We start from the raw sequence: 72,089 nt of genomic DNA on the forward strand, positions 1-72,089 counted from the left end.
ATTTTTTCGTGTGTCTGTTAGCCATCTCTATGTCTTCTTTGGAGAAGTTTCTATGCATGTCTCTTGCCCATTTCTTCACTGGACTATTTGTTTTTTTGTGTGTTTGAGTTTGATAAGTTCCTCATAGATTTTGGATACTAACCCTTTATCTGATATGTCATTTGCAAACATCTTCTCCCATTCTGTTGGATGCCTTTTAGTTTTGCTGATTGTTTCCTTCACTGTGCAAAATATTTTAATCTTGATTATGTCCCAATAGTTCATTTTTGCTTTTGTTTCCCTTGTCTCCAGAGATGTGTTGGGTAAGAAGTTGCTGCGGCCAAGGTTAAAGAGGTTTTTGCCTGCTTTCTCCTCCAGGATTTTGATGGCTTCCTGTCTTACATTGAGGTCTTTCATCCATTTTGAGTTTATTTTTGTGTATGGTGTAAGAAAGTGGTCCAGGTTCATTCTTCTGCATGTCGCTGTCCAGTTTTCCCAGCACCACTTGCTGAAGAGACTGTCTTTATTCCATTGGATATTCTTTCCTACTTTGTCAAAGAATAGTTGGCCATACGTTTGTGGGTCCATTTCTGGGTTCTCTATTCTGTTCCATTGATCTGAATGTCTGTTTTTGTGCCAGAACGATACTGTCTTGATGATTACAGCTTTGTAATAAGTCTCGAAGTTGGGGACTGTGATGCTTATGGCTTTGGTTTTCTTTTTCAGGATTGCTTTGGCTATCTTGCATCTTTTTTTGCTTCCACACAAATTTTAGGATTGTTTGTTCTAGCTCTGTGAAGAATGCTGGTTTTATTTTTATAAGGATTGCATTGAATATGTAGACTGCTTTGGGTAGCATTGACATTTTAACAATATTTGTTCTTCCATTCCATGAGCATGAAATGTTTTCCCTTTTAACCGTGTGTGTCTTCTTTAGTTTCTTTCATAAGCTTTCTATAGTTTTCAGTGAATAGGTTTTTCACCTCTTTGGTTAAGTTTATTCCTAGGTATTTAATGGTTTTTGGTGTAATTGTAAATGGGATCAATTCCTCGATTTCTCTTTCTGTTGCTTTATTATTGGTGTATAAGAATGCAACCAATTCCTGTGCATTGACTTCACACCCTGCAACTTTGCTGAATTCATGGTTCAGTTCTAGCAAGTTTTTGATTAATTTTTTGGGATTTCCATGTAGATTATCATGTCATCTGCAAAGAGTGAAAGTTTGACTTCCTCCTTGGCAATTTGGATGCCTTTTGTTCCTTTGTGTTGTCTGATTACTGAGGCTAGGTCTCCCAATACCGTGTTGAATAACAGTGGCGAGAGTGGACATCCCTGTCGTGTTCCTGACCTTAGGGGGAAATCTCTCAGATTTTCCCCATCGAGAATGATATTAATGGTGGTTCTGTCATATATAGCTTTTATGCTCTTGAGGTATGATCCTTCTATACCTACTTTCTTGAGTGTTTTGATCCAGAAAAGATGCTGTATTTTGTCAAATGCTTTCTCTGCACCTATTGATAAGATCATGTGGGTCTTGTCCTTTCTTTTATTGATGTGATGTATCACATTGATTGTTTTGTGGATATTGAACAGGTTTGCATCCCTGGTACGAATCTCACTTGGTCTTGGTGAATAATTCTTTTAATGTATTATTGGGTCCAGTTGGCTAATATCTTGTTGAGGATTTTTGCATCCATGTTCATCAGGAAAATTGGTCGATAGTTCTCCTTTTTACTGGGGTCTTTGTCTGGTTTTGGAATGAAGGTAATGCTGGCCTCATAGAATGACTTCGGGAGTTTTCCATTTTTATTTTTTGGAACAGCTTCAAAATAATCGGTGTTAACTCTTCTTGAAAGCTTTGGCAAAATTCCCCTGGGAAGCCATCCAGCCCTGGACTCTTGTTTTGGGGAGATTTATTTTTATTATTAATTCGATTTCTTTACCCCTTATGGGTCTTCTCAAATTTTCTTTTTGTTCTTGTTTCAGTTTTGGCAGCCTATATGTTTCTAGAAATTTGTCCATTTCTTCCAGATTGTCCAATTTATTGGGGGTATAATTGCTCCTAATATTCTCTTATTGTTGTTTGTATTTCTGCAGTGTTGGTTGTGATCTCTCCTCTTTCATTCTGTGTTTTATTCATTTGGGTCCTTTCCTTTTTCTTTTTGATCAAACTTGCTAGGAGTTTATCAATTTTGTTAATTCTTTCAAGAGACAGCTCCTGGTTTCATTGATCTGTTCTATTATTTTGTTTAGTTTTTTCATTTCGATGGCATTGATTTTCTGTTCTAATCTTTATTATTTCCCGTTTTCTGCTAGTTTTGGGGTTTTATTTGCTGTTCTTTTTCCAGTTCTCTCAGGTTTATGGTTAGATTGAGCATCTGAGACCTTTCTTATTTCTTTAAGAATGTCTGGATTGCTATATACTTCCTTCTTATTACTGTCTTTTCTGCATCCCAGAATTTTTGGGCTGTGGTATTATCATTTTCATTGGCTTCCATGCACTTTTCAATTTCCTCTTTAACTTCTTGGTTAGCCCATTGATTCTTTAGTAGGCTGTTCTTTAGTCTCCAAGTATTTGCTGTCTTTCCAATTTTTTTCTTGTGGTTGATTTCGAGTTTTATAGCATTGTGGTCTGAAAATATGCAAGGTATGATCTCGATCTTTTTGTACTTGCTGAGGGCTGATTTGTGATCCAGTATGTGATCTATTCTGAAGAATGTTCCATGTGCACTGGAGAAGAATAAGTAGTCTGCTGCTTTAGGATGAAATGTTCTGAATTTATCTCCTTAGTCCACCCAATCCAGTATGTCATTCAAAGCCATTGTTTCCTTGTTGGTTTTCTGTTTAGATGATCTGCCCATTACTGTAAGTGGGGTGTTGAAGACCCCTACTATGATGGTATAATTATCAATGAGTTTCTGTATGTTTGTGATTAATCTATTTATATATTTGTGTACTCACACGTTTGGAGAATATATATTTACAATTCTTAGATCTTCTTGGTGGATAGACCCTTTAATTATGATATAATGCCCTTCTTCATCTCCTGTTACAGTCTTTATTTTAAAGTCTAGATTGTCTGATATAAGTATGGCTACTCTGGCTTTCTTTTGTTGACCATTAGCATGATAGATGGTTCTCCATCCCCTTACTTGCAATCTGAAGGTGTCTTTAGGTCTAAAGTATGTCTCTTGTAAACAGAATATAGATGGATCTTGTTTTCTTATCCATTCTGCTACCATAGATATCTTTTGATTGGAGCATTTAGGCCATTGACATTTAGAGTGAGTACTGAAAGATATGAATTTATTGCTATTATGTTGCCTGTAGAGTTGGAGTTTCTGGTGGTGTTCTCGGTTCATCTCTAGTCTTTGTTGTCTTTGCTCTCTTTGCTTTTGTTTCATCTTTTCTCCACTCAGAAAGTCCCCCTTAAAATTTCTTGCAGGGCTGGTTTAGTGGTCACGAACTCCTTTATTTTTTGTTTCTCTGGGAAATTTTTATCTCGTCTTCTGTTTTGAATGACAGCCTTTCTGGGTAAAGAATTCTTCGTCACATATTTTTCCAATTCAGCACATTGAATATATCCTGCCACTCCTTTCTGGCCTGCCAAGTTTCTGTGGATAGGTCTGCTGCAAACCTGACCTGTCTTCCTTTGTGTATTAAGGACTTTTTGTCCCTTTCTGCTTTCATGATTCTTTCCTTCCCTGAGTATTTTGTGAATTTTACTATGATATGCCTTTTTGATGGTTGGTTTTTGTTGAATCTAATGGGAGTTCTCTGTGCATCCTGGATTTTGCTGTCTGTGTCTTTCCCCAGGTTAGGAAAGTTTTCCACTATATTTACTCACATAAACCTTCTACCCTATTTTACCTCTCTTCACCTTCTGGGACCCTTACTATTTGGATGTTATTCCTTTTTAATGAGTCACTGAGTTCTCTGATTCTTATTGTCATGCTCTTTTGCCTTCGTTTCCCTCTTTTCTTCTGCTTCATTATTCTGCATAAGTTTGTCCTCTATATCGCTGATTTGCTGCCCTGCTTCATTCACTCTTGTCACCGTAGCATCCATTAGAGATTGCATGTCTAAAAAGAAAAAAAAAGGGGGGGGGGGAGGAAAACCTGTGAAAGTTTAAAAAAATGAATACAATAAAATAAAATGATGAAAGTAAAATGGAATTTTTAAAATTTACAAAAAGTAAATAGTATAGGAGAAAAATGAAAGAATTTTTTTTTTATAAAAACAGAAACTAAAAATATTTTTTCTCCTTCTGTAATTAAGAATAAGAAAAGAAAAATAAAAAAAAAATGACTGCATGGACCAGCAAACGGAATGAAATAAAATTTTGATTACATCCAGTTCCCCCTAGAAGTTAAACTATGAAGCACTTCACAGTCTGTAAACTAAGCAGGTGGATAGACTTGTGGCCTTCCTCTAGAGCTTGGTTGTCCCAGCTGGATGGAGCTTGGTTTAGCAGCTCTGTTCTCTACTGGATTGTGCTTCTTAGTTTACTGGGGTGGATCTTTGTGGCGTGTGTGTGTGTATATGCATGTGTGGGAGGGGTGAAACTGGTGTCTCCCAGCTATCCAGTCTCTAGCATCAGAACTCTGTGCTCTCTCTGACCAGCAATCAAGCACCCCTCCTTTGTCTCCAGCTTCTGTCCACTCCCCACTTCTACACTGTCCATAACCAAGCCTTCAGCCTGCCAGGCGGTACCTCCTTCCCAAGTTTTATCTCAGATGGGGCTGTGTTTCCAAACCCTTCACTTTAAATTAAAAAAATAATAATAATAATTTTTTTTAAATTTCATTTTGAGACAGAGAGAGACAGAGCATGAGCACAGGATGGGCAGAGAGAGAGGGAGACACAGAATCTGAAGCAGGCTCCAGGCTCTGAGCTGTCAGCAAAGAGCCTGACGCGGGGCTTAAACTCACAGACTGTGAGATCATGACCTGAGCTGAAGTCCGATGCCCAACCGACTGAGGCATCCAGGCACCCCTCAAGCCCTTCACTTTTGAGGGCCCTGTGGCTTTGACTCGCTCAGATCCTCTGGGAGAGGGTCTCACCAGGCAGTGGCCGAGTACCAGCCTGCCCCCAGGAATGTTCGCATGACCACAATGCTGCAGATGCCCGAAGACTATGACTGGGTGCAAGCCCACCCCAGAAAAATTTCCTGTGATCGTATAGCAGCAGCATTTCAGGGATTATGGTAAATCACAACACACACCTGGTGCCAGGCTTCACCCTTAGAGTCCTTATTCCAACACCAATAAACGTGGCTGTTCTCTGGGATCCACTGGGACCTTTGCCTGTGGGGAGGCCACACAGCCTCTACCAAATCTCCTCCCAGCAGTGGAACCCCCTCTCCCCTTGTGGCCTGAGGACCTCTCTGACCTTGGTGTCTGCTCCTGGTGATTCACCCCTCTCACCAGAGCTCTACCCAGTATGGAGCTGCTGAGTTTCAGACTCTGCCCTCCACTGTTTATAGCTTCTTAAAGGTATTTAAACCCCTCTCCTTTCTCCATTCTCCTTTCTTCTTTCTCCCTTTCTTGTTCAGTCCCTTATGGGTGTTTCCACTCTTTCTCTTTCTCTCCAGCTGCTTTCGGAGGAAGTGCTTTTCCTGTACTCTCCCCTGTCTCCATCCTCTCTCGGCAATTAAAAACAGCTCCCTACCTTCCTCGGCTTCTATCTCCCCCAGTTCACCTCTCCGTGCCATGTACCTGCCATGTTCTGTGGTTCAAGTGGTGCAGATTGTATTGTTAATCCTTAAATCAGTTTTCTAGGTGTGCAGGTGTGCAAAATGGTTCGGTGCTGCACTAGCTGCATTTCAGAGATGAGAGATGTAAAAAACTTCCATGCTGTTCTGCCATCTTGGCCCCTCCCTCTCATTATAGTTTTGATTTGCATTTTCCTGGTGATAAGTCATGATAAGCAACTTTCCATTGATGTGTTTGCCATCTATCTTCTTTGGTGAAATGTCTGTTTATGTCTTCTGCCCATTTTTTTTTAATTGAATTATTTGGTTTTTTGGGTGTTGGCTTTCATAAGTTCTTTATATATTTTGGATATTAACCTTTTATTAGATATGTCACTTGCAAACACCTTCTCCCATTCCATAGGTTGCCTTCAGTTTTGTTCATTGTTTCCTTCTCTATACAGGAGCTTTATATTTTGATGAAGTCAAAATAGTTTACTTTTGCATTCGTTTCCCTTACCTCACGAGATATATCTAGGAAGAAGTTGCCTGGGCCAATGTCAAAGATGTTTCTGCCTGTGTTCTCTATGATTTTTGTGGTTTCTGGTCTCACGTTTAGGTCATTGCTATTTTTTGAATTTGTCCTTGTATGGTGTAAGAAAGTGGTCCGGTTTCTTTCTTTGGCATGTTAACATCCAGTTTTGCCACCACAATTTAATGAAGACACTGTCTTTTATCCATTGGATATTTTTTTTCCTATTTTGTTGAATATCAATTGACCATATAGCTGTGGGGTCATTTCTGGCTTTTCAATTCTGTTCCATTTTCTATGTGTCTATTTCAGTGCCAGTACCATACTGCCTTGATCACTACAGCTTTGCCATATAGCTTGATTTCTGGAATTGTGATGCTTTTCTTTTTCAAGGTTGCTTTGGCTTTTCAGGATCTTTTGTGCTTTCATCCAAATTTTAGGATTGTTTTTTCTACCTCTGTGAAAAATGCTCCTGATGTTAAGATAAGGATTGCATTAAATTGGTCATGTTGTAGACACTAATTCTAAAGTTCTTTCTTGTATATCAAGAAATCAGGATGCAGGAATAAAAGCGAGAGATGGCTAATGTCCAGGGAAAGACAAGAGTCCTAAATAAGGATCCTTTCCACATTTTTATTAGGATCAGAAGGCTTACAAACATGGTGATGGATGTGCACAAAGAGACAATGGTTCTGTGTACATTAACGCATGGACGTGAGGGAAAGGGGGTCTTGAAGACATTCGGGGTTAAGGGTTTGGGTTAATACAAAACAAAATCCTGGTGCTGGGCAGCTGGGCAGAAGATTGTTTACAGTGGACATGAGGCACTGCCTCTGCTTATCTTAGGTAGCCTAGGGGTTGAGACAGGACACGTGACCTCAGGGTTAACAAGGCACCTTTCTTTTGTTAATCATCTCTGCTCTGGACAGCTTCACCCATAGCACAGAGCAGTGGTCCATAGCCCAATTTACCCATTTACTTAACTTGGTCCGTCCTTCCTGTGAAAGCAGTTTTCTGCTACGGTACTAAATTGGGGGCAATTTTGCCCTGAACTCCTGGGGGGGGGGAGAAAGAGAGAGAGAGAGAGCCCCCTCCTCTCGCTCTTCCCCCCACCCCGCTCCTAATCTTGTTTATTTCATATACCTATGTTCTATATTGGGGCCTTTGCCCTGCCCTCTCTATACTGGGGCTTCTGCCCCGCCTTCTCTATACTTATTTACCTAATCTTGTTTACCCAAACTTGGGTGTGAGCATCCTATGGCTTTGTAATTCTTTATGCCTTGTTAACCCATTGGTATAAACCCAGGGAATTTCTAAGCTTATTCCCCACAGTTTCACCTTTTTTGTTTCTTTGGTTCTTCTAGTTTTGTGTTTGAGGGCCGTCATGATAAGCGCCTGGTCCTTGTTTTGCTTTTGGATGGCTTGAAGAGTGGTTCTGCAAAGACACAAAAAGAGGCATAGTGAAAGCATTCCACTTCCCCAAGTTACCCAGAATTTGAGATGGGTGCTAGCCGCAAGTGAGAAAGGATTTACATCACGCCACATTCCCAAGGAATCAGCCCATTTATTTTTAAGCCTATCCTCTGCATATTGTAGCTGTTGGCGCAAAGTCATATCTAAATCTTCTATATTGTCAGAGGGGTGGGAAGAAAAGACACGGCGGAGGTGTGTCTGGACAGGACAGCTTCCCAAGCCAGGGGATGACTATAAGGAATGCCAGTCATGCAGATATGCTGGTAGTTAGGGTCACAGGGCAGCTTAGAGTGAAGTAACAAGGCCTCTTGTTGTTGCAGGGAGTATGGCCAGAGTCGCAAAAAATGAGTCTGCAAACAAAGTGCAGTTAAGTGAAGATCCTCATACTCCAGTCTGAATGAGGTCCCGACTCCAGAATGAAGCTTCTTTTTATTAGGATAATTGCTAAAGACTACGTGCATAAAGTCAGCTAAGCAAGTGTGTTAATCAATCTAATGGTTTAGCTTTTCAAGGTTGAATTTCAAGTTACTTGGTTTCTATAACGCTAGGAAGGGTCAGGTGTCAAGGAGGATCCAGCCCTGGACAATGTTAATGGCTCTAGGCGTTCCTTACTAGCAGCAGCCACCTTCAGCTGTGTAAACATGTCCTAAGGCCTTGCACCTTCTCCAGCCCTTCCCTTTTGAAGTCTTTTCCTTTGATGCTTCTCTCCTGCATCTCCCACATCTTGTCTCTTTCCAGTAAATTCCATTGCAGTCTCAAGAGCTTCGAGGGGGGCCAAAAGTTGTTTATCAATGGAAGTCTGGCTTACAGACTCTTTGGTAGTATTTATCATAAACTTATTAAGCACATGGGCTGTCTGGATAGTATGATGCAGGCTGACTCCAGCTACAGAGGCAGAGGCAATAATGCCTACTGCTGTGAAGATGCCCGTGATTAACAGGCCAACAAATCTTTTCTGCCATGCAGCAGAGTGCCAGTGTCAAATAAGCTTGACATGCACACCTAGTCCTGATGGATGCATATAGGGCTCAGACCTATTTAACAGGAACCCAGGCTGAGACATGGTGTCTAAGTACTAACTAGGAGGATATATTTAATTGGGTGATGATATTATTACTTATGCAGGACATAAACCAGCCCTGAGAAGTAGAGATATTATAATTAGTTTCCAGTTGTTGGACCTGTAAGGTGGAGGTAGCAAAGAGAACGTAGGGAGAAGGGACACAATTAGTAGTCCATGCAAGTTGGACATTGTGCAGGGAGGCCCAAGTTAAGTTAACATGTCATTTTACATAAATTTCACCGTGGCTAATTGTAGTGTGAAGAAGAAGGGAAGACCTAGCTTCCAAAGACTAACAAGCCAAGGTCCTTTTAATTTCCCTTTATATGCAGAAATTATAGGGCCAGACAAGCCTCCATCTTTCCAAAAAAATATCCTCCTTACTAGACTGGCCAAAGGATATGGTCTTATTAGAATATTTTGTTTCAAGATGTCCTCTAGGACCCCTGTCAATAATAGTCCAATTACCCCAGTGAAGATTATGCTCAGTCTCTCCATAACAGGTTGCCCAAGGAATGTTGTTCCAGGGGTGGTCTGAATATTTGAGACTGGAGCAAGCTATAACATTAGGAGTGTGAGATATGCTTGTTTTTTTTTTTTTTTTTTTTTTTTTTTTTTTTTTTTTTTGCGGTATATCAAAGCTTGTGGCTGAGAAAAAGGTAAAATTGGCCTGGTAGAAGTTTTGGGCTGTACATGTAAAAACCAGTTGATTTTTAGTTTAAGGCAGGCAGATAAATTGCTAAGTTTAGTAACACACATACTGAAGTAAGCCACCATTCAGGTCTCGGCATATAAACCCAATGTTCTTGTTTAGTTTGGAAGGGAGGGTTAAGGTTGGCTCCTCCCATGAACTCAGTGTCAGTATTGCTAATAGGCATATCCTGGCCTAGGAGGGCTAGGCTATTGAATATAGGTGGGTTAAGGGGATGAGCCAAATATGAATATTGACCTTGGCCTAGGCAAATGAGGGCAAGGAGTAGAATCAGTGTTGCTCGTATTGAATTTCTGTCAATGATGGAGATCATGGCCATCAGGTGCGAGTCAGGAGTGTATGTAATACCATTGTGTTGTAAGAGGATGCCGGCCTGGTTAGACAGGCATTTAAGGCTTCCTCATGTTATATCAGGGGCAAAGACTTGCGTTTCTGGAGTGGCTTCAGCATGAGCAGTCCATAAAGAGGCTTCATCCATCTTGAAAAAGGGGGCTGGTGACCGCTCACTCAGAGTCATTCTCTGGAATTTTTGGTTCACTGGAAGATATCCTGGGGGTCTCCACCACGCCATGGTACAGCTTCACCAACTGAGAGGGGTTCCACAGAAGTCCAGAATCTGAAAGAACACAAGCATTATCCTCTACCCCAGGTGAGAAGTTTAGTGGGCCCAGACCATGTGGGTCCCCCTTTGGGGGTTTTGTACGGCACCATAGGGTGAAAGGGCTTCTCTTCGTTTTGAAAAGTGCCATTCGGTTAGTAGTCAGTCCCTGAGGGTCAAGATTTAAAAAATTAAGAGTAATCATAGCATGGTCAAGGAGAAGTTGAGGTTGTAATGTAGACCGCCATGGGTATGTTCCCTTTTTCTGTTTTTGTTTTTGTTGTTGTTATTTTTTAACATGGTTTTTAGAGCACTATATGCTCGTTCTATAATAGCTTGGCCTTGTGGGTTTTAAGCAATACCTGTAATATGTCAGATATTCCATAAGGCACAGAAGTCACGAAATGAAGAGGAGACATAGTCTGGGCCATTATCTGTCTTAATTGTGTGGGGGAAGCCCCAGGCTGCAATAGCATGCAGAAGATGCTGAATGATCACTTTGGTGTTTTCTTTTGTATGAGCTGAGGCAAAAATAACACCTGAATAAGTATCTATAGATGCACGGATATACTTATGTTTACCAAATGCAGGGTAAACGTTAACATCAGTCTGCCAAATCTCACTAGGCTTGAGGCCCCGGGGTTTTGTTCCTGCTGGGAAGGAATTCAAGGGATAGTAATTAACAGTCTGAGCAGAAGTAAATGATTTGTTTGGCCTCATTCACAATAAGGGTAAATTGTTTTCTTAGAGCTTGCCAGTTTTGATGGTAAAGATTATGGGAGGCTCTGGCTTCAAAAAGAGGATAACATTCTTGAGAAACTGTTGGGAAAATGAATAAAGTTTTACACCATAAGATGGCCGACGGGACTAAAACAAGCTCTGGTCTCTAGCTTGGAGACCCCTCTTCCGGGTTCTTCTTGCCCTGTTTGTGGAGCGGGCGCGCGCGTGCCAAAACCCTATGGAAGCTGACAACTATAAATTACCCTTCCCACTTGCATTCAGCGCTCAGATCTTTGGAGAAACGGTCTCCTCTGAGCCCACCAGTGTTAAATAAACCTCTGATCCACCGAGATCTCCACCTCCGAGTGCCGCTTGGTTTTTCCGCCAGCGTTCCATCCTGGTTCCCTAACATATTTGGTTCCCTGATTGGGAAACCCAACTGCGCTGGCCCATTGTTGCCACTGGTTTAGGAGAATGACGAGGTGGTGATGGAATGAGGATTCGCAAGGGAGAAGGCGCACCCTGCCTGAATTTCAGCAGTCTCCCACTTGGTCGCCCCGGGCCAACCCTGCTCCGCCATTCCTGCCGGACTGGAGGAGACTTGGCAGGTGAGGACCTGGACCCGACGTCGGAACCGGTAAGGCTGGGGCCCAATCTAGCCAGGCCCACTCACAAGAGTGGAAGGGGGGCCTGATCACCCCCCAGAGACCTCAGAAGTCTCACAGGTAGGAATTCTGTGAGAGGGAATGTAATAACCTCTGGTGTGTATGTGAGTGTGAATGTGTGACTCGGTCTAGCTTGCTTGCCGACTTTGCTTCTGTGCCTCCACGGGCAGGCATCCTTAAGGTCCCCAGAAGCCCATGGAGTCTGAGTGGGCTCGTCTGCGATTCCGTGGTGAATGGCACACACTCTGTGGTGGCATCGGAATAGTTTCTGATCGTAAGTCACAAAGCTGAGACCGCTATGGCTAAACGTCCCCTAAGTTCCTTCAGGACACGGACAGATGGGCATCTGACCGGTCTCCTCATTAGAGGGGACACCCCTATCCCTCTGTCTGTCTTTGTGACTCCACCTCATGGGAACATGGGGTCGGGACAGAGCAAAGAAGGGGTTTTTGGGAGACTATGGAATTAAGATAAATGCTGGCATGTTAAGGACCCTATGTGAGTTAGAATGGCCCACTTTTGCTGTAGTAGGGTCCTCTGAGGGAACCTTGGATGTCCCAATGGTCCGCTGCATCTGGCATGTTGTCTCCAGAGACCCAGGTCACCCTGATCAACTTCCATACATCAACTACTGGCTTGAAATTGCCTGAAATCCTCCGCTGTGGGTGCAATTCATCCATAGCAAGCAGAACCAGGCAAAGGTTTTAGTTGCTTTATCCAGAGACTCACCCAGGGAGCCAAAGAAGCAACCCACCACTTCCCTAGTGTGTGCAGGAGACCCGGAGGAAGATCCTGTCTTTCTGCCACCTTATGACTCACCGGGCTCCCTCCCCCCACCGGTACGAAGAGGCTCTCCTCTGGGGGATCAGAGCAGGGGCTGAGAAACCCATGAATATGACCAGCAGCAAGGGGATTCCCCCGGGGATTATCATGAGAGGCGATGCGAGGCTTACACCCTCTTTGCTCCAGAGGCACAAGAGAGTCGTGACAAAAGGATGGGGAAAGTCTAGCCGCCAAAAGGGGGGAGGCCCAGAACTTCCTTAGCAAGGGGTCAGTGGGCCTACTGCAAGGAGAAAGGACATTGAAAGAATAAATGTCTCAACCAAGGAAAGTCCCAGAAACCCAGCCGATATCAGGAGGAATCTCAAGAAGGGAACCGTATTGGTCTGGCCGAGATAGAATCATACTGAAGGGGACCCTGGCTCTCTCCCCCTGTTCCTCTGCCTAATAGATGTGAGGGATTCTCCCTCATTTCCCAGGTTAACAGTTATAATTGGAGCCAACTGTGGTTAGTCTACCTCGGGATGGGGACTTTAAAGAATGTTCCCAAGCAGTTGCTGAAACTCCATTCATTTCGGGGAAATTCCCAGTCTTCTCTGGACTGATGTGGACTCCATATTTCCACTTTGGTGGAACAATCAAAACATGGCGTCTGCTCCTCTGAGTTAAGGTTTTGAATTAGGTTTTCCTTCTCTGCCTTCTACTGGCACCTTGCCTCTTCTGCCTTCCCCCTACCCCTGCTGTTTCTGCACCAGCTTGGGTGTGGTCTACGTAACTGGTTCCTATACCCTCCTCAGTACCTCATCACCATTGGCTCCTCCTCCCATCCTCAAGGTCAAGGAGTAAAGTGCACCCCCTTGGAGATCTAGGTATTTTCCAAATAGAATAAGTTGCTAAAGCTTTGACTACTGACACGGGTTTGTGTTTCTAACTTCTTATTGCAGAGAAATTAAGGCTATTTGGACCTATTGGAAAACATGCTTTGTACTTAATTGGTTCATGAATTTACCATGTAAAAAAATTCTGGTGTAAACACCTCTCAGTTGGTTACTAAGTCCTCAATTGGAGACTAAGGTTTCCTAAGAGTTAAAATTCTGCTAAGTGTACTTGAGACTGATGGAAATAAGGAAAGCAACCCTGTATGTAGGCAAGTAGGAGGTATGTAAGAAAGATATAAGGAATGGAAATACATTTTTGTTGAGGGTAGATGAAAGTAATTTTGTCCTAAATGAGACTGGCTATTTGGAGAGAAATGGCTTTGGGACGAAGTCTGAAGGCAAAGGAAAGTTGTAGAAAGTTCATGAAGGGAAATCTTCGGAAAGGAATTTTATGTGTGCTCAGGATGGACTAAGGTTGAGATGAATGGAATTTAAGGTTGAAATTCTGCTTTTCTCTCTGCTCAAATAAAAAAGTTTTCTTGGACTGTTGATCTGCTCTTGATAAGAATGCAAACAAAGCCTTGTCTTCTGGGCAAACCAAAGTTTTAGGTTTAATCTTTATCAGGTCTTTGATTACTTAGTTAAAACTTCTCAATGTTAAAGGAACTAGGTTTTGGTAACAACTATATAATGCTATACATTCACCTTTAGGTTCTTTTATTGCCACCTTGGTTGAATAAATAAAGTTTTAAGATTTGTAATGATCTGTAATCCTATTTACGATGTACTTATAACTTCCTAAGGTTTTAGCAAACTTCCCAGGATTTAAATGATAAATGAAAGTCTTTTTTGACCAATTAGGCCCTTTTATTTGGGATGCTAAGTTACTTGGAAAGGCACTGTCGTGCAATGGTAACCCTTAGGTTGTATTGCACAGATAAATGTTGTAACTGCCCAAATATATATGCAATTCCAAAAGTTTTAATGTTTTGGTATAAGGTCATCACTTATATTCTGATTATGTGTCACAGTGTTATGTGTCACAGAAATAACCAGATTTCTTTGTCAATTGCATCATAATGAACTCTCATCAGATCTTTAACGATGCCTGTTTCTGAGATTTTTGTTATTCTCTCACAAAACGTGTTTCTTCTTCAAGGAGATTTATAAAAAAGAACCTTGGGGACAAATACAGGTATTCGACATCTTTAAGATTAATACTAAAATGGGTAAGAATTTCCAGAACTAAAAAGCTGCATTCAAATTGAGCAAGAATTAGGAACATGGGATTAAATGAACTGAGGAAGATTACAGTTTTGTGATTCTTGTTGAAAATATGGCTGGTTCTCTAATGTTTGCTCTTCCAGATTAAGGAAAATTTCTCTTAAGATATCTATGATATACAGAAATGTCATAAAGTATTCATTTATACCCTGAAGCATTTATCTTTTCTCTCTGCATAACTCCCCTGAAATTCAAAACCTCTCAGTGAGTATTCTTTCCCTGATGGCAATTACAATTGTTTGCATAAGTTCAATAAGAATCTGTTCATCTTGTAACAGGTCACCATCGGAAATACTGGTTATTTTACCAAGGCTTTGACTGGAATGTCATATTTGAGAGTGACATTCATAGACTCAGATGTGACCAGACAGCTTTGAGGAACGAAGGTTGGCTTTATGAAACACGGAGCCATAAAGCCCCTTGGAAATGTTGGCCTGATACCTTGCTTACAGAGTTCCCAGCAGCCTCACCAGGTGAGTAAATAAGGGCACTTCCTGGCGGGCGCAGGAACCTCAGGATATCTTGGGGACCTCATGAAGAGGAGTTCGCCCCATTCTACAGGTATTGCAGGTCTATCTGATGGCAAGTATTTGTCTTGACTTCTGGCCTGGAGAGGCTACTAAAAGTTCAACCCAGAGATTTCTTATAAAATGTTCCAGCAAAGCAAACTTTAAAAGATCCTCATGATCAATCGCTATTCTTGCTGAGCTTATATGAATAGTTAGGCCAGGTTTGTTAAGACTGGACTTGTTCTACAAATGCATTGGTCTCAATTTGGCTATCTCTGGAAACGGGGGTTTTTAGGGAGAAAAACTATGTTTCAACAATGCACCATTATGGATGTTAAATTCTAGTTATGATTGTCTTTAAATGTTTGTTGTTTGCCTAAACTAGACAACTTGAGGTAAACTTCAGAAAAATTGTCACAGTATTTCATGTATAGACAATCTTCTGTGCTTGTTATTCTGTGGGGATAATAATAAGACCCCATGGGCATATGATTATTTCAACAACTGGAAAACAGGATGGATCTCTATATATGCAAACCATATCTTCCCCAAACCTGATCTGACAGTTACCAGAAAACCGCCCCTTTTGAACACTTGGAGGTGGACTTTACAGATATACAACCAACTAGAGGATTCAGTTTCAGGTATCACCCCATGGGTCCATCACTCCAGAGTTAAGAAGGCCAAGTCAGAGGAACCCTCAATGTGGCGAAGTGATCCAGATCAAGTCAACCCGCTTAAAGTGACCCTCAAAAAGACACTGGCCCCTGAGCTCTCTAGCCCTGCTCCAGCCACACCCCAGAAGCTGGCTGGCCTGTGCATGACAAAAGCTTGAGGAATCAACGTGTGGGCCAAGCCCAGGGGTTCGGATGCAACTCTGCCAGCCCTTCCCCCTTACTGGTGTCAGAGCTCTGATCTTGCTTCTTGCTGTTGGGCTAATAGAGACTGCACCAACAAACTGGACATGGAACGGATGGCAGACTCCCTGGTAACCTTACAAAGCCAAATAAACTCCCTGGAAGCAGTGTCCCTGCAAAATAGGTGAGCCCTCGACCTCCTCACTTCAGAAAAAGGAGGGACTTGTATCTTTCTGGGGGGAGGAATGTTGCTATTTTGTAAACCAATCAGGAATAGTCAGGACTAAGGTTGAGGAACTCAAGGAAAGAATTCAACATAGACAACAAGAAAATATCAGTCAGTGGAGAGGATGGGATCTCACAGACTGGGCATCCTGGCTCCCTGCCCTGGCAGGGCCCTGCCTTTCCATAATTTTACTTGTGACCATCGGCCCCTGTATGCTAAATACCCTGGTACGTTTTATTGAAAACACTGTTGCTTGCCAAACTGCAGCACGTATCTTAGCCCTCCGAGGGTACCAACCCCTAGAGCTAAAAAGTGGTGCCTAATAAAAGATTTTTTAAAAGGCATCAAAAGGGGGAATGTTGGGAAAATGAATAAAGTTTTACACAGTAAGATGGCCGACGGGACTAACACAAGCTCTGGTCTCTAGCTTGGAGACCCCTCTTCCGGGTTCTTCTTGCCCTGTCAAAGAAGGATGGCCTTGTCAAAGAAAGTACTGCGAGTTGGCAAGTGGATGTTTACAGGGTCCTGACCTAACAACACCCAGCATCTCCAACATCCCTTTTGGATTAATTGTGCTATGTTGAATATGAGTGCGGTGAGAGTACTTTTAAGACTTATGGGGGTAAAACCAAGGAGGAAGATGGTGGCGTAGGAGGACGCTGGGCTCACCTCGTCCGGCTGATCACTTAGATTCCGCCCACATCTGCCTAAATAACCCAGAAAACTGCCAGAGGATTAGCAGAACAGAGTCTCCGGAGCCAAGCGTAGAAGAGAGGCCCACGGAAGAGGGTAGGAAGGGCGGAGAGGTGGTGTGCCCTACACCCAGTGGCAGCAGGGAGCTGGGGCGGTGGAGCAGCAGCCCACCAGGCCAGGCCAAACCCCTGAGTCTGGCTTGCAAAAGGCAGAGGGGCCGGACTCCGTGAGTTCTGACAGCCAGTGGGACTTAACATCTGGAATGTTTTAAGTCAACAGCTCTGCTCAGAGAGTGGAAGGGCTAGAGGACAATGGGAGGGAGAATTGTTGAGCCCTGGAAGACAGAGTTCAGCTCGGTGGGGGACAAAGGCACTGGTCAGTGCCATCTCCCTCACCCATCCCCCAGCCAAAATCCCAAAGGGAACCAGTTCCTGTCACGGAACTTGCTTGCACCGTGCAAACACCCAACGCTGTGCTTCTGTGGATCCATCCCTCTGACGGGTCTGCCTGCCCCCTCCCAGTGTTGTAAGGCCCCTCCCGCAGGGGACCACTGACGGCAAAACGAGCTAAGCTTGCCCCTCCCGCCCCTGTGCACCTTGCGGATCCACCCCGGCTAATACGCCAGATCCCATAGAAGCAGCACCAAAAGGCTGGCAGTGTGCAAGTAGCCCAGACAGGGGCCACACCACTCCATGGTGAGTCCCGCTCCTGGGAGAGGGGAAGATAAGGTACACACCAGTCTGACTGTGGCCCCAGCGGTGGGCTGGGGGCAGACATCAGGTCTGACTGCAGCCCCGCCCACCAACACAAGTTAGTCCAGACAGCACAGGGGAAGTGCTCTGCAGTTCCACGCCACCCCAGGGACTACCCAAAATGTCAAAACGGAAGAATTCAGCTCAAAAGAAACTCCAGCAAGTAGCGACAGCTAACGAATTGATCAAAAATGATTTAAGCAAAATAACGGAACATGAATTTAATATAATAGTCATAAAATTAATCGCTGGGCTTGAAAAAAGTATAGAGGACAGCACAGAATCTATTGCTACAGAGATCAAGGGACTAAGAAACAGTCAGGAGGAGCTAAAAAATGCTATAAATGAGCCGCAAAATAAAATGGAGGTGACCACAGCTCAGATTGAAGAGGCAGAGGAGAGAATAGGTGTATTAGAAGATAAAATTATTAAAAAGAGGAAGCGGAGAAAAAGAGAGATAAAAAAATCCAGGAGTATGAGGGGACAATTAGAGTACTAAGTGATGCAATCAAACGTAACAATATCTGTATAATGGGGATTCCAGAAGAGGAAGAGAGAAAGGGGCTGAAGGTGTACTTGAACAAATCACAGCTGAGAACTTCCCTGATCTGGGGAAGGGAAAAGGCTTTGAAATCCAAGAGGCACAGAGAACTCCCTTCAGACATAACTTGAATCGATCTTCTGCGTGACATATCATAGTGAAACTGGCAAAATAGAAGGATAAAGAGAAAATTCTGAAAGCAGCTAGGGATAAACAGGCTCTAACTTACAAAGGGAGACCCAAAAGAGTAGTGGCAGACCTATCTACTGAAACTTGGCAGGCCAGAAAGGAATGGCAGGAAATCTTCAATGTGATAAACAGAAAAAAATATGCAGCCGAGAATCCTTTATGCAGCAAATCTGTCATTCAGAATAGAAGGAGAGATAAAGGTCTTCCCAAACAAACAAAAACTGAAGGAATACATCACCACTAAACCAGCCCTACAAGAGATTCGAAGGGGGATTCTGTGAGTGAAATGTTGCAAGGACCCCAAAGTACCAGAGACATCACGACAAGCATGAAACCTACAGACATCACAATGACTCTAAACCTGTATCTTTCTGTAATAACACTGAATGTAAATGGACTAAATGCACCAACCAAAAGACATAGGGTATCAGAATGGATAAAAAAAAACAAAACAAAACAAAACAAAAAAAAAAAAAACAAGACCCATCTATTGGCTGTCTACAAGAGACTCATTTTAGACCTGAGGCCACCTTCAGATTGAAAGTGAGGGGATGGGAAAACTATCTATCATGCTACTGGAAGTCACAAGAAAGCTGCAGTAGTCATACTTATATCAGACAAACCAGACTTTAAATTAAAGGCTCTAACAAGAGATGAAGAGGGCATTATATAATAATTATAGGGTCTATCCCTCAGGAAGAGCTAACAATTATAAATGTCTATGTGCCGAATATGGGAGCCCTCAAATATATAAAACAATTAATCACAAACGTAAGTAACCTTATTGATAAGAATGGGGTAATTGCAGGGGACTTTAATACTCCACTTACAATAATGGATAGATCATCTAGACACAGGATCAATAAAAACACAAAGGCCCTGAATGATACATTGGATCAGATGGACTTGACAGGTCTATTTAGAACTCTGCATCCCAAAGCAACAGAATATACTTTCTTCTCGGATGCACATGGAACATTCTCCAAGATAGATCACACACTGGATCACAAAACAGCCCTTCATAAGTATACAAGAATTGAGATCATACCATGCATACTTTCAGACCACAGGAAATCAACCACAGGAAAAAGTCTGGAAAACCTCCAAAAGCATGGAGGTTAAAGAACACCCTCCTAAAGAATGAATGGGTCATCCAAGCAAGTAGAGAAGAAGTTAAGAATTATATGGAAACAAATGAAAATGAAAAGGCAACAATCCAAACGCTTTGGGATGCAGCGAAGGCAGTCCTGAGAGGAAAATGCATTGCAATCCAGGCCTATCTCCAGAAACGAGAAAAATTCCAAATACAAAATCTAACAGCACACCTAAAGGAAATACAAGCAGAACTGCAAAGACACCCCAAACCCGGCAGAAGAAGAGAAATAATAAAGATCAGAGCAGAAATAAACAATAAACAACATAGAAACCCTCAAAACAAAACAGAACAAAACAAAAACTGTAGAGCAGATCAACGAAACCAAGAGTTGGTTTTTTGAATAAATAAACAAAATTGATAAACCGCTAGCCAGGCTTCTCAAAAAGAAAAGTGAGATGACCCAAATAGATAAAATCCTTAATGAAAATGCAATTATTACAACCAATCCGTCAGAAATACAAGCCATTATCAGGGAATATTATGAAAACTTATATGCCAACAAACTGGACAACCTGGCAGAAATGGACAAATTTCTAAGCACCCACACACTTCCAGAACTCAAACAGGAAGAAATAAAAAGCTTGAACAGGCCCATAAGCAGCAAAGAAATTGAATCATTTATCAAAAATCTCCCAACAAATAAGAATCCAGGACCAGATGGCTTCCCAGGGGAATTCTACCAGACATTTAAAGCAGAGATAATACCTATCCTTCTCAAGCTATTCCAAAAAAATATAAAGGGAAGGAAAACTTCCAGACTCATTCTATGAAGCCAGCATTACTTTGATTCTGAAACCAGACAGAGACACCGCAAAAATAAGAGGACTACAGGCCAATATCTCTGATGAATATGAATTCAAAAATTCTCAATAAGGTACTAGCAAATCAAATAAAACAGCATATGAAAAGAATTATTCACCATGATCAAGTGGGACTCAAGGCTGGTTCAATATTGGCAAATCAATCAATGTGATATATCACACTAATAAAAGAAAATAAAAGAACCATATGATCCTGTCAATCGATGCAGAAAAAGCATTTGACAAAATTCAGTATGCTTTCTGAATAAAAACCCTCGAGAAAGTCAGGATAGAAGGAATATTCTTAAACATCATAAAAGCCATGTATGAAAATCCCACAGCTAATATCATCCTCAGTGTGGAAAAACTGAGAGCTTTCCCCATGAGATCAGGAACACGGCAGGGATGTCCACTCTCACCGCTGCTGTTTACCATAGTGTTGGAAGTTCTAGCATCAGCAATCAGGCAACAAAAGGAAATCAAAGGCATCAAACTTGGCAAAGATGAAGTCAAGCTTTCACCTTTTGTAGATGGCATGATATTCTACATGGAAAACCCGATAGACTCCACCAAAAGTCTACTAGAACTGATACATGAATTCAGCAAAGTCGCAAGATACAAAATCAATGTACAGAATCCAGTTGCATTCTTATACACTAATAAAGAAGCAACAGAAGGACAAAAAGAGAAACTGATCCCATTTACAACTGCACCAAGGATCATAAAATACCTAGGAATAAACCTAACCAAAGATGTAAAAGATCTGTATGCTGAAAACTATAGAAAGCTTATGAAGGAAATTGAAGAAGATATAATGAAATGGAAAAACATTCCATGCTCATGGATTGGAAGAATAAATATTGTTAAAATGTCAATACTACCCAAAGCTATCTACAAATTCAATGCATTCCCAATCAAAATTGCACCAGCATTCTTCTCCAAGCTACAACAAGCAATCCTAAAATTTGTATGGAACCACAAAAGACCCCGAATAGCCAAAGTAATATTGAAGATGAAGACCAAAGCGGGAGGCATCACAATCCCAGACTTTAGCTTCTACTCCAAAGCTATAATCATCAAGACAGCATGGTATAGGCACAAAAACCAACACATAGACCAATGGAATAGAATAGAGACTCCAGAATTGGACCCACAAAAGTATGGCCAACTAATCTTTGACAAAGGAGGAAAGAATATCCAATGGAAAAAAGGCAGTCTCTTTAACAAATGGTGCTGGGAGAACTGGACAGCAACATGCAGAAGGATGAAACTAGACCACTTTCTTACACCACTCACAAAAATAAACTAAAAATGGATAAAGGGCCTGAATGTGAGACAGGAAACCATCAAAACCCTAGAGGAGAAAGCAGGAAAAAACCTCTCTGTCCTCAGCCGCAGCAATTTCTTACTTGACACATCCCTAAAGGCAAGGGAATTAAAAGCAAAAATGAACTATTGGGACCTCATGAAGGTAAAAAGCTTCTGCACAGCCAAGGAAACAATCAACAAAACTAAACGGCAAACAATGGAATGGGAAAAGATATATGCAAATGACATATCGGACAAAGGACTAGTATCCAAAAATCTATAAAGAAATCACCAAAGTCCACACCTGAAAAAACAAATAATCCAGTGAAGAAATGGGCAAAAGACATGAATAGACACTTCTCTAAAGAAGACATCCAGATGGCCAACAGGCACATGAAAAGATGATCAACATCGCTCCTCATCAGGGAAATACAAATCAAAACCACACTCAGATATCACCTCACTCCAGTCAGAGTGGCTAAAATGAACAAATCAGGAGACTATAGATGCTGGAGAGGATGTGGAGAAATGGGAACCCTCTTGCACTGTTGGTGGGAATGCAAACTGGTGCAGCCGCTCTGGAAAACAGTGTGGAGGTTCCTCAAAAAATTAAAAATAGATCTTCCCTATGACCCAGCAATAGCACTGCTAGGAATTTACCCAAGGGATACAGGAGTGCTGATGCATAGGGGCACTTGTACCCCAATGTTTATAGCAGCACTTTCTACAATAGCCCAATTATGGAAAGAGCCTAAATGTCCATCAATTGATGAATGGATAAAGAAATTTTGGTTTAGATACACAATGGAATACTACGTGGCAATGAGAAAGAATGAAATATGGCCTTTTGTAGCCATATGGATGGAAGTGGAGAGTGTTATGCTAAGTAAAAGAAGTCATACAGAGAAAGACAGATACCGTATGTTTTCACTCTTATGTGGATCCTGAGAAACTTAACACGAGGACATGGGTTAGGGGAAGGAAAAAAAAAAAAAAAGGTTAGAGAGGGAGGGAGCCAAACCATAAGAGACTCTTAAAAACTGAGAACAATCTGAGGGTTGATGGGGGGTGGGAGGGAGGGGGGGTGGGTGATGGGTATTGAGGAGGGCTCCTGTTGGGATGAGCACTGGGTGTTGTATGGAAACCAATTTGAAAATAAGTTTCATATTAAAAGAGCAAACAAAAAATAACATCAAAACCAAAAGAAAAAAAAAAAAGACTTACGTGGGTGAAGAGCCATTCTATTTTTAAAACTTTTTAAACAATAGCTTGCCCAATTAATGCGGTAGAAAAATCCTTAGGATTAAGAATATATAGCTGTAGAGGAAGGTTGGGATCTTTCCTATCATAACTACGAGAGGTGAGAATGGACTGAACATCGTCCAGCTCCTTCTTTGCTGCCGGGGTGAGCTAGCGGGGTGATGTTAAGTTAGGATCACCAGAAAGCAGTGCCAGGAGGTTGGTTAAATGGGTGTTAGTAATGCCCAGCAGAGGACGAATCCAGTTCATGGTGCCCAACAATTTTTGTACATCGTTAAGAATACGAACATTATTAGGAATAGTCTGAATGAGGGGACGAATTTGAGTATTAAACATGCGTAGCCCCAGGTAAGAAAATGGAGTCGACCTTTGTACTTTTTCAGGGGCTATTTTTAAACCCTGTTGGTTTAGTTGATCAGGGAGCATGGCAACGAGCTCATCTAGAGGCTGTTGATGTGGGTCACAAAAAAAGATGATATCCATATAGTGATAAATGACCAAAGAAGGAAACCGCGTCCTAATCGACTCTAATGCGTTATTGGCATAAAATTGGTATATTGTTGGGCTATTAAACATCCCTTGGGGTAGGACTCTCCAGTGGTAATGGGGTGATGGTCGGCAGTGATTAACAACAGGAATGGTAAAGGCAAATTTCTCTCTATCTTGTTCAGCTAAGGGGATTGTGAAAAAGCAGTCTTTTAAATCAATAATAAATCAGCCAATTTTGAGGCAACATGGAGGGAGAGGGGGTTCCTAGCTGTAAGGGACCAAAAGGCTCAATTACTGCATTAATAGCTCTGAGATCACGAAGAAGTCGCCACTTGCAAGTTTCTTTTGGAACACAAAAGATAGGAGTATTCCAAGGGCTATTACTAGGCTCTATATGCCCGTTTTTTTAATTGTTCAGCTACTAATTATTGGAGATGAATCAATTGGTCCCTTTTATTGGACACTGCTCAACCTATACGGGTTTGTTAGTTTTCCATTTTAATGGGAGGGGCTCAATTTGAGCAGTGGCTAGGAAAAACTTGTTTTAAGATGAATATTCCATTGACTCAATAAGTCTCTTCCCCATAAATTGATAGGGATACTCATCGCATAGGGCTGTATGTAGACTATTTGGTCATCGGGCCCTAAACATTTGCAAAAGGTCAGACTTTGTCGGGAAGGCTGGCTGCCTCCAACCCCAACTAGGGTGGCCGTAGGGACAGTAGCCCAGTGAGGCCATTGTGAGGGGGATATAACGGTTACATCAGCCCCTGTATCAATTAACCCTGAGAAAAGTTTATCTTTGATCTTTATTTGCAAGAGAGGTTTGTCTTGAGAAATGTTGGCGAGCCAGTATTGTTCTAAAGGCGAGTTTGTGCTCCCAAACTTGCCTTCTCTTCTAGGTTTGTTCGCAGCTCCAGGGACCCAATAAGGAAGGATAAGGAGCTGAGCCAATCGCTGGCCTTTGTTAATGGTTATTAATTTGGAGGCCTGCGCCATAATTTTAATTTCCCTGGTGAAATCACTATCAATCACCCCTGGAAGAACTAGAAGTCTGGCTTTGGTAGGGCTACATCTTCCAAGAAAGAGACCAACATAGCCTTTGGGAAGCAGGCCAAATATGCCAGTAGGGATGAGGTATACATGCCCAAACTGATTAAGTGTGATGGTCTCCTGGGATTCTAAATCTAATCCTGTGCTTCCTTTGGTGGCAGCACATAGGGACCCCATGGGTTTGAGTAGCCCAGGCCTTGGGTGGGGGAGGGTGACTTTTCTTGTGGGCAGAAAGGAGCCATCCCCTCCCTTTGTTGTCCTGGGTGTGGAGGGGGGCACACGTTTGGGAGTTTCCCAAACTGAGGGGGCGACTGTCTTTATCAAATTTAGATCTACAGTTATTTGCCCAATGATTCCCTTTCTTGCATCGAGGGCACAATCCCGGCAAGAGGGAGGTTTGGGGAGTGTTTATAAAGGGGCAATCCTTTTTTAAGTGTCCCACTTTTCCACAGCCAAAACAGGTTGGGTTAGATTGTTTGAGGGCCAAGGCAAGTAGCATTGTTTGTGGGATTCTGTTCCCACAGTTTGACAGGCTTTAACATATTCACTGATAGTGGCTGCAGGGCTACTTGCATTGGGTTTGATATGCTTAAGAACTCTTTTGCAATCCTCATTAGCATTTTCAACAGCCAGGGAAACAAACATTGATTCGGTTGCTTCCATATTATCAAGCTGTCTTTGAATAGCTTCTTGGAGGTGATTGATAAAAGCCATATAGTTTTCAGTGGCCCCTTGTCGGATATTAGTAAAGGACCATGATGATTTTCCTGAAAGGGGGATTTTATGAAATCCCGTCACACTACATCAGTGCATTGCTCCCTGACGATGATCAGGAGTTGAGCTTGCTGCCTTGGTTGTGTTATGCCCAGAATTCGTGATCCCCAAAGACCACTAGGGAGCCGAGTCCAATGCAAAAGCAAAGAGCCTTTATTCAAGCTAGCTCAAGCTCAACCCCCTACCTGCACCGACGCAGAGGTGAGATACCAGGGAAAGAGAGCGAGTTTCAAAAGGACAAAGGTTTTATTGGGGCCTGGGGGCAGTTGGTGAGGTAATGGCTATGGCCTCAGCCGATTGGCTGGGGAGGGGTCCTGGGGAAGGGTCCGGCAGGTGAGGGAGGGTTTACTCAAGGGGAGGAGGTGTGGTCAAGGTGAAGGACACAGAACAAGATGGAGTCGGCTGGCGTAGGCCCGCCCTTTCAGTTGGACATATTGCCCTGTGTCAGACAATTGTTCAAAAGTCACTGGAATAGCAGCATCGAGGTTCTGCATAACACGAGTGATGAAATTCCTGAGCAAAGACAGCATATTGGGCCGGGGTCAGGAGAGAGTTCCAGTCCCAGGCACACATGGAATAAGGCAAACAGTTTCCAAAATCCCGATCGTAAAAGGGCTATGAAGGCGGTAGAGTTGAACTGCCTTCTGTAATTCTTTTACTTGGAAGGGCAGGCTTTCATGGACATATTGTCCATTTTGCCTGACAACGGGAAGCAGGTGGAATTCACCGGCCTTATGGGCTTCTTTAAGGCACTTTTGCATTGGGGAAAGGGCCTTATCAGAGCAGGTTGATGAGGTGTTTTGAGGCTCGATATCGTCCCACCCTTTGGGGGGGAGGGGGAGTATCTTTTTGCTGTAGAGATGCCAGAGGCACAGCCTGATTGCGGGGGGGGGGGGGGGGAGGTTTTTCCTCCTTTTTAGATAACTCTATGTTTTCACCTACATCTTCCGAGCTCAGTGGGAGAAGGGCCGTGCAGACGATGGATCAGGTGAGGATTACCTGGGGGGTGGGGGTGGGGGGACATTAGTCCCTTCAGAATGCCTGGCCTTTAATGTTTTCCCTGCTCATTCCCTCACGTCAAGATCACAAGTTCCTTGTTCTGGAAGCCAACGGCAATTCTGTTGGACAGTCAGAAATAATTTAAAGAGAGCCTTATAATTTAGAGTCATTCCTGCTGTCTCTCCTAGTGACTGAAGAATTCGAATATAGGGCTTTTGTTCAGGGGCTGGGGAGTTTCCCATGGGAGATCTCTCAAAAAGTTCCATGGCAGTGAATCCTAATATAGTTTTGCTTTATCCCTTACCTCTTCAGGCAGAGACTGTACCTGATGCGTTTTTTTTTTTTTTCCTCTCCCTTTCTTGGAGCTCCTTAATCATTCCACGGCATCCTGCAGTCCTTGTGTGGCACCGCCTTATCACTTTGGCTCCTTGTCCACGTTGGCCCATAGTCCCCTTTCCTTCTATCACATCAGGGTCACCATCTGTTGTAGACTCCAAGTCTAAAGTTCTTTCTTGTCTAGCAAGAAAGTGGGACACAGGATTAAAAGCGAGAGATGGCTAATATCCAGGAAAAGACAAGAGCCATGAATAAGGGTCCTTGTCCCATTTTTATTAGGATCAGAAGGCTTACAAACATGGTGCTGGACGTGCTCAAAGAGACAATGAATCTGTGAACATTAACTCATGGACGTGAGGGAAAGGGGGCCTTGAATATAATCAGGGTTAGAGGTTTGGGTTAATACAAAACAAAATCCTGGTGCCGGGCACGGTGGCACGTGCCTGTAGTCCCAGCCACCCAGGTGGCTTAGGCAGGAGGATCGCTTGAGCCCAGGAGTTCTGGGCTGTAGTGCGCTATGCCCATCAGGTGTCCACACTAAGTTCGGCATCAATATGGTGACTTCGCGGGAGTGGGGGACCACCAGTGTAGATTGCTTTAGGTAGTATAGACATTTTAATAATATTTGTTCTTCCAATCCATGAGCATGGAATGTTTTTCCACTTCTTTGTGTCATCCTTAAATTCTTTCATCAGTGTTTGTAGCTTTCAGAGTACCTCTTTCCTTAGGTTAATTTCTAGGTATCTTATTATTTGGGGCGTAATTCTATATATGTAATAGATTTCTTGATTTCTCTCTCTGTTGCTTCACTATTGGTGTATACAAATGCAACAGATTTCTTTCTTGTTTGATTTCAAGTTTTTATTTAAATTCTAGTTACTTAACACATACGAAAAAATTAGTTTTAGGCGTAGAATTTAGTGACTCAACATTTGCATATAACACTCAAATCTCATCACAACCAGTGCTCTCCTTAATACCCATCACTCATTTGGCCCATCCACCACCCACCTCCCTCCACCAACCCTGTTTTTTCTCTAAAGTTAGCTGTCTATTATGGTTTGCTTCCCTCTCACTTTTGTTTCTCTTCCCCTATGTTCATCCTTTTTTTCTTTAAAAAAAAATGTGTATTTATTTTGGGAAAGACAGTGCATGAGTGGGGGGAGGGTCAGAGAGAGGATAGAGAGAATCCCAGACGAGCTCCATGGTGTCAGCACAAAGCCCCACACGGGGCTTGATCCCATGAACCATGAGATCACGACCTGAGCCAAAATCAAGAGTTCAATGCTTCACTGACTGAGCCACCCAGGGGTCCCCATCTACTTTTCTTCTTTAATTCCACATATGAATGAAATCATATGGTATCTGTCTCTTATTTCACTTAGCATAATGCACTATAGCTCCATCCACAGATTTCTGTACATTGATTTTGTGTCCTATGACTTTACTGAATCTGTGTATCAGTTCTAGCAATCTTTTGTGGAGTCTTTCAGGTTTTCTATAAAGAGTATCATGTCACCTGCAAATGCTGAAAGTTTGACCTCTTCCTTGCCAATTTGGATACCTTTTATTTCTTTTTGTTGTCTGATTGCTGTGGCTAGGATTCCCATACTATGTTAAATAACAATGATGATAGTGGACATCCCTGTCTTGTTCCTGACCATAGAGGAAAGTCTCTCAGTTTTTCACCATTGAGGATGATGTGGACTGTGGGTTTTTCATATATGGCCTTTATTAGGTTGAGGCATGTTCCTTTAACACTCCTTTCTTGTTTTTTGGTTTTTGGTTTTTTTAATCATGAATGGATGTTGTACTTTGTCAAATGTTTTTTTTTTTCTGCATCTATTGAAAGTATCATGGTTCTTAGCCTTTCTCATATTAATGTGATGTGCCTTTTGTATTGACACGGTGTGTGTGTGTGTTTGCATGTCCTCCTCCAGCTCTACTACCTCACTACACACTCACAGTTGCAGCTTTAGTCTCAGGTAAGCCTGGAGCTGGACTTCCAATCTCAGGTTTAGATATCCCAGAAATAGTGTTTATATTCCAGGAAAGTGATATATACAGATGATTATTCCAATTAAGGGAAAATCCAAAAAGCTGGCTGATTCCATGAAGTCAGCCTCCCAACCTCCATCCTCCCTCTTCCTTGCCATGTACCCTTGGTCTGAGACTCTAAGAGCTGTCATCCTGGATCTCACCACCAGGTGCCATGACATTTATCTCCATTTTTATTGTTCTCTTTTAATTGAAAGAAGTACATGCTGAAAAGACTATAAAAACAATCATGAAAAGGTTTGCTTACCACGATACCAAGTCTGCTTGGAACTTCATATGTATATTAAAGCAGTTCCATTTGCTATTGACCCCAAACTGCATCATGCTCATTGATTTCTCTATCCTCTCACCACTGTCAGCTAATGTGCAGTGTAGACTGTTCTGAGGGTGTCTACCAGAGAACAAAGCATTCATTCTTGATCACCCAACCCTTGTGTAAGCTGCCCACACCTCCTCACACACCATCTGTCATCCTTTCTGCATCATACAGGACACAGCTGCCCAGATTCCTCTCTGATGGCCCATCCAGTTTCAGCTCACTTATCCCCTGTTCTGACATGTACTGCCTTCACAAACCTGCCACTCAATGCCAAGGCACACCACTGCCACCTGGTGTTTCATCATTTGCAGGCCCTAGAGTGTATGTTTTCACAATCCTTTTTACACCTAACAGTTCCTTCAGCCAGTGTTAGGATCAATTTGTATATATACAAATCTTGGATTTTAAGGGAGTTTGTTTGGTTCTTTTCTCCTCCGTCCACCCCCTCCAACCTCCCCCTCCCTTCTCCTCCTTCTCTGCCTCCTCTTCCCTCCTCCTCCTCCTCCTTCTCCTCCTCCTCTTCCTCCTTCTTCTCCTTGCAGAAAATTTTTGGGAGCGGAGTTTAATGATGATGACACTTCAGTGCCATCTGCTGACAAAAACCTGAACAGCTGCTTGAACAATATGGTGATCCTTTGGTGCCATCTGGTGACAAAAACCGGAACAGCCGCTTGGACAATATGGTGATCTTTTGGTGCCATCTGGCGACAAAATCTTGAACAGCCGCTTGAACAATATGGCGATGCTTTGGTGCCGTCTGGTGACAAAAACCTGAATTGCTGCTTGGACAATATGGAACAGGAAAATGGGAAGGAGAGTCTGTGACATAAACTCACCAGACAGAGCTTTCTAGAATCAGGATGGAAAGTGTTGGGTACAGCATATTGGTGAACTCTCCCTGGACATTTTATATAAGTGAAATCATGCAATATGTGGTCTTTTGCATTTTTGGCTCCTTTCATCGAGTTCAACATTTTTCAAGTTTCATCCATACTGTCACACATATAAGTACTTCCTTTCTTTTTTTGTCAAATAATGTACCAAATTGTCTTTATTCTTTTATTAATTAGTATACATTCAAGCTGGTGCTATGTACATTTGTATACAAGTTTTTATGCAGACATATGTGGCCCTTTCTCCTGACTGTGTACCTAGGAGTGGGATTGCTGTGTCATATGGTAACTCTGGTGAAGTGTTTGTGGAACTGCCAGAATGCTGTCATGACCCTGTGTGTTGAGGAGTGCGTGCATAGCCTGTTACTTTTCTCCCGAGGGTTCTGAGAAAGAAAAAAGGTTGAGGTGCCCTTCTCGTCACCTCACCTCTGGGAGGATGGGAGGGCATGATAGCCATGAGACCTCACTGGATCACTGGAGCTATTGACTCTCATCGCAGGATTAAGGTGGTGTTTGTCTACTTTTTCCAATGTACAGTAACTATCACCCATTCATCTACTCTACTTTTTAGAAATGAAACAAAGTCAGCCCTGGGCTCTAGTGTGAGAGGTGGAAATAAGGTTCTCTTCATAGAGGCATGGTGTGTACATTTGGAATTATTTGATAAAGACAGTTTGTCTCTTATCATGAATTTTTATTAATTCAAACATTTTTTTACATTTATATTTATTTATATATTTCGATTCATGCATAGTGTTTGGTAGATTTTCTTTTTCATGGGCACATACCACAAGAAAGTCTAGCATCATGGTTTTTATGATGCATAAAATGAATTTTAAATAAACAGAAAACCCCAAGAGTTCTGTATACCCACCATTATATATCACCATCATTGTGTTGTCTAAATATGGTATATTAGAAAATGCACTTACATTTTTTTTAAATTTTAAATGGTTATTTATTTTCAAGAGAGAGAGGGGGGAAGATTGTGAGCAGGGCAGGGGCAGCAAGGGAGGGGCAGAGAGAGAGGGAGACACAGAATCAGAAGCAGGCCCCAGGATCCAAGCTGTCAGCACAGAGCCCAATGCGGGACTCAAACTCACGAGCTGTGAGATCGTGACCCGAGCTGAAGTTGGATGCTTAACCAACTAAGCCACCCAGACATCCCTAGAAAATGCATTTAGATAATATATTTAACCATGTCAGAGTTGGGAACATTATAATTTCACATGATTCTATTCCATACATGCGAATCCCTTGAGAAACAAACAAGCATACAACAGCAGACACATAAGACAGCTATTCCTAGAGTGACGATAAAAAAAATAATAATTATTGCTAAACTGAATGAAAAATATTTACAGAACCCTTTTCAGTGAAGCAAAAGCATGAGATATGTCATAGAAAATGTGAGCTTCATTTGAAAGCCCATTGTCTAAGGCACAGCCTTCCAGTTATGTGACTCTGACTCTATGGGAGGTATTTTAAAATTCTAGCTTTTATGTAACTCATCTTGTTCCAATGTGCTCCTTAACTATTTTCAAGCAATTACATTCTGTTCTGGGGTAAGGAATTCTTTTTTTTTTTTTTTTCTAAACTCCTGTCTGTCTTCATTTGAACAATCATTTCAACATTTCTGATCTGTACATGTGACAAAAAAGTTGTTGAGCTGGAAATTGTATTTTCCACTGAAGCATGGGGAAATACGGTCTTCTTAGATGATGGATGAAGACTGAGTAGGAGGGGAGGCACAGGGATATGTGAATTTAGTATCCAGGAGAAGTATTTCTGTGCAAAGGTGAGAATATAAGTAAAGAGGACAGCCGTTAAAGATGTGGAGAGGGGTGCAGGGCTTTAAAGCATTTATTTATTTATTTATTTATTTATTTATTTATTTATTTATTTTTTTGACTAGGCTTCACATCCAGGGCAAACCCCAGTGCTGGTCTTGAACTCACAACCCAGAGGTCAACACCTGAGATGAGATAAAGAGTTGGACACTTGGACACTTAACCCATGCAGCCACCCAGGCCCACCTAAAGCATAATTTTAAATGATCAATTATAAAAACTTGGAAGGTTGGAATTAAGGTTCTTTCATGGGAAAGAACCATATCTTTTCAGATTTAACATCTGAATTTACCACACCACCCTATTCAGATGCTTGGTCTTTATTTCTATTTTGGCGAAACCTAAACCTTAACCAAGGGGTGGTGTAGAATTTGGTCATAGTGCCTGTTAACTGAATGAATGGGTGGATGGATACAGGATTATTTCAAACATGCCTTGGAAAGTCTTGGATTTTTACGTCCCAGGGCAGAGCTGTTCATGCAGCTGTCTAAAGCTGTAGTGTTGGGTGGCTGAGAGGATGCGGCTTCTCAAGACCCAGGAACCAATGGCTGCAAGATGGGAAGCATTTCAAGTGTGGAAGACCGGCATTCACTTCATGGTTGCCATAGAAACGTGACTCTGTTGTGACAACCATGATGACTTTTCAATACAGAGACGGATTGGGAAGAAGAGGGGCCTTCAAGTGTTTGGAGCTTAGCTGAAGGTGTGGGTCCCCTCAGTGGAGCTGATCTGTCCCAGAGTCTGGGGAGACAAAGGAATCCAGGTCCAAGTCTCCTCTTTCCTTCTTTGGAGCTCGGCACCCAGAGTGTCTCATGGGTAAACCTGTTGGGGTCTGGTCTGGGTCCAGTGAGTGTGGGTCCTGCTCCAGGGGTGTCCTGGAGCTACTGTCCTGTGAAGGCAGGGGTGCGGGAGGGAAGGCAGATAATGACTATGCACCTGGCTTCCCTTCTGCAGAATGGGGGTGTGAATGCTTCACCCACAGGGTCGCCGAGAACACTCGGTGATACACATGACCAAGTCCCTGGCCCTGTGATTACTGCAGGATCATGAATGCCTGTATGATTTCAGGCCACTTGTTACTCCTTTTCTTCTTTGTTGTTAGGGGATAGAAGAAAAAGGCCCGGTGACAAGTTCATTGTAACATGTAGTTGTTATGATCACAGCCCACTTGTTGTGAAGTAGGGAAGCTGAAGGGGCTCCATTTTACAAGTGATTTTTCTACCAGGCCCCATTTAGCCTGCCAGGCTCCACATTTGGCCTCTGAATAAGACAAAGAGCTATGTTCTCACTTCAACGGGGAAGCAAGAAAGTTAATTATTCTCTGAGATTTGTCAAAGGCCCCAGACACCTGATAACACCTAAGAAGAGCCAGATCCAAAACATGTTCCAGGACATTGGCTTCAAACAAACCTCAGCTGACGATGGCATCAATACCCCTACCTTTGGTAATTTATGAAATAACACCTATTGTTCACCTGACGCTTGCCTTTGATTGGACACTACCATGGATTCCCCTGGAATGTGTACCCTAAACCCTTTTTAAATACAAACTCCTAGCCCAAAGCAATGACAAGACTCATTCTCCTTTCCTTTCTGAGTCTCCCCCAGGCACTCTGCTATTTTCTGTCATTCATGCTATTTGATAAACTCTGTTAGCACTTTCTCCAGCTAACGTTTGATTTCTACCACTTTTGAAGCCAAGGACCCTCTTGGCTGGTCCTGTGGTACCGTTCCCTGGGTTCTTGGACTCAGCTTGACTGCATCAGTATCAATGTCAGTGTCACTAGACTAGTGCCTAGTATGCTGCTGGGCACATAGTTACTCTTGCAAATCATAGCGATAGCTGGATCTGTCTCTCCCTCTTCAGAACTTCATTCCATTGGCCACGCTCTTATCAGGTGCCGGAAGGAGACAGGTTATGAGGATCTGAGTCCTGGTGGCTGCTGAAACCTCTACCCCATATTCAAGGACAACAGTCCTCAGGAGACACTAACATTTCACATTCCTGGTGGGATATGATGCCTGGCACAAGTGAGTTCATAGACCTGAACAAAAGCATGTTGTGGAATAGCTCTTGTAAGGTTCAAAAACTAACCTAAAAGCAGAGAAACTACTTAAACCATGTCATGGGAGGAGAAATTTAGCAGGTGGAATTTCAATCCACCAACAGGTGTGTTAGTAAATCTTGAGGCCCATCTTAGAGAATTCCTCATTTGTCTGAAAGGGACAAATTGTGCACCTAAAAATGACTTGATCGTTAACATGCACTTGCAATAAATATATTTTTTTCTGATTGCATAAATAATAATTAATGAATTCTATGTTTCCTCAGAACGATGTGAAAATAGGCATTTAGAAGGGTTCGTAGCAACTTGAGATCTTAACACAGATTCTTTCCTGGTTTGCTTGGTTTTACCCATACTACAAAGAAAAAAATTAAGGGCCTAAAATTTTTGTAGTGTGAGTTAAAAGTGTCACTTACAAGACTTTGGAATTTTTATAATAATAATTACCAACGTGTCTTCCCTGCTATCATGATACCCAGAATTTTCCCTTATACAAATCAGAAGTTGTTAAATGTCAGTATGATTATATTCCTGGTACATGACGTTTTAAGTTCAGTACTCATGGACCACAGTTTCCCTCAGCATGCCATGTCCCCAAGCAACTATTTAGTTTTTTTGTCAATAGATTAGTTTTGATTGTCTGTAACTTTGTGTCAATCGTTGCATTTTATTTTTATCTGGCTTATTATACTCAGGCATTTATTCATTTATTAACAGTTCCATTATCTTTTATTTGACATGAATATATAAAACACTATTGATGAGAAGCTACTTTGACTCATCATGGGCAAAGAAATTTAGCAAGTAGAATTGCATTCCATCAGCAACTACACGTTGTGCAGTAGCTTTTGAGGCCCATCTTACAGGTGCCTGATTGCTGAAAAGCAATCGATTATACAGATGGAGACAGAAGTTGGTCTTTATAGGCATGTGTAATAAATGTCGCTAATGTTTTACTAAGAAAAAAAAAACTAAGTATGCAAAGGGCCACATATAGTATGATTCCATTTTTTTATGAAATACTTAGTGGGGGGCCCTCAATATGCTGTACCCAATAAATTACCCTCTTTCCATTCTGACTTTCAGAAGCTCTGGTAGGTTTGAGTCATAGTCCCTCCCTCTTATCTTTCCTGTGATGTTCAACAGCAGTTCAGGCTTTTGTCATAAGATGGCACCAAAGTACCACCATCATTAAACTTCCCTTCTAAGAAGTGTCTGCAAGGAGTAAAAACGTAACAATAATATCCCCTAAACCCAGGTTTTGTACGTAAACAAGAGAATTTTAATTTTTTCTGAAAAAGAAAAAAAAAACCCTTGTAGGTGTAAAGGAAAATTGTTAAAACATACACTCCATTTTCCCCATTGAGGAGGATATTAACTGTGAGCCTTTCATATGTGGCTTTTATGATGTCGAGGTATGTTCCCTCTTACCCCTACTTTCTTAAGGGTTTTTATCAAGAACTGATGCTCTATTGTGTCAAAATTTTTTCTGCAGTTTTTGGAAAGGATTATAGAGTTCTTTATTCCAGAGCCTGCAGACTTTGAACACCTGGTGGCAGTAGTGCACCTTGACAATCAGTGGCAGGTATTCCAAGGGTGGTACAGGTTAGACATGGGTAGGTGACTCAGAGAGGATGGGGGTGTCAGAGCTGGATCTGGGCAGCTATGTCTTGTGTCATGGACAGGGAATGATAGGAAAAGAAGGTCTGAGCAGCCTCTACAAGGTTGGAGAAATGGAGGGTGAACACCCTGTTCTCTGATAGGGAACTTCTGTACAGTCCACACTACACAACAGCTGACAGTGATGAGGAAAGAGATAAATCAATGATTATGATGAAAGTTAGGGTCAACAACAAATGGAACTTTTTAAACATACTTATGACATACTTATACATAATTGTAACATACTTACATACATACTTAGTGCACTGACCATGGTGTCCTCAATAAGAGATACCTGAGTGCCTTGACTAATTGCTTCAGAGGAATGTGGAAGCCTTTCAAGCACAAATGATTAACTGCTGAGCACCAGCTTCTTCTGCATATACCCCTCACCATTTCCCCGCACCTTCCCCTTAAAAAACCTTCTGCTTTTCCTGGACAGGGAAGATGGTCTTTGCAAAGTTATTCTGCCATTTTCCCAGGTTGCTGGCTTCCTGAATAGGGCAACTTTTCTTTTCTCACCATCACTTGTCTCTTGAGCATTGGCTTTTGGTGGGAGATGCAGGAGAGAAGCATCAAGGGAAAAGACTTCAAAAGGGAAGGGCTGGAGAAGGTGCAAGGCCTTAGGACATGTTTACACAGCTGAACATGGCTGCTGCTCATAAGGAATGCCTAGAGCCATTAACATTGTCCAGGGATGGATCCTCCCTCACACCTGAGCCTTCCTTAGTCTTATAGAAACCAATTAACTCGAAATTCAACCTTGAAAAGCTAAACCATTAGATTGATTAACACACTTGCTTAGCTGACTTTATGCACATAGTCTTTAGCAATTATCCTAATAAAAAGAAGCTTCATTCTGGAGTCAGGGCCTCATTCAGACTCAAGAATGAGGACCTTCACTTAACTGAATTTTGTTTGCACACTCATCTTTTGCGATTCTGGCCATACTCCCTGCAACAGCTTTTGAGCTGTCTTAAAGATTTGCTGATTTCCCTAAGTCTGCAGTCACCATCCAATACTTCCCTTTCCCTCTTCTTTTCAGCTTCATTATTTTCATAATTTTATCTTCTACATCACTGATTCACTCCTCTGCTTTGTGCATCCTTCGTTGTCATGGCATTCATTCAGGTTTGCATCTTGGTTATAGCATTTTTTATTTCAACCTGACTAGTTTTTAGTTCTTTTATCTCTTCAGTAAGGGATTCTCTATGGGATTCTCTATGCTTTTTTCAAGCCCAGCTACTATCCTTATAATTTTTGTTTGAAATTCCCTTTCAGGCATCTTAATGTGAATTGATTAAATGCCTGTTCTCTCTCTTGGGGTTAATTCCTCCATCTTGTGATTTTGAGGTCAATTTAAAAAAAAAAACCTGATTGTAGATCCTTGGTGTGGGTTTTTCTCCTTCTTAGAGAAGTTTGATTCAAATCAATCAATCAATCAATCAATTAATAATGAAATAAATCATTAAAAATAAGTAATTGCTTTTCCTATACTCAAAAAATTTGTAAATAAAACCCAAAGGAATCTAGATCATGCTTCCCATAGAGTTCAAGCTTTGAAGCACTCTATGATTCACCAGTAGAGTTGGTGTATGTGAGGGGCTTGTGTTGGACTTCTAGGGGTGGGGCCTGTTGTGTTGATTCTTAGGCGGGACTTGCCCTAATGGAGATGCACTTGCAGGGAGCGACTCTGGCCTTCACCTGGTGGCACTGTTTGCTCACTGAAGTAAGTCAGTGTTGATGGGTGTGGAGGGGGGGAAATGGTGTTGCCCTGCTCTCTTGTCTCTGAAGCAGGGCGCTCAGGCCTGCCACTCCATAGAAAGCCTGAACATAAGATCAAACAATCACCCCTCTTGTGTCCCTGGCTGCTGTCATATCCCTGCCTTAAGCTTGTCTTTATTTCAGCTGTCTGTCTGCCAGGCAACACAGTACTCTCATGTTTTATCTCAGGCACAGTTGGGTCTCAAAACTCCAAACTTCAGAGACCCCCATGGCATAGACCTGCACTGATACTCTAGGAGAGGGTCTTGCTATGCTGTGGCTGAGTGTTGGTTTGTCCCAGAAAATAGCTGGGTGACCCTGCAGGGCTTGGAGTTTGTGGTAAAGCATAGCAGAAAGATGGCACCAAGGCTCACTGCCCTCACCAGGCATCTTTGTTCTTATGCTGATGAATCACACAGGTTAATGGCACCCATAGGTTCTTTTGTCTCCAGAGAGGCAGTGCCCCCTTCCTAAATGCACTCCAAGATTGGTACAGTTTCTCCCAGTGTGACCCAGGGCATTCTCAGACCATGCTGCCCACTCCTGGGTCCTCACCTTCCTTCTCCACTGGGATACCACTAAACCCACCAGGTGTGACCCTGTTGATGGCACAGACCTCTAAATCTTAAGACTTGGTGCTCTGTTGCTTACTTAAAAATGTGCGGTATTTAACCCCTCTCCTCCACCCAGTTAATGGCTTTAGGGAAGAGTTTTCTTGTGCAATCCCCTATGCATGTTTACACATTTTTTATTACTCTCTCAATCCTCTCTCTGTGATCAGGGCTCCCTCCCCTCTACAGCACCGATGGCTCATTTCTCCCCCAAACCAACTCTCCACGGTTCCTGCCGTCCCCAGGGTCGTTGTTTTTCTACTTGTAGATGTGCAGGTTTGTTCTCTCAATCCTCAGATTGATTTCTTGGGTGTTCAGAATTATTTGATATTTATCTAGCTGTATTCAAGGGACGAGGGAAGCTTAGGGTTGCCCTCCTCTTCCACCATCTTAACCCATCTCCATGGTATTGTATGGAATCTATACATCAGTTTGAGGGAATAGACATCTTAACAATACTGAGTCTTCTGACCCCTCAAGAGGACATGTCCCTCCATTTATTTAGGCCACTGTTTAATTTCTCTCAGCAATGTTTAGCAGTGTTGAGTACAGGTCTTGCACATCTGTGGGCCTCCATGTTTTACATAGGGTATGCCTATGTAATTCATACTTTTTGATGTTCTTGTCAATGACTGTTTTTATTACTATTTCTAGGCATTATATTTTCACTTAACTGTTAATATCCAAATGTTGCCGGGGAATATCTTTGGTTGAAAGCACACATTACTCAAGGACAGACAGGATACTTGACTATTAGCACCTATAGTAGTCAGAGGTTACTGGAGGAACAGAACCAATGAGATGCTGATATATAGATAGAAATTTATATTAAGGAATTGAGTCAAGAGGAAGTGGAGGCTAGGCAGAATCTGATAGGAAACTTTGACAAGTTGGAGACTCAGGAAAGAGTTAGAGTTGGAATCTGAATATTGTCTGCTGGGGAACAACAGGTGCTGATGTGAAGTCAAAGGCAGTCTTTGGGCAGAATTCCCTTTGACTCAAGGGAGATCAACCCTTTGTTCAATTCAGGACTTCAATTTATCATTTGAGGTCCAATCACATTAATGGAGGATTAATTGCTTTACTGAAGTGTACCCATTCAAATGTAAATCTTACTCAAAGGCATCTTACAGAAATACCCAGAACAATGCTTGAACAAATATATGAACACTATGGTCTTCCCACGTTGGCACATTAAAAATACCATCATATTCATTTGACTAGGTTTCCATAGAGGTTTTTAGATATCATTGGCAATGTACTGAACCTAGGGAGTAAAATATCCTTCAGAAAATTTTACAGGTGGTCTCTAGGAAATCGGTCACTAATATGAAACAGTTTAGTAACTTTCAACTTTCAACCTACACCCACAACTGCATTATTTCCTGTGCAGTCACCCAGGTTTCCAGGAGTCATGGTCAAGCTTAGACTAAACTTTCATGGGATGGAGTCCACTTGAGGTAATATCTCACCACCCCATGAGGTGGGCACTAACATCCATCCTGTTTCTGGGGGCGTTTTGAGTAATCCAGTCGAGGTATCAAGAGAAATAAGATGTGGATACTAGTGGTTGAATTGGATGGACAGTGCCCGGCACACAGTAGACATCTAATATACACTTAATTATGTGAGACATAGATGTAGGTGTAAGTAGGAAATGAAACTATGTATATGTTCTTTCATTCTTTTTATACACATAGAAATTTTTCAGAGCATTGGGGTCACAATTTTGTCATTGTTTCAACCGGTTTTAAGAAAATTTTTGTCTTGTTATCTAAAATAATGTCTTTTAATTGGGAAAAGATAAACTGTAGAAAATGAAAAAGATGCCTCTGTGTAGATGTGTATGACCCTGCAGTGGGTCTTCTGCAAAGTGGGCAATTGAAATTTACCTTACACAGCTATTGTGAGGAGAAGTGAACAAACCAATAAAACATATCCAACATGTAATATTGTGAAACTTCAGCAAATATGTGTGGGGTCACTCCTGCGGTCTCTTCATAGCAAAAGAGATGACTTAACCATGAACAACTCATAGACATCACTGGGATTTGGTGCAACAAGGAAGGAAATGTACACATATTATATGCTGGGTTAGCTTTAGTACCATTTATTTGTAGATGAGTTACCTGATTATGGTGAAGAAGAGGAAACACTCCATCCCCTAAAACTGTTCGTTTGTGTGTGCAACATAGTAATTTGACATTTATATTTGTATTATGAAAAAATCACCACAATAAATCTATCTTACATCCATCACTTTACATAGCTACAGATTTTTGTGTGTGTGATGAAAACTTTCAAGATGCACTCTCTTAGCAACTTTCACATACACAATACACTATTAACGATAGGACCATGCTGTACATGACATCCTCATGACTTACTTATTTCATAAGAGGAAGTTTGTACCTCTTGACCTCTTTCCCATTTTTGCCCACTTCTTGGCCACTGCCTAAAGCAACCACCAATGTGTTCTCTAAATACATGAGGTCTTTTTTCAGCTTCCTTTTTTTTCTTTTAAATTCCACATGTGAGGTCATATGCTGTTTATCTTTCTTTGTCTGACTTATTTCATTTAGCATTTTGCCCTTGATATCCATCCATGATGTTACAAATGACAAGATCTTATTCTTTTTTATAGCTGAAAAATATTCCATTGCATATATCAAATCTTCCTTATCCATTTATCCATTGATGGACAGTGAAATTGTTTCCATATCTTAACTATTGTAAGTAATGCTTCAGTGAACCTTGCTGATTTTTATGTAATCCCTTCAGTGAGTCATATCCCATGGCACACATCATATTTTTATTTTGAGTAGATACACGTGGGATATTAATATATGCATCCCATTGTTGAAGTAAATCTCTACCCCATAGATTAATGGCAATGTTAGCCACACAGGGTTTAAGAGTTCCTCTTTGATCCTCGTGTCTTTTACATCAACCTCCCCCAGAAATGTAATCTTATCCAGTCAATGAGGAATGCTGGTAATGGCTACTATTGCCCACGAAAGAATATTATGTCCAATGTGTTACTGTCCAAACAGAAGTCAGAGTTCAACAGTCGCTAATTGTTGGGCCTTGCCTTCCTTCATGTGCCTAGTGGATTGATGGTGTAGGGGCCTCTTTTGTAAGGACACTTAATCCCCTTGCTTTTCTCCTCTAAAGAAAAGTCACCTTGCAGTAACAATCCTTTTCTCTTACTAATCACTTTCCTGTCCCACCTTCCTTGTATTAAAACCTTCCATTTTGTACATCTCATAGGAGCACCCCTCTATTTGCTTGATGTACTGGTACCTAATCCATTAATTATTTAATACAGCTAATTAGACCTTTACAATTTACTCAGTTATAGTTTTGTTATTTTCCTTACTAAATGCTTTTGAATGTTTATCATAATTGGGAACGTTTCCTCCACCACTGGTTCAGGAGGAACTTCACTGGGCATATTTCTGTGGACAGAAGAGAGAGGATCGATTTGGGTCATACTGGTATATCAGGTATAAGAGGAACGGGGGGGGGGAGCTGACCATCATGTGAAAAATGTATGAAAAACATGTGACTAAGTCAGGAAAATTAGATGTTGAGATCAGGTTCCAGTCTTGTGCTTGTCTTTGATAACTCCTTCTGTACTTTTTCTCCTGTGGGTGTGGGTCTGGGTCTCCACATCAGATGAACCCTCAGAGTACTAAATGTAATCTTCAGAGGACTAAATGGGAGGGACTAGCGTCCTAGGGATAAGACAAACACAAAATCAATTCCAAAATCTACCAAGCAACCTGACCACAGACCAAAGAGAAACTAGCACTTCTATTGACACCCATGAGAAAACCAAGACTGAAGGCACACAAGTGTTACTTCACTTTCCACTCTCTGGGAGTGAGGTCTCCTCTGGAGAAGGTAGTATCCTCTGAGTGCTATTGAAGACAATGGAGGTCTGGGTTACAAGTCGCCTCAGTTTCCCAAGGTAAAACCTTTACCTTCAACCAAATATTTTCTGTTTAGATCTCAGTTTCCAGGCTTCAAGATCAAGGTTGATCAAAACTACTTAGCATGGAGACTATTTGAGGCCACACATCATTGGGTGGGCACTAACATCCATCCTGCTCCTTATGGGCATTTTCAGTTATCCACATCTAGATACCAGTAGAGGAGTGATGTGGATGCAGGTGTAAAATTGGACTGATAGTGCCAGGCACACAGTAGACATCTTTTTCACATTTAATAAACATGAGATGTAGATGTAGGCATCAGTAGGATATAAAATTATGCATATATTCTTTCAGACTTTTTATTGACCTGTGAATTTTTCAAAGAACACTGGGATGGTGACAGTTATTGTTTCATAATCTGGTATAAAAAAAGTTTTTATTTCTGTTTCTAAAAGTCATGTGTTTTCATTGGAAAAAAGTAACAAGTAGAAAATTAAGAAGATGCCCCTTTGGAGGTGTGTGTCACCATGTGATGGGCCATGTATAAAATGGGCAGGTTGATACTTACTCCAGACCTATTGTGAGGAGAATGAACACTTGTTCACAGAGGAACAACTGGTTCTATTATCAGGTATAAGAGGAATAGGTAGGGAGCTGACCCTCCTGTGAAAAATGTATGAAAGGGTCCATCAGGCGTTCCTGGGTGCAGCCGATATTTGGCCATTGCTCATTTGGCCATTGCTCGGTGAGACCCTCCCGCAGAGGGGTGGAACGGGTCAAAGCCACAGCCCTTCGGAAGTAAGGGGCCAGGGAAAAACAGCCGCATCTGAGACAAAACATGGGAGAGAGGTACTGCCTGGGGCCTGGTCACGGAGAGTGAAAAAGCGGGGAGTTGACAAGAGCTGAAAACAGAGGACAGGTGCACGATTGCCGATCCAAGAGAACAGACTGGGTAGCTGGGTGGTGCCATTTCACCACTCCCGCACATGCGCATACACACATATATAAGTGCCTCAAGAATCCACCCCAGTGGGCTAGTGGCGCCATCTAGTGGAGAGGGGTGCTGTTACACTGAACCCTGCCCAACTGGGCCTACTTCCCTCTTCAAGAACAAAAGTCTCACCGCCGCCTTAATTTATGGACTATAAAGAGCTACACAGACTGACTTCTAGGTGAAAACGAAGCAATTTCAGTCCTACTTCAATCTGTTAGCAGGTTCATCTATACAATTTTCTTTCTTTTTCTCTTTTTTCTATTTCTCTTTTACAATTTTTTTTATTTTTCTAGAATACAGAAAGAGAAAAAATCATTTTTATTTTCAGTTTTTATTAAAAATATTTTTGTTTAATTTTTATTACTGTATTTTTTACTTTTGTGTAAATTTTTTTCAAATTCTACTTTACTTCCATCATTGTATTTTAGTCTACTTCAGTGTATTCACCTTTTCAAATTTTCAAACAATTTCCTTTTTTTCTTTCTTTTTTTTCTATTTTTCGCTTTTTCATTTGTTTTCTTTCTCTTGAATGCAGAGAGAAAACTTCATTTTTACTTTCAGTTTCTATTAAAATATTTTTATTTAATTTTTATTATTATAGTTTTGGCTTTTATGTATTTTTTTTCAAATTCTATTTTACTTCCATCATTTTATTTGAGTCTACTAAGGATAATTCACTTTTTCAAATTTTCAAACGATCTTTTTTCCTTTTTTTTAATCTTTTTTCTCTATTTCATTTCTTTCCTTTTTTCTTAAATACAGAAAACGAAAAAAACTCATATTTATTTACAATTTTTATTAAAAATATTTTTTAATTATTTTCTACTATATCTTTTATTTTGTGTATATTGTTTTCAAATTCTATTTTACCCCACCATCTCCTTTTAGTCTGCTTCAGTGTATTCATTTTTTCAAATTCTCAAAAGACTTCCTTTTTTTTCTCCCCCCCCCTTTTTTTTCTCTACTTGTCAAACCACTTTCAACACCCAGACCAAAACACACCTAAGATCTAGCATCATCTATCCAATTTGTGTGTGTGTGTGTGTGTGTGTGTGTGTGTTTAATTTTTAATTTTAATATTTTTTAATTTTAATTTTTTTAATTTCAAATTTTCTACCTCATCAATTCCTTTTCTCCCTTCAAAATGAAAAAACAAAAGAATTCACCCCAAAAGAAAGAGCATGAAGAAACGATAGCCAGGGATTTAACCAACACAGATACAAGCAAGATGTCTGAACCAGAATTTAGAATCACGATAATAAGAATAGTAGCTGGAGTCAAAAATAGATTAGAATCCCTTTCTGCAGAGATAAAAGAAGTAAAAAATAGCCAGAATGAAATTAAAAATATTATAACTGAGCTGCAATCATGGATGGATGCAGCAGCAGCAGCAAGGATGGATGAGGCAGAACAGAGAATCAGTGATATAGAGGACAAATTTATAGAGAATAAAGAAGCAGAACAAAAGAGGGAGATTAAGGCAAAAGAGCACGATTTTAGCATTAGAGACATCAGTGACTCATTAAAAAGGAACAACATCAGAATCATAGGGGTCCCAGAAGAGGAAGAGAGAGAAATAGGGGTAGAAGGGTTATGTGAGCAAATCATAGCAGAAAACTTTCCTAACCTGGGGAAAGACAAAGACATCAAAATCCAGGAAGCACAGAGGACCCCCCATTAGATTCAACAAAAACCGACCATCAACAAGGCATATCATAGTCAAATTCACAAAATACTCAGGCAAGGAGAGAATTACTAAAGCAACAAGGGGGAAAAAAAGCCCCTAACCTACAAGGGAAGACAGATCAGGTTTGCAGCAGACCTATCCACAGAAACTTGGAAGACCAGAAAGGAATGGCAGGATATATTCAGTGTGCTGAATCAGAAAAATATGCAACCAAGAATTCTTTATCCAGCAAGGCTGTCATTCAAAATAGAAGGAGAGATAAAAAGTTTCCCAGACAAACAAAAACTAAAGGAGTTTGTGACCACTAAACCAGCCCTGCAAGAAATTTTAAGGGGGACTCTCTGAAGGGAGAAAAGATGAAAATACACACACACACACACACATATAGTGTATATTTATATATATATATATATATATATATATATATATATATATATACAAAAAGAAACAAAACATTAGAAAGGAACAGAAAACACCACCAGAAACACCAACTCTATAAGCATCATAATGACAATAAATTCATATATTTCAGTACTCACTCTAAAAGTCAATGGACTCAATGCTCCAATCAAAAGACATAGGGTAAAAGAATGGATAAGAAAACAAGACCCATCTATATGCTCTTTACAAGAGACCCACTGTAGACCTAAAGACACCTTCAGATTGAAAATAAGGGGAGGGAGAACCATCTATCATGCTAATGGTCAACCAAAGAAAGGCAGAGTACTTATATCAGATACTTATATCAGACAATCTAGGCTTTAAAATAAAGACTGTATCAAGAGATGCAGAAGGGCATTATATCATAATCAAGGGGTCTATCCACCAAGAAGACCTAGCAATTGTAAACATTTATGCACCAAATGTGGGGCACCCAAATATATAAATCAATTAATCACAAACATAAAAAAAACCTCATCGATAGTAATACCATAACAGTAGGAAACTTGAACACCCCACCCACAGCAATGGACAGATCATCTAATCAAAAAATCAACAAGGAAACAATGGCTTTGAATGACACACTGGACCAGATGGATTTAACAGATATATTCAGAACATTTCATCCTAAAGCAGCAGAATATACATTCTTTTCCAGTGCACAATGAATGTTCTCCAAATAGACCATACACTGGACACAAATCAGCCCTAAGTAAGTACAAAAAGATTGAGATCATACCATGCATATTTTCAGACCACAACGCTATGAAACTGGAAATCAACCACACGAAGAAATTTGGAAAGGTAACAAATACTTGGAGACTGAATAACATCCTACTAAAGAATGAATGGGCTAACCAAGCAGTTAAAGAGGAAATTAAAAAGTATATGGAAGTCAATGAAAATGATCACACCACAACCCACAACCTCTGGGACACAGCAAATGCAGTCATAAGAGGAAAGTATATAGAAATCCAGGCTTTCCTAAAGAAAGAAGAAAGATCTAAGATAAACAAACTAACCTTACACCTTCAGGAGCTGGAAAAAGAAAAGCAACTAAAACCCCCAAACAGCAGAAGACAGGAAATAAAAAAGATTAGAGCAGAAATTAATGCTATAGAAACCAAAAAAAAAAAAAAAAAAAAAAAAAAAAAACAAAAACAAAAAACAAAATCAAAAACAAAAACGAGAACAAAAACATAGAACAGATCAATGAAACGAGAAGCTGGTTCTTTGAAAGAATTAGCAAAATTGGTAAACCAGTTGCCAGTTTGATCAAGAAGAAAAAGGAAAGGACCCAAATAAGTAAAATCAAGAATGAAAGAGGAGAGATCACAACCAACACAGTAGAAATAAAAACAATAATAAGAGAATATTATGAGCAATTATATGCTAATAAAATGGGTAATCTGGAAGAAATGGACAAATGCCTAGGAACATATACACTACCAAAACTGAAACAGGAAGAAATAGAAAAATTGAACGAACCCATAACCAGTAAGGAAATCGAATTAGTAATAAAAAATCTGCCAAAAAACAAGAGTCTAGGGCCAGATGGCTTTCCAGGGGGAATTCTACCAAACATTTAAGGAAGAGCTCACACCTATTCTCTTGATACTGTTCCAAAAAATAGAAATGGAGGGAAAATTTCCAAACACTTTCTATGAAGCCAGCATTACCTTGATTCCAAAACCAGACAGAGACCACACTAAAAAGGAGTACTAGAGACCAATTTCCCTGATGAACATGGATGCAGAAATCTTCAACAAGATGTTAGCCAACCAGATCCAACAATACATTAAAAAAATTATTCACCACGACCAAGCGGGACTTATTCCTGGGATGCAGGGCTGGTTCAATATCTGCAAAACAATTAACATGATTCATCACATCAATAAAAGAAAGGACAAGAGCCATATGATCCTCTCAATAGACGCAGAGAAAGCATTTGACAAAATACAGCATCTTTTCTTGATAAAAACCCTCAAGAAAGTAGGGATAGAAGGAGCATACCTCGAGATCATAACAGCCATATATGAATGGCCAAACACTAATATCATGCTCAAAGGGTAAAAACTGAGAGCTTTCCCCCTAAGGTCAGGAACAAGACAGGGATGTCCACTCTCGCCACTGTTATTCAACATAGTATTGGAAGTCTTCACCTCTGCAATCAGACAACACAAAGAAATAAAAGGCATCCAAATGGGCCAGGAGGAGGTCAAACTTTCACTCTTCGCAGATGACATGATACTCTATATGGAAAACCCAAAAGATTCCACCAAAAACTGCTAGAATTGATTCATGAATTCAGCAAAGTTGCAGGATATAAAATCAATGCACATAAATCGGTTGCATTCCTATACACCAACAATGAAGAAACAGAAAGAGAAATCAAGGAATTGATCCCATTTACAGTTGCACCAAAAAGCATAAAATACAGAGGAATAAATCTAACCAAAGAGATGAAATATCTACACACTGAAAACTATAGAAAGCTTATGAGAGAAATCGAAGAAGACGCAAAAAATGGGGAAAGATTCCATGCTCTTGGATAGGAAGAACAAATATTGTTAAAATGTTGATACTACCCAAAGCAATCTACACATTCAATGCAACCCCTATCAAAGTAACACCAGCATTCTTCACAGAGCTAGAACAAATAATCCTAAAATTTGTATGCAACCAGAAAAGACCCCGAATAGCCAAAGCAATCTTGAAAAAGAAAACCAAAGCAGGAGGCATCACAATCCCAGATATGAAGCTATACTACAAAGCTGCAATCATCAAGACAGTATGGTACTGGCACAAGAACAGACACTGAGATCAAAGGAACAGAATAGAGAACCCAGAAATGGACCCACAAACGTATGGCCAACTAATCTTTGCCAAAGCAGGAACGAATATCCAATGGAATAAAGACAGTCTCTTCAGCATGTGGTGCTGGGAAAACTGAACAGCAACATGCAGAAGAATGAACCTGGACCACTTTCTTACACCATGCACAAAAATAAACTAAAAATGGATGAAAGACCTCAATGTAAGACAGGAAGCCATCAGAATCCTCGAGGAGAAAGCAGGCAGAAACCTCTTTGATCTTGTCCGCAGCAACTTCTTACTCAACACGTCTCCAGAGGCAAGGGAAACAAAAGCAAAAATGAACTACTGGGACCTCATAAAAAAAAAAAAGAAAAAAAAAAAAGAAAAAAATCTCCCGCACAGAGAAGTAAACAATCAGCAAAACTAAAAGGCAACCAACAGAATGGGAGAACATATTTGCAAATGACATATCAGATAAAGGGTTAGTATCCAAAATCTATAAAGAACTAATCAAACCCAACACCCAAAAAACAAATAATCCAGTGAAGAAATGGGCAAAAGACATGAATAGACACTTCTCCAAGGAAGACATCCAGATGGCCAACCGACACATGGAAAAAATGCTCAACATCACTCATCATCAGGGAAATACAAATCAAAATAACAATGAGATACCACCTCACGCCTGTCAGAATGGCTAACATTAACAACTCAGGCAACAATAGATGTTGGCGAGGATGCAAAGAAAGAGGATCTCTTTTGCCTTGTTGGTGGCAATGCAAGTTGGTGCCGCCACTCTGGAAAACAGTATGGAGGTTCCTCAAAAAGCTAAAAATACAACTACCCTATGACCCAGCAATTGCACTACTAGGCATTTATCCACGGGATACAGGTGTGCTGCTTCAAGGGACACATGCACCCCCATGTTTATAGCAGCACTATCAATAGACAAAGTATAGAAAGAGCCCAAATGTCCATCGATGGATGAATGGATAAAGAAAATGTGGTGTATATATACAATGGAGTATTACTCAGCAATTAAAAAAAAAAAAATGAAATCTTGCCATTTGCAACTTTGTGGATGGAACTGGCAGGTATTCTGCTAAATGAAATAAGTCAGTGAGAGAAAGACAAAAATCATATGACTTTACTCATATGAGGACTTTAAGAGGAAAAGCAGATGAACATAAGGGAATGGAAACAAAAATAGTACAAAAACAGGGAGGGGGACAAAACAGAAGAGACTCAAAAATATGGAGAACAAACTGAGGGTTGCTAGAGGGGTTGTGGTAAGGGGGATGGGCTAAATGGGCAAGGGGCATTTAGGAATCTACTCCTGAAATCATTGTTTCACTATATGCTAACTAATTTGGACGTAAATTTTAAAAAATAAAAAATAAAATTAAAAAATAATTTAAAAATTTTTAAAAATTACAAATATAAAAGCTAAGAAAAATAATGATTTTTTTAACCACAAACCATCTATTGGGTATGTACATAGTAGCACTTATTAAAATGGAACTGTTAGTGAATTAAGTGAGAAAAATAGTTATTCTTTCAATAAACATAACTATAGATAGAAGAAAAGAATTTTGAACTTTTGAATACCGTTCATTCATGTTGCACCATTTCAGCCCTTCATGAAGAAACCATCATGTGTTGCCTATGCCCATGAACTCCTGAATTTGTTTATTTGATATCACATCTAAGTGATACCATAAAGTGTTTTTCATTCACTGCCTGATTTATTTCATTTATCATAATGAACTCGAGGCCCATTCATGTTGTTGCAACGAGAAGTATTTCATTTTTTATGGCTAAATAATATTCCATGGTGTGTGCGTGTGTGTGTGTGTGTGTGTAAGTTTTCTATTGTCCCATTGATGGACATTGAGGTTGTTTCCATATTGTTTTTATTATTAATAATGCTGTAATTAATATGGGGGTGCATATATCATTTCAGGTTAGTGGTTGTATTTTCATCCACAAATTGAATTACTGGATCACAAGGTAGCTTTATTTTTATGATTTTGAGAACCTCCAAAAGGTTTTCCATACTTGCTGCACCAATTTCTATTCCCACCAAAAAGATGCCATGCTTCCCTTTTCCCCACGTTTTCCAGCACTTGTCATCTCTTAACTTTTTGATGATTAGTGTTGTAAAACATGAAAAGCGATAAATCATTGTGGTCTTTTGCATTTCCCTCACGATTAGTGATATTGAGCACCTTTTCACGTATTAATTGCCATGTACATATCTTCCTTGGAAAAATGTCTGTTCATATCTACTGCCATTTTTTTCTCTAAGTTTTTATTTAAATTCTAGCTAGTTAACACACAGTGCAATATTATTTTGAGGTGTAGGATTTAGCGATTCATGACAACAAGTGCCCTCCTTAAAATATCCATCACCTGTTTAACCCATTCCCCCAACCCCGCCCACCTCCCCTCTAGTAACCATCAATATTTTCTCTATAGGTAAGAATCTGTTTATTGGTTTGCCCCTCTTTCCACCCCCATGTTCATTTTGTTGTTTCTTAAATTCCATATATGAGTGAAATCATGTGGTATTTGTCTGTCTCTGACTGACTTATTTCACTTAGCATAATACACTCTAGCTCCATCCACATCATTGCAAATGGCAAAATTTCATTCTTCTTTATGACTGAGTAATATTCTATTGTCTATAGATACCACGTCTGCTTTATCCATACATCAGTGGATGGACATCTTGTCTCTTTCCATAATTTGGCTATTGCTGATAATGTTATTATAAACACTGGGGTGCGTGCATCCCTTCAACTTAGTACTTTTGTATTATTTGTGTAAATATCTAACAGAGCAATTGCTGGATCATAGGTTAGTTCTATTTTTAACTTTTTGAGGAATCTCTGTACTGTTTTCCAGAGTCACTGCAACAGTTTGTATTGCCACCAAAAGTGTAAAAGGATTCCCCTTTCTCTGCATCCTTGCCAACATCTGTTGTTTCCTGAGTTGTTAATTTTACCCACTTTGACAGGTGTGAGGTGTCAGCTCATTGTGGTTTTGATTTGTATTTCCCTGATAATGAGTGATGTTGAGTATCTTTTCACGTGTCTGTTAGCCATTTGTATGTCTTCTTTGGAAAAAAAAATATTTATTCATGTACTCTGATATTCTTTAAAAGGATTATTTGTGTTTGGGGTGTTGAGTTTGATAGGTTCTTTATAGATTTTGAACACAAACCCTTCATTAGATGTGTCATTTGCAAATATCTTCTCCCATTCAACAAGTTGCCTTTTAGCTTTATTGATTGTTTCCTTCGCTGTGCAGAAGCTTTTTATTTTGATGAAGTACCAATAGTTTATTTTTGCTTTTGTTTCCCTTGCCTCAGGAGACCTACCTAGAAAAAAGTTGCTTCAGCCAACATCAAAGAAGTTACTGTCTGTTCTCTTCTAGGATTTTTATGGTTTCTGGTCTCATATTTAGGTCTTTGGGACATTTTGAATTTATTTTTGTGTATGCTGTAATACAGTTGTCCTTAATTTTGCATGTTGTTGTCCAGTTGTACCAACACCATTTGATGAAGAGAATGTCTTTTTCCATTGGATATTCTTTCCTGCTTTGTCAAAGATTAATTGAACATATGCTTGTGGGTTTATTTCTGGGTTTTCTGTTCTGTTCCATTGATTTATGTGTCTATATTTGTACAACTGACATAATCTTTTGATTACTACAGCTTTGTAATATAACTGGAAGTCCATAATTTTGATGCTTCCAGATTTTCTTTTCTTTTTCAAGATTGCTTTAGATATTTGGAGTCCTTTGTAGTTCCGTACAAATTTTAGGATTGCTTTTTCTACTTCTGTGAAAAATGCTGTTGGTATTTTGATAAGGATTTCATCAAATGTGTAGATTGCATTGGGTAGTATAGATGTTTTAGCAATATTTGTTCTTCCAATCTAAGATCATGGAATGTATTTCCATTTTTTGTGTTCTTTTCAATTTATTTTATCAGTGCTTTATAGTTTTCAGAGCACAAGTCTTTCACCTCTTTGGTTAGGTTTACTCTTAGGTATCTTATTATTTTTGATGCAATTATAAATTGAATTGTTATCTTATTTTTTCTGCTCCTTCATTAGCAGTGTATAGAAATGCAACAGATTTCCGTGTCTTGATGTTGTGTCCTGTGACTTAACTGAATTCATTTATGAGTTCTAGCAGTTTCCTGATGGAGTGTCTTTGGATTTTCTATATAGAGTTGTCACCTGCACATGGTGAAAATTTTACTTCTTCCTTAACAATTTAAAAGCTTTTCTTTTCTTTTTGTTGTCTGATTGCTGTGGCTAAGACATCCCATACAATGTTAACTAAAAATGGTGAGAGTGGACACCCTTGTCCTTTTCTTGACCTTAGGGAAAAGCTTTCAATTTTTCCCTATTGAGGATAATGATAGCCACGGGTTGTGTGTGTGTGTGTGTGTGTGTGTGTGTGTGTGTGTTTGTGGCAGGGTTCTTATATGGCCTTCATTATGTTGAGGTATGTTCCCCCTAAATTTACTTTGTTGACGGTTTTTATCAGGAATAGATGTTGCACATTTCCAAATGCTTTTTATGCATCTATTGAGATGATCATATGACTCTTAGGCTTTCACTTATTGATTGATGTGTCACATGATTTATTTGCACAAATTGAACAACTCTTGCAACCCAGGAATAAATCCCACTTGATCATGGCGAATGATTTTCTTTAATGTATTGTTGGATTTGGTTTCCTATTATTTTGTTGAGGATATTTGCATCTATGTTCATCAGAGATATTGGCTTGTAATTCTCTTTTTTGTGGTGTCTTTATCTGGTTTTGGTATCAGGATAAGTCTGGCTTCATAAAATGAGTTTGGAAGTTTTACTTCCTTTTCTATTTTTGAGAAGCTTGAGAAGAACAGATATTGACTCTTTTTTAGATGTTTGGTAGAACTCCCCTGGGATGCCATCTGGCCTTGGACTTTTGTTTATTGGGATTTTTTTTAAATTTATGATTTAATTTCTTTGCTGACCATTAGTCTGTTCCAATTTTCTATTTCTTCCTGTCTCAGTTTTGGTAATTTGTATGTTTCTATGAATTTATCCATTTCTTCTAGGTTATACAATTTGTAGGCACATAGTTTTTCATAATATTCTCTTGCAACTGTTTGTATTCATGGTGTTGTTATTTCTCTTTATTTGTGATTTTATTCTTAGGTCCTTTCCCCCTTTTTCTTGATATCTGGTTAGAGATTGATCAACAATATTGATCTTGCAAAGAACCAACTCAAGATTTCATTGATCTGTTATATATATTTTTTAGTTTCTATATCATTTATTTCTGCAATAATCGTTATTATTCTCTTTCTTTTGTTGGTTTTAGGCTTTGTTTCTTGTTCTCTTTATAGCTCCCTTATGTGTAAGTTTAGGCTTTTTTATCTGAAATTTTTCTTGCTTCTTGATATAGGCCTGTATTGTTATAAGTTCCCTCTTAGAACATCTTTTGCTGCATCCAATTTTTTTTTGGACTGTTTTGTTTTCAGTTTTTGTTTGTTTCCATTTATTTCATTATTTCTTCTTTTATTTACTGGCTGACCCATTCACTGTTTATTAGCATATTATTTAACCTTGCTGTATTTGTGGTCTTTTCAGATTTTTTTTATTGCAGTTGACTTCTAGTTTCATAGAATTGTGGTCAGAAAAGTTGAATGGTATGATGTCGATCTTATTGCATTTGTTGAGGCAGGGTTTGGGGCTAATATGTGATCTATTCTGGAGAATGTTCTGTGTGCACTTGAAAAAATGTGTATTCTGCTGTTTTAGGATAAAATGTTCTGAATATAGATGTTAAATCCATCTGTTCCAGTGTGTTATTCAAAGCCATTGTTTCCTTGTTGATTTTCTGTATAGATGATCTGTTCACTGGTGTAAGTAGGGTGGTAAAGTCCCCTACTATGATTGTATTACTTTCGATTAGTGCCTTTATGTTTGCTATTAACAGTTTTATGTATATGGCTGTTCCCGTGTTGAGTGCATAAATATTTACAATTCTTATATCTTCTTGTTGAGTTTTTTTCTTTTGTTATAATTGAGTGCCCTTCTTTTTCTATTGTTACAGTCTTTTCTTTTCTTTAAAGTCTAGTTTGTCCAATATTAGTATCACTACTCGGGCTTTCTTTTGGCATCCATTCAATAAATGTGAGATAGGAAACCATCAAAATCCTGGAGGACAACACAGGCAGCAACCTCTTTGACCCTGGCTCTAGCAATTTCTTACTAGACACGTCTCCAGAGGCAAGGGAAACAAAAGCAAACATGAAGTATGTGGCCTAATCAAGATAACTATTGGGACCTCATCAAGATAAAAAGCTTCTGCACTATGAAGGAAACAATCAACAAAACTAAAGCAGAAGCAACGGAATGGCAGAAGATATTCGCAAATGACACATCTAATAAAGGGTTTGTATCCAAAATCTATGAAGAAACTATCAAACTCAAAATCCAAAAAACAAAAAACAAATAATCCAGTAAAGAAATGAGCAGAAGACATGAATAGGCATTTTTTTTTCCAAAGAAGACAAACAAATGGCTTACAAATTTACTCATTATCAGGGAAATACAAATCAAAACCACAGTGAAATGCCACCTCACATCTCTCAGGATGGGTAAAATTAACAACTCAAGAAACAACAGATGTTGGCGAAGATGCAGAGAAAGGGGAACACTTATGTACTGCTGGTGGGAATGCCAACTGGTGCAGCCACCCTGGAGACAGTATGGAGATTCCTCAAAAAAATTAAAAATATAACTGCCCTATGACCCACCATTTGCACTACCAGGAATTTATCCAAAGGATACAGGAGGGCTGATTTGAAGGGGCACATGCATCCCAATGTTTATGGCAGCATTATCAACAATAGTCAAATTATGGAAAGAACACAGTCCATCAACTGATGAATGGATAAAGAAGATGTGAGATATATCTCATATATATATATATATATATATATATATATATATATATATATAATGGAATATTGCTTGGTGATGAAAAATATTGAAACCTTGCCATTTCCAATAACATGGATGGAACTAGAGTGTATTATGCCAAGGAAAATAAAGAAGAGAAAGAGAAATGTCATGTGATTTCACTCTTATGTAGAATTTAAGAAACAAAACAGATGAACATAAAGGAAGGGAAGGAACAAAAGGTAAAAACAAACAGGAAGGCAAGCCATAACAGACTGCAAAATGCAAAGAACAAACTGAGGGTTGCTGGAGGGGTTGGGAGGGGGGATGGTCTAGGTGGGTGAAGGGCATTAGGCAGGACACTTGTTGGGATGAGCACTGGGTGTTATATTTAAGTGATGAATGACTAAATTCTACTACTGAAACCATTATTACACTACATGTTAACTACTTGGATTTAAATAAAATTTTAAAAATTTAAAAAATTATATAAAAAGCTTCTGCACAGTAAAGAAATCAATCAACAAAACTAAAAGGCAACTGACAGAATGGGAGAAGATATTTGCAAATGACATATTGGATAAAGGGTTAGTGTCCAAAATCTATAAAGAACTTATGAAACTCAACACCCTCTCCCCAAAAATAATCCAGTGAAGAAATAGACAAAAGACATGAATAGACACTTTTCCAAAGAAGACATCCAGATTGTTGACAGAAGATGAAAAAATGCTCAACATCACTCATCAACAGGGAAATACAAATCAAAACCACAATGAAATACCACCTCATTCCTGTCAGAATGGTTAAAATTAACTCAGGAAACAACAGATGTTGACTACGATGTGGAGAAAGAAGAACACTTTTGTACTCCTGGTGGGAATGCAAACTGGTGCAGCTGCTCTGGAAAACAGTATGGAGGCTCCTCAAAAAAATTAAAAATAAAAAATAAAACTACCCTATGACCCAGCATTTGCACTACCAGGCATTTCTCCAAAGGATGCAGGAGTGCTGATTCAAAAGGGCACATTCACGCTAATGATTATAGCATCACTATTGACAAAAGCCAACGTATGGAAAGAGCCCAAATGTCCAATGACTGATGAATGGATAAAGAAGTTGTATATGAGATATATATATAATGGAATATTACAGGGTGATCAAAAAGAATGAAATCTTGCTATTTGAAACAACATGGGTGGAACTAGAGTGTATTATGCTAAGTGAAATAAATCAGGCAGAAAAAGACAAATATATGATTTCACTCATATGTGGAATGTAAGAAATGAACAGATGGACATAATGAAAGGGAAACAAAAATAATATAAAAACAGAGAGGGAGGCAAACCATAAGAGACTCTTAAATAGAGAGAAAAAAACCGAGGTTTGCTGGCAGTGTGTTGGAATGGGGGGAAGGGTTAATGGGGTGAGGGGCAATAAAGAGGAAACTGGTTGGGATGAGCACTGGGTGTTATATGTAAGTGATGAATTACTAAATTCTATTCTTGAAATTATTACTACACTATATGTTAACTAACTTGGATTTAAATTCTAAAAAGTTAAAAAGTAAAAAAAAAACATAGAAGCAAAGCATGTATAAACTTAAACATGTGGCTTCCCAGTCTCAAAAAAACCAAAAACAGAATTAATAAATATTTTCCTAAAATTGTTCCAAAAAAATAGAATTCATTCTATGGTCCAAAAGTTTTGATACCAAAACTAGATAAAGACTTAAGAAGTGGTAACTACAGGCCAATATCTCTGATGTACATAAATACAAAAATCCCCAACAAAATATGAGGTAATCTAATCTAACATTACATTAAATAGAATCATTCACCACGATCAAATGGGATTTATACCTGTGTGTCCAGGGTGGTTCAATATTTGCAAATCAATCAATGTGATACATCACATCAATTAGAAAAGGATAAGACCCATATTATCATTTCAAGAGGTGCAGAAAAGGCATTTGACAAAGTACAACATCCATTCATGAAAAAAAACAAAACCTCAACAAACGTAGGTTTAGAGAGAACATACCTCAACATAATAAAGGCCATATATAAAAAACCCACAGTTGATACCATCATCATTGTGGAAAAACTGAGAGCTTTTCCTTTACAATCAGGAACACAACAGGGATGTTCACTCTCATCACTGTTATTCAACTTAGGACTGGAAGTCCTAGCCACAGTAATAGACAGCAAAAAGAAATGAAAGACAGAAAATTAGTAAACAATTATAAACAGAAACAATATAACAATACAACAGAAAGTGAATTTAAAATAATAGTCACAGGGGCGCCTGGGTGGCTCAGTCGGTTAAGCGGTCGACTTCACCTCAGGTCATGATCTCAAGGTCTTTGAGTTCGAGCCCTGCGTCGGGCTCTGTGCTGAAAGCTCAAAGCCTGGAGCCTGTTTCAGATTCTGTGTCTCCCTCTCTCTGACCCTCCCCGTTCATGCTCTGTCTCTCTCTGTCCCAAAAATAAATAAATTAAAAAAATTTTTTTAAAAAATAAAATAATAGTCACAAAATTAATTGCTGGGCTTGAAAACAGTATAGAGGACAGCAGAGAATCTATTGCCACAGATATCAAGGGACTAAGAAACGGCCAGGAGGAGCTAAAAAATGCTATAAATGAGCTGCAAAATAAAATGGAGGTGATCACAGCTCGTATTGAAGAGGCAGAGGAGAGAATAGGTGAACTAGAAGGTAAAATTATGGAAAAAGAGGAAGCTGAGAACAAGAGAGATAAAAAAAAAATCCAGGATAATGAGGGGACAATTAGAGAACTACGTGATACATTAAAGAGAAATAATCTATGCATAATTGGTATTCCAGAGGAGGAAGAGACAGGGCAAGGGGCTTAAGTTGTACTTGAAGAAATCATAGCTGACAGACTGAGGGAAGATGGTGATGTAGGAGGACGCTGGGCTCACCACATCCTGCTGATCACTTAGATTCCACCACACCTGCCTGAATAACCCAGAAAACTGCCAGAAGACTAGCAGAGCGGATTCTCTGGAGCCAAGCAGAGAGGAGAGGATCACGGAAGAGGGTAGGAAGGGAAGAGAGGCGGTGAGGGCTACACGGACTGGCGGGAGGGAGCCGGGGCGGAGGGGCAGCCTGCCGGCCAAACAGAGACCCCAACTCTGGCTTGGAAAAGCGGAGGGGCTGGATGGAGTGTGTTCTGACAGCAAGCGGGAGGTAACATCTGAAAGGTTATAATTTAACAGCTCTGCTCAGAGAGCGGGAAGACTAGAGGACAATGGGAGGGAGAGTTATTGAGCACTGGATAACAGAGCTCGGCTTGGTGGGTAACAAAGGCATTCGGCAGCGCCATCTCCCTCACCCATCCCCCAGCCAAAATCCCAAAGGAAACCAGTTGCTGCCAAGGAACTTGCTTGTTCCGCGCAAACACCCAAAACTGTGCTTCTGTGGATTCATCCCTCCAGCGTTGAGTGTGACTCCCTCCCCATGCCACAGGGCCCCTGCCCTAGTGGATCACCTAAGGATAAGTGAGCTGAGTCTGCCCCTCCCACCCCTGTGCACCTTGCAAATCCACCCCAGCTAATGCGCCAGATCCCCAGCAAAACAAGACTTGCAGTGTGTAAGAAGCCCAGACGGGCCACAACACCCCACAGTGAATCCCGCCCCTAGGAGAGGGGAAGAGAAGGTACACACCAGTCCGACTGTGGCCCCAGCAGTGGGCTGGGGGCAGACATCAGGTCTGACTGCAGCCCATCCCACCATCGCAAGTTACTCAAGAAAGCACAGGGGAAGTGACCTGCACTTCTGCAACACTCCAGGGACTCTCCAAAATGACAAAATGGAAGAATTACCCTCAAAAGAATCTCCAGGAAATAACAACAGCTAACGAACTGATCAAAAAGGATTTAAGCAATATAACAGAAAATGAGTTTAGAATAGTAGTCATAAAATTAAATGCTGGGCTTGAAAACAGTATAGAGGACAGAAGAGAACCTATTGCTACAGAGATCAAGGGACTAAGTAACAGTCAGGAGGAGCTAAAAATGCTATAAAAGAGCTGCAAAATAAAATGGAAACAACCACGGCTCAGACTGAGGAGGCAGAGGTGAGAATAGGTGAACTAGAAGGTAAAATTATGGAAAAAGAGGAAGCTGAGAAAAAGAGAGATAAAAAAAATCCAAGAGTATGAGGGGAAAATTAGAGAACTAAGTGATGCACTAAAGAGAAATAATCTACACATAATTGGTATTCCAGAGGAGGAAGAGAGAGGGGAAAGGGGCTGAAGGTGTACTTGAAGAAATAATAGCTGAGAACTTCCCTGAACTGGGGAAGGAAAAAGGCATTGAAATCCAAGAGGCACAGAGAACTGCCTTCAGATGTAACTTGAATTGATCTTCTGAATGACATATCATAGTGAAACTGGCAAAATACAAGGATAAAGATAAAATTCTGAAAGCAGCTAGGGATAAACGTGCCCTAACAAATAAAGGGAGACCCATAAGACTCGTGACCGATCTCTCTACTGAAACTTGGCAGGCCAGAAAGGAATGGCAGGAAATCTTCAAGGTGAGGAACAGAAAAAATATGCAGCTGAGAATCCTTTATCCAACAAGTCTGTCATTCAGAATAGAAAGAGAGATAAAGGTCTTCCCAAACAAACAAAAACTGAAGGAATTTGTCACCACTAAACCAGCCCTACGAGAGATCCTAAGGGGGATCCTGTGAGACAAAGTACCAGAGACATCACTACAAGCATGAAACCTACAGACATCAAAATGACTCTAAACCCATATCTTTCTATAACAACACTGAACGTAAATGGACTAAATACCCCAACTAAAAGACATAGGGTATCAGAATGGGTAAAAAAAACAAGACCCATCTATTTGGTGTCTACAAGAGACTCATTTTAGACCTGAGGACACCTTCAGATTGAGAGTGAGGGGATGGAGAACTATCTATCCTGCTACTGGAAGTCAAAAGAAAGCTGGAGTAGCCATACTTATATCAGACAAACAGGACTTTAAATCAAAGGCTGTACCAAGAAATGAAGAAGGGCATTATATAATAATTACAGGGTCTATCCATCAGGAAGAGCTAACAAGTATAAATGTCTATGTGCCGAATACAGGAGCCCCCAAATATATAAAACAATCACTCACAAACATAAGCAACCTTATTGATAAGAATGTGGTAATTGCAGGGGACTTTAACACTCCACTTACAGAAATGGATAGATCATCTAGGCACACGGTCAATAAAGAAACAAGGGCCCTGAATGATACATTGGATCAGATGGACATGACAGATATATTTAGAACTCTGCATCCCAAAGCAACAGAATATACTTTCTTCTCGAGTGCACATGGAACATTCTCCAAGATGGATCACATACCGGGTCACAAAACAGCCCTTCATAAGTATACAAGAATTGAGATCATACCATGCATACTTTCAGACCACAATGTTATGAAGCTTGAAATCAACCACAGGAAAAAGTCTGGAAAACCTCCAAAAGTATGGACGTTAAAGAACACCTTACTAAAGAATGAATGGGTCAACCAGGACCTTAGAGAAGAAATTAAAAAATATATGGATACAAACGAAAATGAAAATACAACAATCCAAACGCTTTGGGATGCAGCAAAGGCAGTCCTGAGAGGAAAATACATTGCAATCCAGGCCTGTCTCAAGAAACAAAAACATCCCAAATACAAAATCTAACAGCACACATAAAGGAAATACAAGCTGAACAGCAAAGAGCCTAAATCCAGCAGAAGAAGGGAAATAATAAAGATCAGAGCAGAAATAAACAATATAGAATCTAAAAAAACCATAGAGCAGATCAAGGAAACCAAGAGTTATTTTTTTGAAAAAACTAACAAAATTGACAAACCTCTAGCCAGGCTTCTCAAAAAGAAAAGGGAGATGACCCAAATAGATAAAATCCTTAATGAAAATGCAATTATTACAACCAATCCCTGAGAGATACAAGCAATTATCAGGGGAATACTACGAAAAATTATATGCCAACAAACTGGACAACCTGGAAGAAATGGACAAATTCCTAAACACCCACACACTTCCAAAACTCAATTAGGAGGAAATAGAAAGCTTGAACAGACCCATAACCTGCAAAGAAATTGAATCAGTTATCAAAAATGTCCCAACAAATAAGAGTCCAGGACCAGATGGCTTCCCAGGGGAGTTCTACCAGACATTTAAAGCAGAGATAATGCCTATCTTTCTCAAGCTATTCCAAAAAATAGAAAGGGAAGGAAAACTTCCAGACTCATTCTAGGAAGCCAGTATTACTTTGATTCCTAAAGCAGACAGAGACCCAGTAAAAAAAAGAGAACTACAGGCCAATATCCCTGATGAATATGGATGCAAAAATTCTCAATGAGATAGTAGCAAATCGAATTCAACAGCATATAAAAAGAATTATTCACCATGATGAAGTGGGATTCATTCCTGGGATGCAGGGCTGGTTCAACATTCGCAAATCAATCAACGTGATACATCACATTAATAAAAGAAAAGATAAGAACCATATGATCCTGTCAATCGATGCAGAAAAGGCCTTTGACAAAATCCAGCACCCTTTCTTAATAAAAACCCTTGAGAAAGTCGGGATAGAAGGAACATACTTAAACATCATAAAAGCCATTTATGAAAAACCCACAGCTAGTATCATCCTCAATGGGGAAAAACTGAGAGCTTTCTCCCTGATATCAGGAACACAACCGGGATGTCAACTCACAGCTGTTGTTTAACATAGTGTTGGAAGTTCGAGCATCAGCCATCAGGCAACAAAAGGAAATCAAAGGCATCAAAATTGGCAAAGATGAAGTCAAGCTTTCACTTTTTGCAGATGACATGATATTATACATGGAAAATCCGATAGACTCCACCAAAAGTCTGCTAGAACTGATACAGGAATTCAGCAACATTGCAGGATACAAAATCAATTGACAGAAAACAGTTGCATTCTTATACACTAATAATGAAGCAACAGAAAGACAAATAAAGAAACTAATCCAATTCACAATTGCACCAAGAAGCATAAAATACCTAGGAATAAATCTAACCAAAGATGTAAAAGATCTGTATGCTGAAAACTATAGAAAGCTTATGAAGGAAATTGAAGAAGACACAAAGAAATGGAAAAACATTCTGTGCTCATGGGTTGGAAGAATAAATATTGTTAAAATGTCAATACTACCCAAAGCTATCTACACATTCAATGCAATCCCAATAAAAATTGCACCAGCATTCTTCTCGAAGCTAGAACAAGCAACCCTAAAATTCGTATGGAACCACAAAAGGCCCCAAATAGCCAAAGCAATATTGAAGCAGAAGACCAAAGCAGGAGGCACCACAATCCCCGATTTTAGCCTCGACTACAAAGCTGTAATCATCAAGACAGCATGGTATTGGCACAAAAACAGACACATAGACCAATGGAACAGAATTGAAACCCCAGAACTAGAGCCACAAAAGTATGGCCAACTAATCTTTGACAGAGCAGGAAAGAATATCCAATGGAAAAAAAGACAGTCTCTTTAACAAATGGTGCTGGGAGAACTGGACAGCAACATGCAGAAGGATGAAACTAGACCACTTTCTCACACCATTCACAAAAATAAACTCAAAATGGATAAAGGACCTGAATGTGAGACAGGAAATCATCCAAACCCTAGAGGAGAAAGCAGGAAAAGACCTCTCTGACCTCAGCCGTAGCAATCTCTTACTCGACACATCCCCAAAGGCAAGGGAATTAACAGCAAAAATGGATTACTGGGACCTTATGAAGATAAAAAGCTTCTGCACAACAAAGGAAACAACCAATAAAACTAAAAGGCAACCAACGGAATGGGAAAAGATATTTGCAAATTACATATCGGACAAAGGGCTAGTATCCAAAATCGATAAAGAGCTCTCCAAACTCCACACCCGGAAAACAAATAACCCAGTGAAGAAATGGGCAGAAAACATGAATAGACACTTCTCTAAAGAAGACATCCGGATGGCCAACAGGCACATGAAAAGATGCTCAACGTCGATCCTTATCAGGGAAATACAAATCAAAACCACACTCAGGTATCACCTCACGCCAGTCAGAGTGGCCAAAATGAACAAATCAGGAGACTATAGATGCTGGAGAGGATGTGGAGAAACGGGAACCCTCTTGCACTGTTGGTGGGAATGCAAACTGGTGCAGCCACTCTGGAAAGCAGTGTGGAGGTTCCTCAAAAAATCAAAAATAGACCTACCCTATGACCCAGCATTAGCACTGCTAGGAATTGACCCAAGGGATACAGGAGTACTGAAGCGTAGGGGCACTTGTACCCTATGTTTATAGCAGCACTCTCAACAGTAGCCAAATTATGGAAAGAGACTAAATGTCCATCAACTGATGAATGGATAAAGAAATTGTGGTTTATATACACAATGGAGTACTACATGGTAATGAGAAAGAACGAAATATGGCCCTTTGTAGCAACGTGGATGGAACTGGAGAGTGTGATGCTAAGTGAAATAAGCCATACAGAGAAAGACAGATACCATATGTTTTCACTCTTAGGTGGATCCTGAGAAACTTAACAGAAACCCATGGAGGAGGGGAAGGAAAAAAAAAAAAGAGGTTAGAGTGCAAGAGAGCCAAAGCATAAGAGACTCTTAAAAACTGAGAACAAACTTAGGTTTTATGGGGGGTGGGTGGGAGGGGAGGGTGGGTGATGGGTATTGAGGAGGGCACCTGTTGGGATGAGCACTGGGTGTTGTATGGAAACCAATTTGACAATAAATTTCATATATTGAAAAAAAAAGAATGCAACTGATTTATGTACATTGATTTTGTATGCTGAGACTCTGCTGAATTCATGTATCCTTTCTAGCAGACTTTTGGTGGAGTCTATCGGGTTTTCCATGTATAATATCATGTCATCTGCAAAAAGTGAAAGATTGACTACATCTTTGCCAATTTTGATGCCTTTGATTTCCTTTTGTTGTCTGATTGTTGATGCTAGTACTTCCAACACTATGGTAAACAGCAGCGGTGAGAGTGGGCATCCCTGTCCTGTTCCTGATCTCATGGGGAAAGTTCTCAGTTTCTCCCCATTGAGGATGATATTATCTCTGGGCTTTTCATACATGGTATTTATGATGTTTAAGTATATTCCTTTTATCCTGACTTTCTGGAGGGTTTTTATTAAGAAAGGTTGCTGAATTTTGTCAAATGCTTTTTCTGCATCGATTGACAGGATCATATGGCTCTTTTCTTTTATTTTATTAATATGATGTATCACATTGATTGATTTGCAAATGTTGAACAAGTCCTGCATCCCAGGTATGAATCCCACTTCATCATGGTGAATAATTCTTTTTATATGCTGTTGAATTCGACTTGCTAATATCTTATTGAGAATTTCTGCATCCATATTCAACAGGGATATTGGCCTGTAGTTGTGTTTTTTTGCTGGGTCTCTGTCTGGTTTAGGGATCACAGTAATGCTGGCTTCACAGAATTAGTCTGGAAGTTTTCCTTCCCTTTCAATTTTTTGGAACAGCTTGAGAAGGATAAGTATTATCTCTGCTTTAAATGTCTGGTAGAATTCTCTTGGGAAGCCATCTGGTCCTGGACTCTTATTTGTTGGGAGATTTTTTTTTTAATTTTTTTTCAACCTTTATTTATTTTTGGGACAGAGAGAGACAGAGTATGAACGGGGGATGGGCAGAGAGAGAGGGAGACACAGAATAGGAAACAGGCTCCAGGCTCTGAGCCATCACCCCAGAGCCTGACGCGGGGCTCGAACTCACGGACCGCGAGATCGTGACCTGGCTGAAGTCGGACGCTTAACCGACTGCGCCACCCAGGCGCCCCGAGATTTTTTTTTTTAATTTTCTTTTTCAACCTTTTTTATTTATTTTTGGGACAGAGAGAGACAGAGCATGAATGGGGGAGGGGCAGAGAGAGAGGGAGACACAGAATCGGAAGCAGGCTCCAGGCTCCGAGCCATCAGCCCAGAGCCTGATGCGGGGCTTGAACTCATGGACCGTGAGATCGTGACCTGGCTGAAGTTGGACGCTTAACCGACTGCGCCACCCAGGCGCCCCGTTGGGAGATTTTTGATAACTGAATCAATTTCTTCGCTGGTTGTGGGTCTGTTCAAGTTTTCTATTTCTTCCTGTTTGAGTTTTGGAAGTGTGTGGGTGTTTAGGAATTTGTCCATTTCTTCCAGGTTGTCCAGTTTGTTGGTAAATTTTTTCATAGTATTCCCTGAAAATTGCTTGCATTTCTGAGGGATTGGTTGTAATAATTCCATTTCCATTCATGATTTTGTCTATTTGGGTCATCTCCCTTTTGTTTTTGAGAAGCATGGATAGAGGTTTGTCAATTTTATTTATTTTTTCAAAAAAACAACTCTTGGTTTCATTGATCTGCTCTATAGTTTTTTTTTTAGATTCTATATTATTTCTGCTCTGTCTTTATTATTTCTCTTCTTCTACTGGGTGTGGGGTGTCTTTGCTGCTCTGCTTCTGTTTCCTTCAGGTGTACTGTTAGATTTTGTATTTGGAAATTTTCTTGTTTCTTGAGATAGGCCTGGATTGCAATGTATTTTCCTCTCAGGACTGCCTTTGCCACATCCCAAAAGTGGATCATTGTCTTTTCATTTTCATTTGTTTCCATATATTTTTAAATTTCTTCTCTAATTGCCTGGTTGACCCATTGATTCTTTAGTAAGGTGTTCTTTAACCTCCATGCTTTTGGAGGTTTTCCAGACTTTTTCCTGTGGTTGATTTCAAGTTTCACAGCATTGTGGTCTGAAAATGTGCATGGTATGATCTCAATTCTTTTATACTTATGAAGGGCTGTTTTTTGACCCAATATGTGAACTCTCTTGGAGAATGTTCCATGTGCACTCGAGAAGAAATTATATTCTGTTTCTTTGGGATGCAGAGTTCTAAATATATCTGTCATGTCCATCTGATCCAATGTATCATTCTGGACCCTTGTTTCTTTATTGATCCTGTGTCTCGATGATCTATCCATTGTTGTAAATGGGGTATTCAAGTCCTCTACATTTACCAAATTCTCATCAATAATGTTGCTTATGTTTGTGATTGTTTTATATATTTGGGGGCTTCCGTATTTGGTGCATAGACGTTTATATTTGTTATCTCTTCCTGATGGATAGACCCTGTAATTATTATATAATGCCCCTCTTCATCTCTTGTTACAACCTTTAATTTAAAGTCTAGTTTGTCTGGGGGTGCCTGGGTGGCTTGGTCAGTTAAGCGTCCGACTTCGGCTCAGGTCATGATCTCCCGGTCCGTGAGCTTGAGTCCCGCGTCGGGCTCTGTGCTGACAGCTCAGAGCCTGGAGCCTGTTTCAGATTCTGTGTCTCCCTCTCTCTCTGACCCTCCCCCGTTCATGCTCTGTCTCTCTCTGTCTCAAAAATAAATAAACGTTACAAAAATTTAAAAAAAAGTCTAGTTTGTCTGATATAAGTATGGCTACTCCAGGTTTCTTGGGACTTCCAGTAGCATGATAGATAGTTCTCCATCCCCTCACTTTCAATCTGAAGGTGTCCTCAGGTCTAAAATGAGTCTCTTGTAGATAGCAAATAGATGGATCATTTTTTTTTTTATCCATTCTGATACCCTATGTCTTTTGGTTGGAGCATTTAGTCCATTTACATTCAGTGTTATTATAGAAAGATATGGGTTTAGAGGCATTGTGATGTCTGTAGGTTTCATGCTTGTCATGATGTCTCTGGTACTTTGTGGTCCTTGCAACATTTCACTCACAGAATCCCCCTTAGGATCTCTCGTAGAGCTGGTTTAGTGGTGATGAATTCCTTGACTTTTTGTTTGTTTGGGAAGACCTTTATCTCTCCTTCTATTCTGAATGACAGACTTGCTGGATAAGGGATTCTCGGCTGCATATTTTTTTCTGTTCCTCACCTTGAAGATTTCCTGCCATTCCTTTCTGGCCTGCCAAGTTTCAGTAGATAGGTCTGTCAGTAGTCTTATGGGTCTCCCTTTATATGTTACAGCGTGTTTATACTTAGCTGCTTTCAGAATTGTCTCTTTATCCTTGTATTGGCCAGTTTCACTATAATATGTCGTGCAGAAGAGCAATTCAAGTTACGTCTGAAGGGAGTTCTCTGTGACTCTTGGATTTCAATGCCTATTTCTTTCCCCAGATCAGGGAAGTTCTCAGCTATGATTTATTCAAGTACACCCTGAGCCCCAGGAAGGTGGACTTTAATATGAATTTGCAATAAATAAACCCAAATTGCTCTCAGCATATATATAATCATAAGCAAATATCATATATCTCCTAGATGGGTGTGGAAATGTGCAGTTGTTAGCTCATCCTAGCAATTTCACGTGGGAAAATAGATTCTTCCCTGGTGCCCGTGGTTGTTCCCATTATATAAAAAAAATCTTTAGGGTATCAGAAAATTATCAATTGTTAGTTTAGGATTTCAGTGCCTAGACCAACTAATCTTTGACAAAGCAGGAAAGAACATCCACTGGAAAAAAGACAGTCTCTTTAACAAATGGTGCTGGGAGAACTGGACAGCAACATACAGAAGATTGAAACTAGACCACTTTCTCACACCATTCACAGAAATAAACTCAAAATGGATAAAGGAACTGAATGTGAAAAAAAAAAGTTCCATAGAGGGAAGGAGGCAAACCAGAAGAGACTCTTAAAAACTGAGAATAAACTGAGGGTTGATGGGGGTGGGAGGGAGGGGAAAGTGGGTGATGGGAAGTGAGGAGGGCACCTGTTAGGATGAGCACTGGGTGTTGTATGGAAACAAATTTGACAAATTTCATATAAAAATATAAATAAATATAAACCCATGACCAAAAAAGAAAAGAAAAGAAAAGCTAAACCTTTAGATTGATTAACACACTTGCTTAGCTGACTTTATGAATGCAGTCTTTAGTAATTATCCTAATAAAAAGAAGCTTCATTCTGAAGTCTGGGCCTCATTCCGACTTGAGTATGAGTACCTTCACTTAACTGCATTTTGTTTGCGGACTCATCTTTTGCGACTCCGGCCATACTCTCTGCAACATAGATCCACTACTCTCTGCATCATACATCCACATCTCTTTTCCCCTTCTATATCTTGCTGGATTCTAAACTAGTGTGGTCTTACTCCAAAAGGCTTGGATTTTAAGAACTCCAAAAACACATCTTTTCTCCACATCTGGGCTCTGAACCAAGTAAGATATAGGACAAAACATTAAGGAGAAAATTACATTGACTTTATTCCTTATAAAGGTGATGTTGAACAATGTTGTTTAGATTTTCCACAGGCAGCTGGACTTCCTATTAATGAATTCCACAATTGGACAGAACTTTCCACCCAGCAATGCTGTACAGGGACAGTCAGAAAGGTCAAGGGCTGTTATGCATGTGTATCTACTCTCTGATGGAGTCCTGGATATGTGTACTCAAGAAAAGTGGCTTCCTTGCAAGCCTATCTGTATAGCAGGAGAAAGTATTTCAGGACACATTCTGTGAGAAGACTTCTCAAAAATGAATAAATATCCTTTGTTCTGATTGGTACCAAGCCACCTTCTGAGGAACTAGCTTTCCATGTGTTTCAGGGAGCGGTATGTAGCAATACCTCTCACTCCTTGACAAAGTATGATTGCAATGGAGGCTCATCTTGTGGAGGGGGATTGGAATAAGTTTTTAAATTCCAGAGTAGGATAAAAATGACAAAACATTAAAACTGTTCCTGAAATCCCTTCAGTGGATAATTAAGGAAATGTTCAAAATCTTACACCCACCCTTCTACCCACACATTACCCCCACATACACACTATAACCAGACAACTATAGATAAAACATGCAAGATAATAGTACATTTAATGTAGGTATATATACATATGGAATAAAAATATAAAAATGTATTATTAAAAAAAATCTGAAGTCAATTAGTGGTTATTACCCTAGATAAATATGCTGTGAGAAAAGAACTTCAAGTGAGATACAGCTCTATATGTAATATGTAATATTTTATTATTTAAATGGAAATTATAGAAGTGTGTTACATTATTTTTATATTTTCTATCTAAAATATTTTATAACAAGTAATGTTCCTATGAGATTTAATTATATTTTAAAATTCATTCATATTAATTTAGAGAAATTAATAGAAAAAAATAGGTCCAAAATGAAATATGTAATTAAGAAGCAATCTTACCATTTGTTATTGTTTAAAAAGTGTATCATATTTGTGCATTTCCTCCCATTGTATTCTGAATTCATGCATCTATAATGTAAATTCATTACATGTGAGCTTCACATGGGACTCAACATTTGCTAAAGATCACAAAACCAGTTATTAGATATTCTGAAGTTGACAAGCAACTGTGGCTCAAAGTCCCCAACCCTAAACATTGGGAAACGCAATCTTTTCTCTGTGTTAGGGTGAGGCTGGCACAGGGGAAGTGACTATCCATGGCACTATAGACAAAGATCCATTTACGATTCACGTCTCCTGATTTTAGTATGTTTTACAGAACACCCATCTTGATATATGATTCTGTACTGTCTCCTTTCTGTGCCTCAAAGGAAGGTTCCTGTCCCCGTGTCAAAATTAAAGGTAAAATGATCAGAAAGAACATTCAAAAAAATAAAGAGGTCATCCTCTGCGGCTTCACTTACATTAGCATCATGTATTTCATCCTATGAAGAAATAATCACAAAAGCTTACCTGTTATATTCCTTTCCTATGATTCAATACAAATGGTTTCTGTGAGATGTTAACTTTTAAGACATCTCTTTTGTGGGTGGAGGAATACAGCAAAGACCATACTATATTTGCTGAAATTTTGTGTATCAGAAAATTTCTAAAGGTTTGCTCATTTCTCATAACAGCTCTCTAGCTAAATATCAATATGCCCATTTTATGAATGAGCAAGTTCAAGCTCACAAAAGGTAACTCATTACTCCAGTGTCACACATGTTCATTTACATATCTTGCTTTCCCCTAATTAATATATTATGTATATTTTTTGCTACTTGCCTATTTCATTCACTATGATAGCTCCAAATATTAATGTGCATTCTTTTATGTATGTAACTTGGCATAGGTTTAAAATTTTAATTAGCGTGTATATTGGTTATGGTGAGTTTTCTGTTCATATCATTTGACTTTTTATCTATTTATTACTAAGACTTCATTCTGTACCAAGTATACTAAGTAGGTTAGTTAAGGATTTAGTATAAAAATACCACTAGAACAAATCAAGAAAAATTCTGAATACTAAAGAGATAGCAAATGAAACACACAATCTAGTGTAAGAATATATCATTTCATAAGTTTATAAACAATGTGGCAGAATTGAACATGAATGATCAAATACATTGATCATATCAGTTACCATAAATGTTCCTGGATTACTGAGTAAAAGAAAAAAATTCAAATTGCCTATTAAAAGAAATTCCAAAAGTATACTTATTTTCAGACATTTGCATAACACAAAATAATTAGGTTAAAATTTTTATAAAAAGGAAATATATCTCAGGCATTTGGGAACAAGAAATGAAGGATTATAACCTTGATATTAGTGAGCAAAATTGAGAACAACATGAATCTTAAAAGAATAAAAAAACGCAATTTCTTATGCTAAAGGCTAAAATTCGTAATGAGGATATGAGATGTTAATACAGTACTTGTATACCCAATCACACACCAGAAGTATTCATAGAGAAAAAATACATTAGTTACAAGGAAGAAACACACTCATAAAGATGATTCTAACATTGGTACCATAACTAACATTTTTAACTAGCATGTGGAAAATTTTAAAGTCTTAAAAATTTCTCATTATAGAATAAATAACCATGGTTAGCAGAAAAGAACTGATGTTACAATCTCAATTCCTAGGAACTCTCCTAACTAACTACATACATTTACATCCTTCTGAGGAAATGAAGGAGTCATTAATTTCAATTTATGCAGTCAGAAAAATATATGCATATTTATTGCAAATGCACGTTAAAAACCAAGTTTTTGTCAAGCTGATTCATTCCTTCCATTCAGATAAAAAAAAAAAAAAAGGACTTCTCTAAGATGGACCTCAAGGGCTATACAGACCATACAGCTGCTGAAAGGATGAAATTCCACATGATGAGATCAAGTAGATTCTCTAGGCTATTTTGTGAACATCACATGAGATATTCCACATCATTCTTTTGTTCAGATCTATGAGCTCGAGCCAGGCATCGTATCCCATCAGGATGTGAGGTGCTGGAGTCACCTGAGGACTGCTGCCCTTCAATCTGGAGTAGAAACTTCAAAAACTTCCTCTTTTAGGCACCTGATATAAACTTGGTAACTGACATGAAGAACTGCACAAGGAGAGAGAGAGATCCATCAGTTATCATGTTTTACTGGAGTAACTATGTGCCTGGCACCATGCTAGGCACTAGGTTAGTGATAATGATATTGATACAACTGGGTCAGAGTCATAACAACTACATGCTATAATACACTTCTCAGAGGGTCCTTTTCTTCTCTTTTTCTCTTCTATTGCCTATCAAAAGAGTTGAAAAGGAGTAAGAAGTGGCCTGAATTCATATGGGCATTCATGATCCCACAGTAAGCACAGGGCCATGGACTTGCTCATGTGTACCATAGACTGTCCTCAGTCATCCTGTGGGTGAAGGATTTTCATCCCCATTTTACAGAGGGGAATGCTGGGTCTCAGAAAGAGTCATTGCATGTCTTTCTTTCTACGCTCCTGCCTTTACAAGAAAGCATTTCCAGGACATCCCTGGAGTAGAAATCACACTCACTGGGGCTCTGTGGAACCTCAATGAATTTACCTATGAGACTGCCAGGGCACTGAACCCCAAAGCAAGAAAGAGGAAATTTGGATTGGCATCCTTTGGTCTTCCCACACCACATGGAGATTCAGCCCTCACCACAAAGACCCACTGTACCGAGTTGCAAACACCTGAATTTAGGACCTGCCCTTTTCGCCAGGGTGTTTCTGTCTCTATTAAATAATTCTCAGTGTAGCCACAATGACATCAGGTTTTTATAGCAACTGCACAGGTCAGATAGATCTTCCACCCTTTAAATGCCTCCCATCTTTAATATGCACTTACAACGAATATACATATGCTTCTCTGACTGTATAAATGATAATTAATGGATACTATGTTTTCCCAGAAGGATGTGAAAATATGCAGTTATTTGGAAGGGTTCCTAGTATTTGAGATCTTAACATGGATTCTTTCTGCAATTCTGGTTTTATCCATCCTATAAAGAAAAATTTTAAAAGCCTGAAAATTTTCATGTGTTACTTAAAAACGTCACTTATAAGACTGGAAGTTTTATAGTAATAATTATCAGGGGCACCTGGGTGGCTCAGTCAGGCAGCTGACTTTGGTTCAGGTCATGATCTCCATGGTCTCCATGATCTCCATGGTTTGTAAGTTTGAGCCCCGCATCAGGCTCTGTGCTGACAGCTCAGAGCCTGGAGCCTGATTTTGATTCTGTCTCTTGCTCTCTTTCTGTCCCTTCCCCGCTTGTGCTCTCTCTTTAAAAATAAATAAACATTAAAAAATAATTATCAATGTGTTTGCCCTATTATGATTCCTAACAATGTCCATTGTACAAATCAGAAATTGTCAAATATCAGTATGATTATATGCCTGCACC

At 39.9% G+C, this 72,089-nt stretch overlaps 1 long non-coding RNA gene across 1 annotated transcript; it reads left to right on the forward strand.

The window, feature by feature from the left end:
- Positions 1-10,515: 10,515 nt before the first annotated feature.
- LOC123383432 lies at positions 10,516-39,803 on the forward strand. Its single transcript, XR_006593152.1, has 3 exons — positions 10,516-11,404; positions 14,653-14,847; positions 31,502-39,803. It is a non-coding gene; the product is annotated as an uncharacterized LOC123383432 (long non-coding RNA).
- The last annotated feature ends 32,286 nt before the right edge of the window (positions 39,804-72,089 follow it).

The sequence above is a fragment of the Felis catus genome, chromosome X (assembly GCF_018350175.1).
Source record: "Felis catus isolate Fca126 chromosome X, F.catus_Fca126_mat1.0, whole genome shotgun sequence".
NCBI lineage: Eukaryota > Metazoa > Chordata > Mammalia > Carnivora > Felidae > Felis > Felis catus.